The sequence below is a fragment of the Microtus pennsylvanicus genome, chromosome 16, assembly GCF_037038515.1.
Source record: "Microtus pennsylvanicus isolate mMicPen1 chromosome 16, mMicPen1.hap1, whole genome shotgun sequence".
Lineage (NCBI taxonomy): Eukaryota > Metazoa > Chordata > Mammalia > Rodentia > Cricetidae > Microtus > Microtus pennsylvanicus.
The window spans coordinates 45,555,870-45,627,958 of NC_134594.1; the positions used below are offsets into that span (position 1 = coordinate 45,555,870).

A 72,089-nucleotide genomic window follows, 5' to 3' on the forward strand; every position below is an offset into this window, starting at 1 on the left:
GTAGTAAGTAAGGTAATGATACACACGCCATAAAAGGATGGCTTTGATTCAGTCTAAAAGACAAATTATATTTATCATCCTTAATGTTTAATTTTCCTTCTCACACATTAAGAGGATGGAAGGCACTTGCCAGTTTCCACAAGTCAGTCTGAACTGCATTGCCAATTGCAGGAGGAGTTGGAAAACTCTGTGCCATCGGATAGATTGATTAACAGAAGCGCTAATTTCCACAGTTCCATTCAGTTTATCCAGTTTCCATCTTAGCTCTGAGAATATTTTCCTCGAGCATTGCCATAAGGACTCCAGTCTATGATATATTCTTGGGAGATACCAATTAACACTCAAGGCTTCTCATTCTTACACTGTTGCCAGGGCACCCAATCAGATTCCTTGTTAGTAAAGCGAATCTCACAAAACGATAAATTTATGGAATTAGTGGCACTGATCTCCAGCCCTTTACCACCAGATGCCTGAAGCATATAAGACTTGTTATGATAATTTCGGGTAGTATTGACTGCAGACGATGGGACAGCCGTACTTGAGAAGTTATACTTAGGCATTGAGCTCCATTTCATGTGCAAACAGGAATTCCTTGCACTCCTACAGTGTAATTGTCAGTCACTCTACCCTCCTCCATTGGCCGAGAAGGGCCTCTGTGGTCATATAGACCAGGTGGCCATGAAGAGTCATTAACCCCTACAGGAATATCTGTATCTCCCTAATTCACTGCTGTGTTATTGGAGTACCGGGGATAAAAGTCAGCGTGTATAGAGTGTCCCTGTCACCTGTATAATTACCACAAGTCAGTATAGCGAGGAACAGATCTGCAACATGCAGGGTTTTTATCCTTCCCTTCCCTTTGTCACACTAACCCTTCAGCTGCCCCCAGGTGGGAGGATTTGCTGTCTGCTCCTAATGCCTTTTGTTTCCCAAAGGCGTCTCAGCAGCTGAAGCACAAGAGACTCCTCCTGGCTGTGCTGGATTTTCATCAGTTTTGATGAGATCTGCAATCTTTTATTTCCTGTGGAAACAAAAGACTAGCCTCGGCCCTAAGTCAACACTTTCCTGCACTGTTGTAGTGTTAAAATCATTTGAAACACATGGGCTGATTAGATTCAGTATTTTTTTTTCCCACAATCCAATGTCTTTCAGGAGCTGTTGCTTCTGTTTCACCAGCATTTAAATGTTTTAAAATTAAAAGTTAGTAAAGCATTATGCAGGCTGTCTCTGGGGGTCCTTCTGTTTAACAAGCATTTCCCTCAGAGTGCGATTATTTTTCTAATCTGTACCGTTTGTGGCTGAATTCTGGTTATTTAATTTAAATCCTAAATAGTTAAGAGAATCTCTTTGCATTTTTTTCCAAGAGGAATTTGTAATCCCCAACAGGGTAAATGTTTCTGTGCTGCGTTAAGCGTTCTTTCTAAGGCATCTGTATCAGAAGCAGCCAATCAGATATTATCTATATAATGATACATAATAGGTTGAGGAAATTGCTTAAGTACCACTTCCAATGGTTGATTTACAAAATATTGACGCAATGCTAGACTATCTAACAATGTTTCAAGAAAATACTTTTATTGATATCTCTTTACAGGCTAGGCATTATTATAAACAGGCACTGGAAAGACAAATTCTTCTCTAGTTCTTGTAAAGAAACAGTAAAGAAATGATCCTGTAAATAATAGCCAGTTGGGGCAATAAAGAAAGTAAAGGAATCCCAGGCTGTAAAGATCCCATAGGTGGAATTATTTTATTAACAGCTCTTAGATCAGTTAACATTCTTCATTTTCCAGATTTCTTTTTTTATTACAAATACAGAAGAATTCCAAGGACAAGTGGTTTCCTCGATGTGCTTAGCTTCTAACTTTTCTTTTACACGTTCCTCACGCACCAGCACTTTTTTCTTTAGTTGGGGGTCTGCTCCACCCATGCAGGCTTCCTTAGCCCTTTGAAAGGGAGAGCAGTGGGGCCAGCAACAGTGGCCCCAACTCTCAATTTGGATATCCGGTCCCTGTCCTGCCTTGCTTTTGTAAAACCTGCTCTCAATTCTTCTCAAAGTTCTTTCCAGGAATATATCCCAATTTAAGCATCAGATTATGAGCTGATTCTGAAATTGAAGGAATATTAACTTGAGCTCCCCATTGTTGTCAAAATCTCTCCCACATAGATTCATGGCCATATCAGCCACGTATCCTGGCTTGTCATTCTGGCCCTGTACTTTCAATCCATTCTTCACTCTGGTTTACCTGAGATAAGGTTCCAATACCCACAACTGAGTGGAGACTTCTTGTACAGGCCAATTGGGGTCCCAGTATTCTTGTGAAAGTATAGATCCATCAGCACCAGAATCCAATAATCCTTCAATCTCAATCCCATTTACTTTTGCCTTTAATTTAGGCCTCTCAACATCAATGACAATTTGATACTTTTTTCCAGTATTTTCCAGTATTTCCAAATCCTCCTGTCCTATTCACTGAGGCTGCCTTGCCTTTTAAATATGGGAGTGACAGCAATTGGGCGATTCTATCACTAGCTTCTATTTGTATATCCCTTTTACATATGCCATAATCTTAATTTCCCCCTGGTAATCTTCATCTATAACTCCGGGTGTACAATAAATCCTTGAGATGTTAGACTGCTTCTACCAAAAATTAATTCCTCCTGTTTCTTGGGGAAGGAGGCCATACACCCCAGTGGCAATCTTATAACAAGAGATTTGTGGGGACAAAGTTAGATGTCTGCCCACTGCTAATTCTAAAGCAGCACTTCCTGAGGTAGCATGCACTGAATCTCCAGTGCTGAGTCTATGTTCCCTTGGTGGTTCTGTTGATGACCCACACCACTGAGGACAGGAAATCGGTAGCTGGTGTTGTTTGCCACTGGTCCCAGAGCCAGGCCAGTTTCCCAAGGCAAAGGGTGACCATGCATACCCATCTCTCTTTGATCTACACTTGGTAGTCTAGTGTTTACCTCTCCCACATCGCTTACAAATTCCTGGGGGCTGAGGCTTGGATTATTCTCTGAAGAGGCATCCATTTGAGTAACAGAATAATAACAATCTTTCCTTAAATGTCCCAAATTCCCATAGTTAAAACATCTTGTATTCTGGGATTTAAGGCCTTTAGTGCTTGCACTGCTATATTCTGTGGATCTAGTATTGGCAATAGCTTTTATCCATTCCTCTAAAGGAGCACCCTGAGCCTTCAAGGGCCTTATAGCCTTTTGGTATTCTGTAGCAGTATTCTCAAAAGCCAAAGACTCGATTAGAACCTTTCTTGTGGGGACCATTTGGAGTCCTGGCCTCCAGCTGCTCTTCCCTGCTAGTGATCTTTACTTTCCTTCTGATTTGAGTTACTGAAAGCTGTGTCAAAGTTGTTTACCAGCTCTGCTTCACGAGCACGTGTTGCCTTGGCCTCGAGGATCAGAGGATAAGGTTTTCACCTGGTGGCCCACCTGACTGTTGGGTATGTAAGCTTTTGTGGTGCTCTTGAATAAGGGGTTTCTTACCAGTGACTAGAAGTCCATGTCTCTGTCTCTCTGTCTGTGTCTTTGTGTGTTTCAACCTCCAGCCCCTTGCCCGAAGCTCGCAAACTGTATGGTAGCGCATAGAGCACAGGCAGGAGTGGTGCGCTGCCCTTTCTAACACATGGATCAGCTATTGCTCTGTGCACTGCTGAAGTTAATCTTTGCAAAAAGCCAGTGTAGACTTCCCCTGCACTTTGTGTGATTTTTGTGAAGGAGATAGTTCTTTTCCCTAGCTCCTCGACCTTATCCCATGCCCTAAAAGCTGCTAGATGACATTGTTCTGTAGCAGCAGTATCAACCTGCATTTGGCTTTGCAGATTGAGATACTGACCCTCTCCTAATAATTGGTCCTTTACTATATTCAGTACTCTAGTCTGATTACACTGTTCCTTGGCTGCTGCTCCCTCTCTCCACCAAGTAAGCCATTATAATTGAGGACTAGCTTCTAGCATCGCTGCCATAGGCTCTTTCCATTCTTGCAGAATAACTCTATTCTGAGTAGCCCAGTTGTTTAAAACCTGTCTTACATAGGGTGAGTGCATTCCGCTTGCTTTAATTCTCTCAGACCTTTCATATCTGTCGTCTCCAATCAACCTGAACATAGCCTTGAGGCAGGTGATCTTTGGCAGGCATTCGCTGCAGAGTAACTGGGAACACCTGTGGATGCGTCCTTATGACCTTAGGCAACAGTTCTTCAAATCCCCCACAAAGTGGAGCCATAGGCCAACAACTGAACATTTCCCTTCTATTGGGAAAATTTTCCCTTTAATTCTTTCTCCTTACCATTTTTCTACTGAGAAATTTTCCCATTTCATCCCCTCAGTTTCCCTTTTCTTTAATGGGAAGTTTCCCGTTTTGTTTTGTGTCTCGGGAACTCTTGGATTTTGAAATGTGCAGTTAGCCTCTCGGCCATTGTAGTTTCTAAACCGGTTTCATCTAGTGAGGACGTGTGGGTCACTGGGGTCACTGGGGTCACTGGGGTGTCTTCAGTAGAGTGATTCTGCTTCCCAGAAATCACATCTCATGATTGGAAAGAAAAAGCCCCCAAAGGGATTGGCACTACTAGGAGGTGTGACCTTGTAGGAGGAAGTGTGTCACTGTGGGGGCGGGACTTGAGGTCTCTTTTGCTCACTTTGCTCAGTGTGACAGTCAGTTGACTTCCTGTTGCCTGCAAGGTGTAGGACTCTCAGCTCCAGCGCCGTGTCCTCTTGCTCACTGCCATACTCCCCATCATGATGATAATGGACTGAACCACCCCATTAAATGTTTCCTTTGAGTGTTGCTGTGGTCATGGCGTCTTTTCACAGAAATAAAAACCCTAACTAAAACAGAAATTGGTATCAGGGACCGGGGGTATTGTTGTGATAGCCTGACCATGCTTTTGTTTGGAGGAATTCAGACTTTGGTACTTTAGGTTACAAAAGCAGTGGAGTGCTTTAAGCCATGCTTAATGGGACATCCTAGTAGGAACATAGAAGGCAGCGGTGCTGACAAAGATTTGAAATGTCGGGAACTGGCTCAAGAGGTTTCAGAGAAGAATTTTAGTATGTTGCCTAGAAATTGTTCTTGTGATATTTTGCTAATGAGCATGGCTGCCTTTTGCCTGTGTCCAACGTGTCTGCCTGAGGCTAAAGTGAAGGGTTTTGTATTGATTACATTGGCAGAGGAAATCTCAAAACAATCTGGTATAGACTCGGCTGTGTAGTTAGTGGAGCTAAATCCTATGTTCAAGGAGATAAACAGATTGAGAAATGGAATATAGAGAGTGGTGACCTCAGGACAAGATCCCACACCCGGCTAAGTTTCCAACTTGTGAAAAGGAACTGATTAAAGGGGCTCACCTTTAATCCTAGTGCTGGGAAGGCAGAGGCTGGCAGGATCTCTGAGTTTGAGGCCAGCCTGGTCTGCAGAGCAAGCTTCGGGGCAGCCAAGCTTAGGCAGTGAAGGACAGGAAGCGGGTGAAGATGTAGTTGAACAAGGGGTCCGTGTTCCAGCCCCGGTGAGAAGCAGAACTTGACAGCTCTGGCCACATGGTTCTTTCAGAGTTGAAGGATAGAAGAAAGGAGTTATGGAATAAAGCCGTGGAAGCCAGGAATGTGTCAGGGTCTCCCTGAGTGGAGGTGAAGTAGAAGGCAATTAAGTAAAACTGTGAAACTGAAGCCTGGATTACCTTAGAGAACCCAAAATGTTAGAGATGTCAGAGTCATGGCATCTGCTGAGGAGAGCTGCTAACAGGGAGTGGAACCAGTCCAAGAGAGAGAAGTGTATAGCAGTCAACAAATCTGAACAGAGTTGTGGATCTGAAGAGCATTTTGACATCAGACATGGAGCTGCAGTGTTTGTAGATGGCAGAGCTGATTTTCATTCTTTCTTTGGTCCAGTATTTCCTCACTAGGCTCCCTCCCCTGTGTTCCGAAAAGGTAAAGTGTATCCTGTGCCATTATATGTTGGACGTATGTGGCCTGCTTGTTGATTTTGATTTTTACAGAGGGAATATAGTTAAGAGATTGCCACATCTCTCCGAGGAGACTGTGGACTTTGAAACAAGTTTGAGACTACAATAGACTATGGGGACTTCTAAAATTGGACTTAAAGCATTTTCTTTCTTTTTATGCATTATGATATGGGGATAAACCCTTTGGGGCCAGGGAGTAGAATGTGGTGATTTGAAAGAAAATGGCCTCCACAGAAAGTGGCACTATTAGGAGGTGTGGCCTTGTTGAAGGAAATGTGTCACTGTGGGGGTGGGCTTTGAGGTCCCTTTTGCACAAACTTTCCTCAGTGTGATAGTCAGTTGACTTCCTGTTGCCAGCAAGGTGTAGGACTCTCAGCTCCAGCTCTATGTCTGCCTGCTTGTTGCCATACTCTGCATCATGACGATGATGGACTGAGCCTCTGACATTGTAAGGCCACCATCCTAATTGAAAGTTTTCTTTTTCAGAGTTGCCATGGTCATTGTGTCTCTTCACAGCAATGAAAACTCTAAGACAGCGCCTCAATAAAAATTTTAAGATTTGTTTTTATGTAATAAAGAAATGTTTAGAAAGGGACTTTAAGCTTTGGTAACTCACAGAAGGCAGCAATAATTAATTGTCAATTAAAGTAAAACATCTAGCATTGGTTCCTATGGAGGCAATATGAAATTAACATGTCTTGTGTATTTTCTGGGTTTTTTTTTTTTAAGTAGTCAGGAGATTACTGACTCCTTAAGAGATTACTGACTCTGTTGAAAAAAGAAAAGAAAAGAAAAACAACAACCAAACCTAAACAAGACAAGACTGATGGAGGAAGGTCATTGGCTAATAAAGGAACTGCCTTGGCCCATCTCATTGGTTAGGAGATAGGTGGGAGGAGTAAATAGAACAGAATACTGGGAGGAAGAGGAAGTGAGCTAAGACTCCGCAGCTCTCCTCTCTGGAGCAGACACTTCAGAGAGGCGCCATGCCCCAGCTCCGACCCAGGATGGACTTAGGCTAGAATCTTCCCGGTAAGACCGGTGCTCACAGATTATTAGAGATGGGTTGATCGGGATGTGAGAATTAGCCTAGAAGAGGCTAGATAGGAATGGGCCAGAGCAGTGTTTAAATGAATACAGTGTCTGTGTAATTATTTCGGGGCACAAGCTAGCCGGGCAGGCGGCTGGGTGTTGGGGACGCAGCCCCGCTGCTCCATATTACTACACAAGACAAAATAAAAAAAATCTGGGGCTGGAGCCATGTCTTGGTGGTTGGAGCTCATACTTTTCTTGCCTAGCACTCAACTTATTCTCCTACACCCATAATAGGTGACTCCCAACCACCTGCAGCTCCAGTTCTGAAGGATCCAAGACCTTCTTCTGACCCCTGCCGACACCTGCACACACATGGGCACATACAGATATATACAGAAATAGACAGCTCTTTAAAGAACCATCACCTCATCTCATAAGTAGTGTAAATGTGTTTTACCAAAACTGCTGAAGGGCAAGAGAACCAAACCTAAACACCTGCTCCTGCTGCTGCGATCTTGCTAAGAAGCAAGAACAGAGTGGCCCAGAACTAGGTTCTGTTTTATAAAGTTGATGGACTGAACCTGGAGAAATGTCAAGATCGCCTTGTGTTAGCACTGATCAGAGAAAACCAATAAGGGGCAGTAACTTAAATATCCTAATTTGTTTTGAGTAATGGCTTACTATGAACATTTTACTAACCTACATCTGTTAAAGTGGAATACCAAACTGAAAAAATAGTATGTTTATAGCACTTAAGAAACTGGATGAAGATGGAAAGATTTGAAGTGGATTCCCCAAATCAAATCAAAGCACAAAACCTTACCTTAAATTCCAAAGAATCTGTTGGATTATATGATAATTGGATAACCTACAAATTCACAGCTCAAGCTATCAGCAAAACCTACCAAACAGAAAAAGAAATGGTTTGAGCTCAGTCTCTGTTAGGGGCAGAATTCAGATTTCACAAGGAAATTATACACTGTACAGGCTGGTCTTTTTGTGCTATACTGTTCACTTTAGAAACAACGCTGGTGAGACAAAATCAGCTTAGGTTATCCACGGAAAGCCTACTCCGTATTTTGACAGATTTTAAAATGGAGGTTTGGTTAAGCAAGAGGAGACTTGACCTTCTTTCCTGGGGCTGTAGAGGGAGCTGATGTCAGTATACAGAAGATGAAAAGCATTTTAGCTAAACATGGACAATAAAAGTAGGTAGAGCAGCCCAGCAATGAGACCCTTGGACCGGGTGATGGAGGCTGGGTCACGAGTGTACTCAAGCGATTCTTTCCCATACTGCTTCCGAAAGGATTCCTCCTGAATCACACTACAGCCAAGTACGCTAGTTTAACTGCATGGAGAAAGTACAATAGGTCCAGTCGTTTCTACCTGGCAACATAACTCTGCAAATGGAGCAAATAGTGCTCTGGTGCTCTTGATTTTGTCTGGAAATTGTCTAAAACACGCCAACTGTGACCCTTCAGGCTGGTGTTGGAAGGCAGTTGCAAACATCGCTTCATTAACGTGTTACCTCGCTTCAGGTGACGCAGTGACACTTCACCTTTTCAAACTGCGCCCAGACCTCCCATAGGCTGAGATATTAAAATCAAGTCCTCTAAATTGAATTGTCTACACATTTTCAAATACAGCCACTTTGGATTTAACCCCTACAAATTCAAGATATGTTTTTCCAAGATTCAAGACAAAACAGAATCCACAATAGTTAATGTAATTCTTTCTTCAGCTCATGAGGAGCGGCTGGCAGTTAGCAGAGGAGACATCTTGGTTAACATTAAATGCTGACCTTTAAAGGGGAAATGCATTATTGTAGAAAGGTAGACATTGCAGCATATAGCAGAGTGGACCAGTCTTAACACAGCTCTACAGGGAACAATTCTTCCACTCGGTGACAGAAGAATGTAGCCGGCTGTGAAGTGCTTACATGCCATGCAGTGAGAAGCGCGGTTGACATCTGGAGCAAATCCAAAGATTAAAAGCCTCACCTTAAAATATTTACTGGCGGTCCAGAAAGTTCATTCCGAGGCTAAGTAGCTCACTTAATAGAAAACTTTTATCAAAGTTTACTCTAGGGCTGGCTACAGAGCACATGTGTATAAAATATCTGAAATTGAATGCATGATTAGGCAACTAACGTCTTTGAAGTAACGTAAACTATTTGGTGGCCCCTTAACATTTATCACGGCCTGTTCTAAACATGAAGCACTTTAATTTATGTTATTTTTAGTTCCCATGACCTCGTGTGTTTCCTCTGCAGAACTATATTCAGGGATTCCTGTGAGTAATTGTTACAGAAAAAAGCAAATTCAAACTACTTTGTTTTCTCCTACAGAAGACACCTTTCCCATCTCTGAATGATTTCTCCTCCCTTTGTCTTTGAATGTTTAGTTTTAGAAATTGGAGGAAATAGTATTTAACTCTTTATTTGATATTCAGTTTTTAATTTATGGATATCGGTACCATTATGTCTGAAGCAGAAATGAATTGGGTTGCACAAAAAAGGAGAAGAAAAGTTTAGGAAAGAAATTGCATTTTCTAGGGTGTGATAAGAGTATCTAAGTGATAAATTTAGGTAAACACTATTGTTGTGGTATTCACAAAGAGTGTATAAGATTGCAAATGTTGGGAAAGCATATGTGGTAATAAATACCATGGCTCCACTCACTTTCTGGATAGCATTCTATTCTAAATTCATAGTGAAGGACTTTATTCAAAAACTCTCATGAAAGCTTGAAACTATCCCAAGGGTAATCAATAATGACCCAGAAATGGATATGTGGTTGTGTGACTACTGAAGGAGGTACAATCCAGTTTTAATTAATGTGCAAAGATATTTGAGTGACACGGCCGGATTAAAGAAGACTATATCAGGTAAATATTTTTTTGTCTTAAAAATTTATGGAAAATAATTGTAACTATTAACACTATTGTAGTTTTATTTGGGGTAGTAGGGAGTTGACTTGGGTAAGCTGCTGCTGCAAAACTTTTAAAAAGAATTTTAACTGTTTTCTTATCACATTAAGTAATAAATTATAACGCTTTTATAATTTATTACTAATTTTTTAACGTTATAGTATAAAGAAAAATCTGATCGTGTAAAAAGAATCAAGGAATTACTTAAAGTATTTAAAAGTTTAAATTATTTTCATTCCAAGTAGTCATAATTATTGCTGTCTACGTGGGTGCAAATCCTTTGCTGCCATCTTCTGGAGCTCAGTGAGGCATGCAGGTCAGCAGGCTTCTTCCCCTTCCAGACAAAGCTAGCTTCCCAGAGGAGACAAGGGAGGGAGTAGAGAGGAGCTGTGGGCTTCATTCCTGCCACCCAGCTCCCAGCCACCTGGCTAGCTTATGCCCCCAAATAACAACACACAAACTGTATTCATATAAACATTGCTTGGCCCATTTCTACTAATGTGTGTAGCACCACTAGGTGATGACTTACCATGGAGATTCTAGCCTACGTCCATCTTGGGTCGGAGCTTCATCGCATCTGCCTCAGAGTGGAGAGCTATGGAGTCTGAGCTTACTTCCTCTTCCTCCCAGCATTCTGTTCTGTTTACTCCACCCACCTATGTTCTAACCTATCAGGCCAAGCAGTTTCTTTGTTAATTAACCAATGAAAGCAACAGATTGATATGACACTCCCACATCATTTTCCCTTTTTCTGTTTAAACAAAAAAAAGAAGGCTTTAACTTTAACATAGCAAAATTACATATAACAAAACAGTTATCAAGTAAGAATTATAGTTACAATATTTATATCTATTTTATCTTTTATCATAACAAAGGAAAACAACTCTAACTATCTATCTATTCTTCAACTCCATCAAAGACTCCAGAAGGATATAATATTACCTAAGCAAACAAGAAATAAGCAACTTCCAAATTCTAGAAATGACAGAGACATCTCGCTGCCTGGACAGTCACCCAAAGTTCCTCTGTACCGTTGGGGCATCCATCTTTGGCTGTGCACAGTTCATAATTGTTTTTGCCAACCCACTACAGGTAATACATACCAAAGGAAACCAGATCTCTTAATATAAAACAACTCACCTTCATCTTAATTCTATTACAAGGACCAGATCTTGACTTAAAAGTCAGCTATATGAAAGAAGATGTACCACTGGAGTGACATAATTTCTTATGTGCCCACAGCTGGGGTGGACTTTTTTAGTGACGCGTTGGCTGGAGTCACGCATGCTCCTGTAAGTCATTGGCTCAACAAGCTCGATACGGGGTGAATAAAGTCTTGGGTCTGTTATTGGCTTTGTCTAAAATGGGTTGACAAGACCGCAAGTCTGAAGGATAGAAAGAAGAATCTATAAAAGCCAGTCAGATCCAGGCTACGGCTCTGCAGGACTCCAACCTCTGGGCTCACTCTCACTGCGTCTGACCCCTCCCACAGTTTTCTTGTGACTACATTGGTTCCTCCTGAATCAGAGGGGATATTTCCTGCTTTTTGAAATCATTAATTTAATTAATTTAAAAAATAAGGTAATGTATTTCCCAGGGGTTAGGGATTAGGCTGTGAAACACCCCCCAGGGAGGGAGCGCCGTGCCGCTGCCTACTTAGACTGTGAGTTAAGAGCACCAGTTCTAGGTTAGCCTGACCGGATCCAATTTTGTTTGTAGTCATTAATCACTGAAGTAAATATCCTGGGAAAAGTAATTAAGTTTTCTAGACCTTCATTTTCTCTCATAAAATGTGAATATATAAAACACAGAGATTTCATAAGGCTAGAGAAAGATTAAAATAAACATTAGCAGAGGAGAGCGCACTATTCCAGACCCAGAATAGTTAGCCGCAGTTCCATTTAGTATCCACCCAGACCATGTGTCTCACTAGAACATCTGTAATGACATATGGCTTAGGACATTAACCTAACAACAAAGACAGTTTGTTCAAGATGATGAGTTCTGTTTGAGAATAAACAATCACATTTCTCTTGCTGTAGAGTAACTCGAATAGCTCTATATAAAATGCAGTGGTGCATAGTTATATTTGATGACTTGAATTATTTAAAACAGTGAGATTCTCCAAAAACAAAAAGGAAATTGTTTGATAATAGCAGACCATTGCCATGGAAACATGTAAGTTATAGTAAATTATGGACATATGCAAGGCCATGGGGGGCAAAGGAGAAACATGGGGCATTTTCAAACAACAATCTTCAGTCTGTCATCGATAAAGAGCGGTGTCATTTCCAGCCTGAGCAGGGGACGCTAGCTCCATGTCCTGCTGGATACTTTCTGTAGGAAGTGCTGTCTGTGGAGTTGAAGGTTCTGACAGTCTTTAGTGGGATCAGTAACCCATGCAGAAGCCTTTCACAACAACAAGGCATTGTTTACTTTTAAGATTAAGGTTGAAAAGAGTGATTTCATTTTGCTCCTGATAATGTTGACATTTCTTTTAAAGTAGTGATGTTAAGTGTTTCCACATATATGAAAGATGACACTTAAACACTATAGTTTACCATAGCTGGTGGCTTTCCTTGACACTCTGATATCCCCCTTTGTGAGTCTCTTCCTTGCGAGCAATGGGCTTGCCCCATAATTCCCTCAGTGTCAGTGTCCTTGTGTCTTAGCATAGCCTTCATCCATCAACAGCCATGGGGATCCATGTATAGCTCACTATCCAGGGCCCAGAGGCTGCTGTATTTATTACCCTATGAGGACTGTGAGCACCTTGCTCCTTTTTATTTTTATCTGATCCCTAATCTGCACCATAAGCCACACAAATGCAGACAGCTTCCTGCTGTACAATAAGGAACTGTTGAAGAAAAGTCCCATCTCAATCGTTTTGGCATTTGAAAATGGGTCTTCTTTCCCTACACCCTGCGCCACCCCCACCCCAAAACACACGTACACACAGACCAGGCATACACAGGCATGAACACACAGACATACACACACACACACACACAAGCACACAAAGACACATACACACACACACAAGCACACAAAGACACATACACACACACACAAGCACACACACACAAAAGCTTATACAGACAAGGCACATACACAGGCAGAGACACACAGACACAGACACACACACACACACACACACACACACACACACACACACAGACCAGCCCACCAAGCAGTACAAGACTACAAGCTGAAAAAACACCACAAGCAAATCTTAAGCACTCGCACAAGGCAGCACCGATTCTCAACCTCTGAAAACCACTATTGTGTGGGCTCCATGCACTAGACTTCTGGTCCTGTCTTCTCTCCTAAGCTTGCTATTCAACTCACGCTTCCATCCGCAAAAACTGAAATACTGCCAGGAAGAATTCTCTTAAGAGCTTCTCATTTTGTCCTTGAGGGGAGCAGATTCTCATTATGAATTTACTCAGCATTGAAGCATGTCCTATTGGCAGCCAGAAACTTGGTGCTCTCCACTTGGACTTTTAAGATCTGACTCAGAATGTGTTTTTATGCAAGTAAATAACAAAACCCTAAGCTTAGACATGAAGGCACTAAACTCAACAGACATATGAAGGGCAATATGTAATAGAGAAGAAATTCAAAGCATTGCAGAGTTTCTTTTTATAAGTGGGTTATCTGCAAACTTTTTGCTTTAATATTACCTTTCAGTTAAGGTTTAATTCAGTTATTCATGGACTCATTCACTCAACAATTATGGATCTATAACCCATTAGGAAAAAATGGTACCATGATTCTGATGTCATAAAACATTGCTTTAAACATATACCAGAGTTGCTTGAAAAATATTAACATAGCACTAAAATGTCTGTAGCTTAAAATGTGAAAATAACGAAGAGACATTGTGTCCTGTGGAGAAAGCAGCCAGTCGAGGTGAACCGATTTTGATTTCTGTAGCTTTCTACAGCCTCACTATGTTGTCTATGAATTATTAGCATCAACTAAGAAACTGAAGCAAAATGAAATTATTCTGCACGAAAATAAGTTCTTCACTCAAGAGCCGTCTTCACAGATAATTTTGGGAGATTTTAAAGACTATCTTTTTATGCACGTGTATGCGTGTGTGTGTGTGTCTGTCTGTCTGTGCAAATGCATGCCACTATCAATGGAGACCCGAAGAAGCTGTTGGATCCCCTGCAGGTGGAGTTACAGGTGGTTGGAACTGCCTGATGCCGGTTCTGGGAACCATGCTAGGACACCCTGGAAGAGCTGGGTGCACTCTTTGGAAGTACTCTTCACTTTTGAGCTATTTCTCCCAGACTGATGTTTCTGTAATTTTTTAATCCATAAGTCCTGCCTAAAGAAAGTTTTATCAGCCAAATAGATAAATACATGAACATAGTCCTTAATTTTCAATGAATATAAAGATCTCAACATTAGTTCTTGTATGAGAAAAATTTGGATACTTGCTTGCTGAAGGTACAAGGGGCTTTAACAGAACCACATGTTAATAAAATATAGGTTAAAAATTAACAGTAACTGGTGAGAATAGAAAATCTTTATCTTCTACAAATATTCACTTAAAATTGTTTAGATTTATTATGCATATGGGTGCTTCTGTTGCATGTACATCTGCACACCACAAGGGGGCATCGGAATTCACTGGACAACAGCTACAGACAGCTGTGAGCTACCATGTGGGTGCTGGGAATTGAACTCAAGACCTCTGGAAGAACAGTCAGTGCTCTAACATTTTTTTTCTGAGCCATTTCTCTAGCTTTCCCTCCTTTTTTTTTTTAAAAAAAAGATATGCTTTATTTATTTGTTTGTTTATTTAATTTGAGACAGGGACTCACTGTGTAGCTCTGGTGTAGAGTTTACTCTGTAGACCAGGTTGGCTTTGAACTCACAGAGGTCTGCCTGCCCCTGATTCCCAGGTGCTGGGATTATTGGTGAGTATCACCATGTCTGGCCCCACTGAAAAATTGTTAAAAACAACACAATTAACTAAAACAAATTTACTAAAGAGGAACAAGTTGAAAAACATAAATGGAGCTTTGAAAAGGGATCATTGAAAATATTAGAAATGTTTTTTCTTACTAAACTTTGTATTTTTATGTACATTGAAATCTACATGCCGATTTAGTAAGTCTAACTTTCAGTGTTATCTCTTTGGAAATAATTACTAAGTAAAATATTATGGTGATATAGAAACAAACTAGTTAGTAGCCAATGAATTAATATTGACAAACTTGTTTCCAAGTTAAAAGTAGATGAAACCTGTGTAACTTAAAAATTTTAAATGTTTTGTGTATTAACATTATTTATGATAATTAAATGGCAACGATATTAACTCCTTCAAGCGTACATTGTCCTCCAGGCTACTTGCCCATTTTTATTTGCTGACTGACTTTTAAGCTATTCTTGGCTAAACAGAGAAAGGAGAAACAGTCTCTGTGCCATGTGCAGATGGGATATTTTTTTCCAGGCTCCGTGGTGTACTGCTTTCATTGCAAAAAGTGCTCATCTGTAATATTAACCGAATGCATTTTTGGTTCATTGGATTCGAGACACTTCCCAGCATTTCACTTCGTATTGCATTCACAGCAACCCTTTAAGTAGGGCATCATTATAATTATTAGTTTCAGATGAAATCAAAGCACAGAGACCTTAATTTGCAAACGCCAAGAATCAACTATGGAGCTGGACTCTAAAGATTGCAAACGTCACTACCACGTTTTCCGGTCGGGTCGGCTGACGCTGCTCAGATTCACAGATTCCACGTCCTAGCTGGCCGAACGACGCTTTGCGTTGCTGTTACGCCATACCTGCTCGTAAACAAGAACTCTGAGCATGAGCAATCAAGGTGCGCTGGCTTGATGGCAGAGGGACCTTCCTGTCTCCTAGGCAACGGCCTTTGCATACAGGCTGCTACAGCAGGGAGCTCCCAACACCGCCGCCAGTGACGTCACTTCCTTTGGCCTGTGCCGTTGTCCTAGTGACGCGGGCAGAAAGTCAGTGTTGGGTACCCGAGAGATCAGGTGGGTGGGAAGTCACTTCCTCCCGGGGACGCTGTTGCTTAGCAACCGCCCTCCGCCTCCATCTTTTGCCCCGCCTCCTGCTTCTTCCAATACCTGGTTTCGCAGACTTCCAGGCCCTGGCCGGGGCGACATCGGTGCTAGAGCCCAACCGCTGCATTCTCAGGTGATCCCAGGAGCCCGGGCGCAGGGGGCACGGGGTGGATTGCAGGATGCGCGGGCCGGGGGCGCGGGGAGCCGAGGGGACCGCGCTGGGTGTGCACGGGCCTGGTGCCTGCTGGGTTGGAAGGCGTGCGGAGGAGCTGGGGACACGGACGCCACCTGGCCGGCCCGGGGAACTCTGGGCGGTGGCCGGCCATCGAATGGGCCTCCGGCGTCGCGCGAACCACAGAGACTTTAATGCAGCCTGGTGTCGAGACGTCCTTGTGTGTTTTATTTTATTTTATTTTGTGAGAAAGCAAACAAATGGCTTAGGAAAATGTCTCTGCTGTTCGTGGCGAAGCATTGTTTTTGAATACGGTTATATGCAATTCATTTTTCGGGTCAGGGGTGAGATAACCTTGACTCTGACAGTCCTCTTGGAATAAGTCATGCTGGCATCTGCAAAGCAATATTGTTGAATAATGGAAAAGTGAGAAATATCTGGGACATTTGGTGCTTAGCCTTATTTTTAATTTATATTTTAAGTTTATTCATTCTTAAAATAGTTGTAAAGCAGTAACTTTCTTTTGTCTTTTCTTTTTGCGAAAGCAATTTGTTGGGACAATTGTATGTTTTTACTAAAACGCCATTTATATTTTGAAGTGAACACATAGGCCAGTGTTCGGAGCGGGGTATTTTCTGTGTGGAAGGGAGGATACTAACGCCAGGAATAGAGTATCTTGATCATGTAAAAACGTCTAATTATTTTATATATTTATATATTTTTCAGCCATAATCACAGTTTGAATGAATTATTCCAATTATTTATTAACGATTTTATAAAAGTAGAGAAAAAGAATACACTATGTCGGATGAAATCTTCAGCACAACTTTGGCATATACCAAGAGTCCAAAAGCTACCAAGAGAACTTCTTTTCAGGTAAAATATGTCAAGGCATTTTGGTTTTGAATATAGTAGAATTCAGCACTTGCTGATTTGCCAGGGGTCTGGCTAGAAGCGAGAGTTCTTGCTTCTCTTTTGCTGTGTTGTAGGTGGTTTGTCAACTTTGGATGCTGGTGTTAAAATACCCACGCTGTGACTACTCTTTCTTCAATATTGGCTTCTAAGTTGAAAGTAAAAGAGCCGCTTTAGAGTCTGTCTCTGTCTAGACTTCAGTTTTATATTGTAAGCATTAAAAGGCTTACTTGGGTCATCACGATTTCAAACTCTTCTTCCACATCTGCAATATTGATTATGCCCATATCTATGGTATTGATTATGCCCATATCTGCAGTATTGATTATGCCCTTATCTGCAGTATTGATTATGCCCTTATCTGCAGTATTATGCCCATATCTGCAGTATTGATTATGCCCATATATGCAGTATTGATTATACTCACATCTGAAGTATTGAATATACCCATATCTACAGTATTGATTGTTACCATAGCTGCAGTATTGATTGTACCCACATCTGCAGTATTGATTATGCCCTTATCTGCAGTATGCCCGAAGTACCAGTGCAAGACTGAGAGGAGTGAGGCTCAATGGTAGGCTGTGTGCCTACCCTGCTTGTCAAACCCAAGTCCCTACCTCCCTCAGAATGTACAGGTCTCTAAGAAAATGTCGGTTTCTGATAAATCCCATCGAAACCAATGCTCCTATCATTAATGAGCTTTTAGCTCAGATCGTAACCTGCAATTAGTTTATCTGATGCTGGTAGCCACTTCCTGTTTAACTCCAGATCCCATAGGAGATGGCTCCCATTTAAATGGCCTACAGTGAGTTTGATGACTTGGGACCGTGACACAAAGCAGGCTTCGAGTGAAGGTGGAGGAATGAAACCTAAATTTGAAAGCAGAATAATAAAGTATTGCTTGTTTAAAAATTACTTCTAAGTATGAGATGTGCCTGCTTGGATGGGAATTGATATTACTGATCTCCTTTCAGGATGAGCTGATCAGAGCAATTACAGCCCGATCAGCCAGGCAGAGGAGTTCTGAATACTCAGATGACTTTGACAGCGACGAGATTGGTATGTAAGGGGGGACACAAATGGACCAGTTCCTTGTGTTCTGCTTCCCTAGTTATGTGTCGCGTGTCCACTAACTTCTTGGGACAATACAGTGCCTATGAGCTCACTCGTTTCAGAATTTCTGTGTGTGCAGTAACTTAGAAAGCCACTCTTTTCAAGAAGCTTACGGATTATTTTTGCTTATTTCTGAATGTGAATTTAAAACTATATAAGTACATTATCAGCAGGTCTACCATAAAGTGACGCCTTAGGAGTAAGCTGTATTAGAAGGAAGTTTCATCTTTAAGTTCAACTTGAAGAATTCTGTATTCAGATAGCAACCGCAGGTGACAGATTCAACCTGGGAGCACTTCTGTAATCTGCTTGATGCGGCCCGACTGGGGCTTGGGATTGTGGGTAGAGTAGCTACTCTTCTGTTGCTGGTATAAAACATCATGACCTAAAGGGACTTAGGGAGAGAGTTTATTTTAGTTTATAGCTGTAGAGGGATGTGAGTCCCTCATGGGGAGTGGGCGTGGAGGAAAGAAAGCTACAGGCATGGCCGCAGGGGCAGGAAGCTGAGCCATTACCTCACCAGCAAACGTGAAGTTGAGAGCAAACTGGAATTGTGTCGAGGCGATGAATTCTGAAAGCCTTCCCCAGTTATGTATTTCCACACCTGATACCTGCTCCCCTAACGGCGCTACCAGCTGGGGACAAAGTGGTCATGTACCTGAGCCAATGGGGGAACATTCTCATTCAAACTGCCCGATTCCACTTTCTGTAACTCATGAGCTCACCGCCAATGTGAAACACATCCAGTCCGACTTTAAAATCCCCCATCATCCTTAACATTTTCAGCACCGCTTAAAAGTCCAGTCTCTTTTGGACGATTCAGGGCGATCTCTTAATTGTAACCCCTTGGAAAACCAAAAAAGCAAAATATATAATTCCAAGATATTATGGGGCAGGATGTATACGACCTTTCAAAAGAGAGGCATGTGGGGGCCCATAGTGAGGAAATACTGGGTAAAGCAAGGCAGAAAGAAGCATAGCAGGGCAAGCTTGAGCCCTACAGAGCTCCATAGTTAGTGTGCAGGACTCTCGTTGGCTCTGCCCCTCAGGCTTCTCTGTCTGCAGCTTCCCCCTTCCTGTCTCTGACTCCCCCTGGCAGATATCTCAGGGCTCTGCTTCTCCAGCAGGGTCCAAGTTTCATTTTCACAACTCCACACCATGGTTTTCACCCGTCAGGGCCTTCAGACAGAGGCTTCCCCTCCTGCCACAGCTCACCTAGTTAGGGAGACTCTCTGCAACCACAGGAGGAGAATCCATGGTCCTCTCATACAGCTGAATTATGTGCCTCCAAAGTCAGCACCAAGTGAATGCCACTGCCAAGCTTGGCTGTCACTGGGTCACATCTCTTTTTATCCCATTGATTTCTAGAAGCAGAATTCCATATCCTCTTTCACGATTGGAAACCTAGCTACCTAGTGGGGGAGGGGTCTTGCCCTGAGGGCGCCTTCCCTTTGTTTCAGTGCAGAGCTGGGAGCCTCTGCTAACTGTGCTGATCTCAACAGCCTCCTGCACAAGCTGTGCTGAAACGTCGAGCTTCCTGGGGGCTCTTTTTCTCTCCGGGCTGTATCTTCCGGTCCAGCTTGCTTGTTTTTCTTACAGATCTGCCTAAACAAAACCAGTAATAACCACGCCATAGATTCCATGGTACGCTGTCTCCAAGCCTCCTCTATCAAAGAAATTAAGCCCATTACCTTTTAAGTTAGTGTACTGTTTGCTTTCTATTGCTGTGATAAAACGTTAACCAAATCCAACTTGGGGAGGAAAGGGTTGATGCGGTTTACACTTCCGGGTAGCAATCCATCCTTGAGGTACCTCAGGCGCTCAGTCAGGAGCCTGAGGTAGGAAGGAACGCTGCCCAGGGGCTCACTGTCCTTCAACTCGCTCACCTTGCTTTCTTGTGCTCTTAGGATGCCTGCCCAGGGATGGCGTTGCCCACAGTGGGCTGGGCCCTCCCACATCAATCCTTAGTCAAGAGTCTGCCTCACAGATAAGCCCACAGGCCAGTATGCTGGAGGCAGTTCCTGGGTTTCCTCTTCCCAGATATTCCAGTTTGTGTCCAAATCGACAAAAACAAACCCACACCTTTATCCTTGGGCAAGATTCTATGACAAGGCCAGACAGCCTCCAGATTTTTCAACAAGAACCACAAGGAATGGCCTCTATCCTACCTGCTTTTAGAGTCTTTGCTTCCTCCTGAAACTTCTTGAGCTGGACCGCTACAGTCCCTATGACTCTCACAACTTCAGTCTCCCAGGCTCCTCCTAGAATGGACTTTCAAACTCTCCTTTCAAGTTTAACCGCTGCTGTGTGAGCTCCGGGGTGTTCCACATTCCGGTTTCTAGCAGCAGCCTCTTCTCTGGTCCCAACTTCTGGTAGTTACTCTTTTGTTGCTCTGCTAGAGCACCATGGCCAAAGTGACTGATGGAAAAAAGAGTTTATTTGGGTTTATGATCTCAGAGAAACGTGAGTCTGTCATGGTGGGGCAGTATGGCAGAAAGTTGTAGGCGCACGCAGATTGCAGGATCTGCAGGCTAAGAGACATCAGCAGACAAGAAGCAGAGAGCCAGAGGTGGTCCAGGCTGTGAGCTCCGAGGCCTGTCCTTAGTGATGCACTTCCTCCTCAACAGTGCCACCAACTGGGGACCAAGTGTCCAAGCCCCTGAGCCTACAGGGAATATTCTCAGTCAAAACACCAAAGTGGGTCATTGTGAAAGACAGACCCTACACATTCATATAGCCAGTATTTTGGATTAACTTGGTTTCTGTTAAGTGGGCTAAACATTCTACTTTAGTTTTCAGGTATAAGCATATAGAATTTTAAATCTGAAATGAAATGTGCTGTTTTGTACTGTGAACAGCCCTTTAAGTCCTGCGTCTTTTTAAGCTGTTCTTTATTAGATATAATATTTTGGGGTGGTGTGATATTGAGCAACCTTTGGGAGACATTCCTCAGAATAAGCACAGTGCTGCAGACACTTGGTAAATATTTTTAGTATGTTAACGAAACTCAGATTTTATTTCATAAATGCCAACAAGAAGTGCCAAGATTGGCGGTTTTCAAGAGGTACAAAATCAATTCATACTATTTGGGATTGTTGGTTTATTTCTGGTCCTCTCTCTTCCTGAAGATGGTCGCTTTTCAAAGAGATAGAATCTGGCCGCCGCATGTTTAAAGTACACTGCTGACATCACCTTTTTCCTGTTCGTAATTCAGTTTCTCTAGGCGAATTTTCAGATACCTCAGCAGATGAAAGTCTAGTTAGAAAAAAGATAAACGATTTTCATTTATCTGACGATGAGGAGAAGAATTCTCCAAAACTGTCCTTTTTGAAAACCAAGAACGTAAAGAGTGATGTATGCAGAGAGGAGCAGGAGCTCAGCCAGCACAGCGGAGGCATGTCACCTGAAGTTCACGACGATGTAGCCAGGAACTCCTCTTCCAAATCACAGAATGATGCTCAAGAAGGTGGAGAAGAGATCAATGCAATAAAGCCTAAACCCAGAGTTCTCAGCAAACGCAGCCTATCTCCAGGTAACTTGGGAAGTTACTGTAATTGCGTTTCCAGAACATTTGTTTTAAAATAACCTGTCAAAATTTTTTTATATGGTAGCTAATGAATTCAACTTTCCAATTTCTCAGCTGTAGCTTAGTAGCCATGGCTACAGAAGCCCTCTGCATATCCAGTCTGGAATCTGTGCTGGGGAGTGAGAGAAAAGCAAGCTGCTGTGGTCGCAGCTCCCAAACACTCATCAGCTTCCATTCGGTGTGTGAGGAGGGAGCTGCAGTGAATAGTGTGGTGAAGTTGTGGGTAGACAGCCGGCATACACAAGGCCCTGGGTTCAAGTGCAGGCCTACGGAAGCATGGCAGCATTTCTATATCAATATTCTGCTTTTGGTGTTAATGAAGCTTCCAGGTTCTCCTTAAGAAAAAAGAATCTTTCTTTGGTCTACTGCATGGGACTATCAGCCAAAATCCAGTTTCCTGAGGATAGAAGCAGCTTCCTGGTGTGATTGAGGTGCTCCCCACCAGTGTGATAACCCCTTGATCGGGGGGAGGACTAATGGAGGACAGTCAGGTGGTACCCTGGGAGTCCGTGGGCGATACCACGGAGCTAGCATGTGGGAAGGCGAGGATTCTCCTGGCCATCTTCCTTTCTGTTTTACAAAGGAAGAACTAGTTAGTGCTGAGCTGTGTGAAGTCCCATCATGGCAAGTGTAGCTCTGCCAGGCATTTCTTAGTGAGCGTGGATGGGACCTGCGACATCAGATACAACTTGATTTCAGACATATGTTAAGGAATGACGCTTCCATCCCTGATACTCTTAGGGACTTCAAAGGGACAAAAGGATAAAATCAGAGCAGAGACTCCCAGGAAAGCGTCCAAGCCACCGATCACAGACGTTGCCACCTGTAGTTATGTGCGACATGGGCCAATGGATTCGGCCACTGCAGCTGCTGGAGTGGGAGGGCAAACCTGTTTTTCTTGTCCCACAGTATTGTGATGAGAATCTTTTGAAGCAACTAGAAAATGCCATCAAATGTTAGCCGCCCGAGTAAGGAAGCTGAATTAACTCCAGCCTAAGCCTCCCAAGTGTAGTGATGGACTCGTAGGTAGAGCATAGCTAAATTTGGTCTCTAAGAAACTTGGAGGACTGAGAATGTAGTGTAACAATAAAGTCCTTGCCCTGCATGTGGAAAGGGTCCCAAATTTAATCCCAAGAACTGACCAGAGAGATTAATAAAAAAAAGGAACTCAGAGAAGAAATGTGAACACAGCAGCCAAAATTAGTCTGAAACAGCCAGATGTGTGTAATTCCCAGTTTACCGTAGGTGCCAAGTAATTCTCCACCTAGTTAATCCATTAAAGCTGTGGAGGAGCCTGGTGTGTTAATGCAGACACGAAGTCCTATCACTCCAGAGGGTGAGGCAGTAGGATTGCTGTGAGTTTGAGGCTAGCCTGCGCTGCATCGAAGTGGGCTAATAAACAAAACCTTTCAGTTACTGGAAAAAGCCGGTGGGAAGTTGCAGTAAAGGTAAAATTGAGGTGAGTAAGGCAATATTATGTTCTAACCACAAGGTGGCAGCAGAATTCTGAATGCCCCTTAGGTGTGGATGAACGCAGGATTGAAGCAAAGCATTTCTGGAAATGGGATTGGGACGTGAGATATACTGAAGTTGTTGGGTTCCTCTGTGTGGAGCACAGACATTGAGACAAGTGGCCCTGAAAAGTACTTGGCACAGAGAAGTAATGAAGGATCAGAATGAGTGAATGACAACAGCTGATTCACATTAGAGAAAGAATGTAATTCCTGGCTGTAGCCATACTCTTAAATCAGTGGTTTCTTTTTTAATTATTCTGTATTTAGAATGCTGGGGATTGGATTGTTTTCTTGAGTGCTCAACACCCTCGGTACCACCATAACCACTGAGCGCTAAGCACCCTGGGTCCCACCATATCTGCTAGGGACTTTTTGGATGGAAGACTTCTCTAAGCAGTCAGCGCTGCACCCCTTCCTCCACAAGGGCCCTCCACACCCTGAGCCCAGCATCATTTTCTCCACGCCCGCAGAAGCACTTTTCTTTGTTTTCTCAGTTTATTTATTTAAGAATCATTTATTTTCTCCACCTGCAAAGGCCCTGAATGCTGAATACTGAAAAGGGCCGGTGTTGTGTGGAGGGCCTGGCTTCAGCGGGGGTTTCACTCCATAGAGGGAAGTTGTGTGATGCTTTATGTTTTGGAAATGTTTTTAATACTAAGAAAACTCATAAAATTGAAATTAACATTTAATAAAACTAAATTAGACTAGCTAACTACAGGATGGCAGCAATTGTTTTAGAAATCTTTATTGGAGCTTGAGAAAGTGTGCACAGGGGCTCACCCCATGCCTGCAGCACTGCCGAGGTCAGGCTCGCACACTCACCCCATGCCCGCAGCGCTGCCGAGGTCAGGCTCGCACACTCACCCCATGCCCGCAGCGCTGCCGAGGTCAGGCTCGCACACTCACCCCATGCCCGCAGCGCTGCCGAGGTCAGGCTCGCACACTCACCCCATGCCCGCAGCGCTGCCGAGGTCAGGCTCGCACACTCACCCCATGCCCGCAGCGCTGCCGAGGTCAGGCTCGCACACTCACCCCATGCCCGCAGCGCTGCCGAGGTCAGGCTCGCACACTCACCCCATGCCCGCAGCGCTGCCGAGGTCAGGCTCGCACACTCACCCCATGCCCGCAGCGCTGCCGAGGTCAGGCTCGCACACTCACCCCATGCCCGCAGCGCTGCCGAGGTCAGGCTCGCACACTCACAGCCTTTCCTTTTTTAGGGGAAAACGGCGGCAGCTGTGAGGTCGATGGCCATTTTAAGCCTTCACCTCGGCCCAGGAGCGTCAAAAAGATCAGCCCCACGGAGGAGGGAGACAGAGCAGATGGCCAGGAACACCCCCCGAGTGAAGACTCTGCCCCCAGCCCTGCCCTCCCAAGGCAGAATGGCACAGAGGTGGAAACTGAGGAAAAAGGACACTCTGAAAACCTTGATCTTGAGGTTGGCACAACAGTTGCTGAGTTCCTTAGTTCAGACCTATCCTGCATGTGTGTGCATGCGCTTGCATTTGTCTACATGTATGTTGCATTTTCCTTTGCAATCGTTAAAGAGTTCTTTTTTGTTTTTGTTTTTTTTCTTTTATTTTTGATGTGTTCATTTTTTTTTTAAATTATACTAGATTCCTTTGAGCATAAAATTCCCTTGACTGTAAACATGGCGTGGTTTTACATGCCACTGGGAAGCTATACCCACAGCAGTTAGTGTAAGATGCATCCATTTCAAAGAAGGTAAGATGTTGAAAATAGTTTTATTTTTCTGGGAATGTGTAGTATTGCCCATCTTGAATTGTCATAATTCTCCCTCTCAGGGTGTTCTGTCTTCTGGGAGACCTGGTACCTCCTCTAGCTTCCATGAGGAGCCATGATTGCTGTATAACCGGGGAGATCGCTGTCACCTCACTTGGTATTTCACTGTGCAAAGCCGACTTCCAGCTCATGTCTCAGAAAAGTACATTTCCCCCCATAATCTGCTTGAGCAGATCGGGAAGTTGAACTGCAAGCTGCCTGGCCAGGTTTCTTCCTCTTTCTGCTCATCTGCAGTGTGGGAGAAGGACCTGCTCATGGGACGTGGTGAAGAGAGACATCAGTACCAAGCCCAGGAATGTCTAGTGCTAAGTCACCCTGAGCACATCTCCTTTAGAGCTGACCGCTTTGATTTCACTTGCGGCTCCTCTGGCTAGTTCTTAATTTGTTCTAAAAAATCAAGGGAGGAACTGAAACACTGATTTTATGTATTTAATACAATTACCAGCTCAATTAAATATCCCAGTAGTTTCCTGGAACTGCCACAAACAAGGAGGTTGATAAGAGGAGAAACTGGCTTTCCTAGTTCTGAAATCTAGATGTCAGGCCACTCCAGAGGCCCGAGAGGACCCTACCACCCTGCAGTCACCACCATGCCTTGTGCCTCTGGCTCCCTCTTTTCCTAAAACAAATCCTAGCAGAATTAGGGCAGTAGGCTTTGACAGCAATTACACCCGCAAATATGGTACTTACAAATGAAGACCTTTGGGTGGACAGGAATTGGGGAAGGGAGCTCCATTTAGAGAGGTACACAGATTCTTCTTTTTAAAATATGGTTTACTTTTGCTTTATGTGCATTGGTGTTTTGGCTGCATGTGTGTCTGTGTGAAGGTGTCGGATCACCTGGAACTGGACTTACAGACAATTGTGAGCTGCCATGTGGGTCCTGGGATTGAACCCTGGTCCTCTGAAAGAGCAGCTGGTGCTCTTAACCTCTGAGCCATCTTTCCAGCCCCAGGTACAGATTCTTAACTGTAAACTTAAAATGTGTAAGCCAGCGTCGCTTGACTTGAAATGTGATGTGTGTGCACTCTTTTATTGAAGTAGTGTAGCACCGTGGTGAAAATATCACAGGAACATATCCAGCCATAGCTTCACTGCCTGCGCAGCGGCTCTGCTTTCCGTCCAGGCCACTCTCCTCCCGTTTATTATCACTCTCTTGGTGTTTTGTGTTGGACTCCTTGTTTGTAAGGCACAGAATCTTTCCACACTGTGAGGGGGTCTTGTTGATGTGGTCACGTGGTGTCTGACACAACCCATCGTGGAGAGCTATTATCCCGTTGGCTGCTCCATTTTTAACTGTTAGATGTCCCCCACTGCTCGCTGTGTGTCTCCCTGGCTCCGCTCTGACTCTTCTTTAAGGTCCCTCTCGTGGGCTTTCCCATGGAGTTTGACCAGTTCTCTTCCCTGGGTGTGTAACCTCTGTCTCTTCCCTGGGTATGTAACCTCTTTCTCTTCCCTGGGTGTGTAACCTCTTTCTCTTCCCTGGGTGTGTAACCTCTGTCTCTTCCCTGGGTGTGTAACCTCTGTCTCTTCCCTGGGTGTGTAACCTCTGTCTCTTCCCTGGGTGTGTAACCTCTTTCTCTTCCCTGGGTGTGTAACCTCTGTCTCTTCCCTGGGTGTGTAACCTCTGTCTCTTCCCTGGGTGTGTAACCTCTGTCTCTTCCCTGGGTGTGTAACCTCTTTCTCTTCCCTGGGTGTGTAACCTCTGTCTCTTCCCTGGGTGTGTAACCTCTGTCTCTTCCCTGGGTGTGTAACCTCTGTCTCTTCCCTGGGTGTGTAACCTCCTTCTCTTCCCTGGGTGTTTAACCTCCGTCTTTTCCCCTGCATGTGTAACCTTGTCTCTTCCCTGGATGTGTAACCTCCATCTCCTCCCTGGGTGTATAACCTCTGTCTCTTCCCTGGATGTGTAACCTCCATCTCCTCCCTGGGTGTGTAACCTCCATCTCTTCCCTGGGTATGTAACCTCCATCTCTTCCCTGGGTGTGTAACCTCCGTCTCTTCCCTTGTGTGTAACCTCTTCCTCCTCCCTGGGTGTGTAACCTCTGTCTCTTCCCTGGGTGTGTGTGTAACCTCCATCTCTTCCCTGGGTGTGTAACCTCTGTCTCTTCCCTGGGTGTGTAACCTCTGTCTCTTCCCTGGGTGTGTGTGTAACCTCCATCTCTTCCCTGGGTGTGTAACCTCCATCTCTTCCTTGGGTGTGTAACCTCTGTCTCTTCCCTGGGTGTGTGTGTAACCTCCATCTCTTCCTTGGGTATGTAACCTCCATCTCCTCCCTGGGTGTGTAACCTCTGTCTCTTCCCTGGGTGTGTGTGTAACCTCCATCTCCTCCCTGGGTGTGTAACCTCTGTCTCTTCCCTGGGTGTGTGTGTAACCTCTGTCTCTTCCCTGGGTGTGTGTGTAACCTCTATCTCTTCCCTGGGTGTGTGTGTAACCTCTGTCTCTTCCCTGGGTGTGTGTGTAACCTCTGGGTGTGTAACCTCCCTGGGTGTGTAACCTCCGTCTCTTCGCTGGTCAGTTCCGAGTGTGTTCATCTTGGTGTGAGCTCTCACTTAATGCTTCGACTCCTCTGCCTCAGCCCCGCCGATGCCACACCAGATGTGCTTCCTCTCTGTACCTTCCTCTTGCCTTTGTCAGTGTGCCTGTGTGCACGGCTGATGTGTATGTCAATTGCACACTTTCCTGCCTTAAACCCTGACTGATCAACACGTTGTAAGTTTTGTGCTTTGATTTCTTACTCTTTTGTGAAACTTTGCATCTATACATGTGAAGGCAATTGCTGTATGATTTTTTTTCAAGGTGTTATAATCAGGTTTAAATGTCAGATGGGATTACTATTTATTGTTTTGTGTGTCTGTTATTGTGTTTGTATGTCTGTGTCTTCTCCCTTTATTTGCTAGAAATTTGTTATGAAACACAAAGTTATGAAAAGTTAAATTAGAAGGCTCATCAGTTAAGGTACTTGGGACCGGAGTCTTTGTGGAGAGGTCTGTGCCATTAAATTTGTTTTTTTCTTTCCTATTTCTATTTTGTTTTACGTTTTATTTATTTACAAATTTTGTGTGCTTGTTGCTTCTGTGAGTCTGTGCACGCTGTGACTTGCCTGCGGAGGGCAATGGACAACTTTGTGAGGCTTTAACTCTTCCGGCCTTACATGGGGATTGAACTCAGGTGCCAGGCTTGTGCAGCAAGTGCTGTATCTCCCGCGCCATCTTGCTGGCCCCTGGTCTTTCCTTCCTGGTAGTTTGACAGGTACTGTTGAGGGCAGAAGAAGGGTGTCCCATTCCCAGAAGCGGAGGTTACAGGTAGTTGTGAGCCACCCAAGTTGGTTCTAGGAACTAAGAGAGCCAGGGTCCTGTGGAAGAGCAGAGAGCCCTCTTAACCCTTGAGCCAACTGTCCAGCACAGACAGCCTTAAAGATCCTGTTGCCTCTGGGAATCCTTAGGGCTAACCTTATATGGTAAATACTTTCTTAGCAGGACTCACTCCTTCAAAGTCTGACCTCATCATCCCTCAAAGAAAGCCCTGGAAATTGCACCTCACCGGAACCTCAGGAAAAAACATCCGTAAAAGGTAGTCACACCTCGTTTGTGAACCCTGTGTTACTCAGTGTCCTGTCTGCAAGGGAAACGGTTATCTTGTATATTTGCTGGAAAATGGTATGTCTTTAACCCTGGCTGTGCAATTATCCGAGTGACTTTCCACACAGAAGTTAATTTCCCAGTGCCTCTAATTCCCCAGTGTATTGTAGTCCCTGTCTCAAAAGGCTGTTGTGAGAATTGAGTGTTAATGTCTTTTCTGCCTCCAGCAAAGTCTCAAGGACTCCTGGGATGGTCATTGAAGGGAGCCTGTAGTGTGTGATTGTTGCTGGCATCGAGCAGATAACACAGCATAATGGCTACCTGGGCTTTTTATCCAGATGTAGACAGATGGACAGAGGAGAAAGCCTCTGGGCCTGTGACTTATCCTCAGTGCCATCGACCTGGTGTGGTTGTGGGAAATTTAAAGATTGGTAATGTATAAAGGCCCTGGGACTACTACCCAGGTGAACGCATAGTAAGCGTGAGGTGTACGTCGGGTATTTCCTTTGCTAATGTTGGAGCTGGTGTAGCTGAGACAGCCCAAAGGAAGAGCTGAGGAAGATGCCGTGTGGGCTGGCTTCCATTAAGTGCTGCACTGGCTAGTTCTGGTCACCTTGGCATAGAGCTAGACTGTCTCAGAAGAGGGAATCTCAGCAGAGGGGACACCTCCATCAGCGCAGCTGTAGGCAAGCCTGTGACCCACGTTCTTGTGAGTGGGAGTTGGACCTTGATGAAAACCAGAACCACTACTACACAGCCTGCTGGGCTCTTCTGGTGACTTTATGGTAGCCTCTGGGTTACATGGAGTCAGCGTAAATAGAAGCAATTCTGAGAAAGCCAAACTGAGTCTTCTTATGCGAAGCTTAGGCCTGTGCCGGGGAAGTCCTGGGTGCAACAGCCCCGCCCTTGGTGCCTTCATGGGAAACAATGAAGGAAATGAAGGTGTGAATCTGGCCTGAGCTGGGCTGGGTCTCTGTGTGAGGTGAACTATGTAGATCTGTGCTCCTCTGGCCATGCGTGCAGCTCGCCTGCGCTCCTCCCCCCCTCAGTGCTGTGGAGGGAGCCGTTGCCTCCTGCTTTCCCAGCATGCTCCTAGCTATAATGGGAAGGATATTGCGGTCTCGGTGACTTGATTTGCACAGCCACACGTTCTCCTTTACTTGGGGGTAATTATTCCTTTCTTATTATGCATATGCTGTGTTTTCTAAGTATGAGGCTTGTCAAATGTTAGATTGAATAAGCATTTTTGCATTCATTGACCAAGTGTGTTCAAATTTAACTGGATGGTTTTCATCGCGCTTTATTTTGTAAGAAAAAAGAGATTATAGACTCGCATCGTGGCTCGTGCCTATAATCCAGCACTTGGGAGGTAAAGGAAGATGGTTCAGGAATTCAAGGCCGGTCTCAGCTATAGGACAGCCTGCTCCAGAAGAGGGAATCTGCAGTTTAGCGCACACATTGCTGCTATTCTGTAGGACCCAAGGTTCCTTCCCAGCACCCACATCAGGCGGCTCACACCTGTAGCTCCAGCTGCTGGGGATTTTGGCTCCTCTGGCCTCTGAGAAGGGCACCTGCATTAATATGAACATATATGAACACATACCCAAATGTTCTAAATAGGACAGCACTCGCTTAAAGGAGAGTAAATGAGTCTGTCATACACTGTGGAATCAGAAGGTTCAGATTCAATGCTGTCTCTGCTTCCAAACAGATCATGATGGAGAACCTACTGAACTCTGGGATTCCCTGATATCCAATGAAAACGAAGAAACGTCGGTTTTGGTCAACTGTGTTTCTCCTGAACTTGAGCAAGCCGAGGCAGGTCAGGTGGCTGCTGGTGACAATGACGAAGACAGAGCGAAGGCTGGGTTCACAGACGACGACCTCACCACTGACCCACTGCTCTCCACATCCCCGAGTGTCGTCACACCCACCGAGACAGCAGAGCCAGCCAAGGTCCGTCTCTAACATACAGCACTAGCAGTTCAGACTCACACATGAAATAGAACCTCCAAGTATCTCATGCCTGTCTTCATACCTCTATATCCGTGTGGAGAATATCTTTCCATAGTGGTATTGTATTTGCAAGAAGATATTACTTAATTACGTTGAATTTCAATTTCAAGGAAAGTCTGCATTTGTCAGAATGAAGGCAGTTGTTCCCTGGAAACTGTCAGGCATAGTGATATGATTTAAAATAGTTCATAACCACATTATATATGTGTCTCTATATTGGTTTCTATAGATCAGATCATAAAATATAGCTGTTTAGAATAGCTATGGAGATGTTATGTTGGTGAAATTTTAATCTCTTCAAAACACAAACAGCTTTAATGAGAGGTTTTAAGAGCTCCTTAGCTACATGGTGAGCTACAGGCCAGTCGGAACTGTGTGGGACCCTAGTGAGCCCCAGGCCAGTCTGAACTGTGTGGGACCCTAGTGAGCCCCAGGCCAGTCTGAACTGTGTGGGACCCTAGTGAGTTCCAGGCCAGTCTGAACTGTGTGGGATCCTCTTGAGAGAGACGAAGACAGAGACAGAAACAGGTGGAGGAGGAATACAAGGAAGAAAGGAGGGAGGGAGGGAAAGAAAAAGAGAAAGTTTTTAAAAGTGTTTTTCAGTGACCAACCCTAGTGCATAAGGTGCCTGACACTTAGATATAGAACAGCGATTTCCTCAGTTTTGCTTCTCAGCCCGACGTTACCGTGGCGAGTGATCTGTCTATGTGTTTCCCATCTGCTAGAAAGCAAACGAAGACCGAAACTTGAAGAGTAAAAAGGCAACGAATGGCCGAGTGTCCAGTGCCTCTGGCAGGTAAGAGTTACCAATGTCCTTGTGCATCGGCTCACAGCCTAGCAAAACCCACCTCGGTCGGGAGTCCATGAAACACATTCTGCTTGCTGTCATGGATCTTTCTAGTGATTTCCGTCGTCAGATGGGATCGATACCTCGTGATGAAGCTCTTAGTTGGTTCCGCTCTTTCATAGAAACCTCTCCATTTATTCAGAGTTCTTTGATTTTTTCCCCCCGGCTGTGTTTTTATTTTTTCCCTGATCTCATTGTTCAGCTCCTTGGCCAAAGCTCCTGTTTTTTTTTGATGAGAGACTATATTTAGATGGTCATAAAATTGAAATCCGGCATTGTTTTTCTATTAAGTGTTTTTGGCAAACACTTTCCACGGCTAAATGGGTTTATTGAAGTGATAAGAACGTGAAGCCGCGCATGTCAGCCCATGTGTAATCCAGCACGCAGGGCTGAGGCGGGAGGATGTGTGCATGCAAGGCCAGCCTGGACTGCATCGTAATACCGTCTCAAGTAAACCAAATAACAACAATAATAATAATACTAAGTGATAGAATCCCAAGAGCTCACCCCTGCTCTCTGATTGGTGTTGCAAACGCCTCAGCCTTCCGATCCCTTTAATCTAGTATTAGCCGAATGAAGAGGCTGTCACCTTTGCCCAGTAAGTCGGTAGTTGACATTTTCTGAGCCCTTCTATTCCTGTCTTAACCACTGAGCCCCTGCTGCAGCCTGAAGGAGGGGTGGGGATATGCAAATGAGTGACCAGAGCCAATGCAGTAAAGAGAAGCTATGCCAGATTTCCCCATGGCTTCTGAAATATGGGTCCTAACCTGCTAAATCCACAGTTAGAGAGCAACAGAATAATGCGTAACATATTCAAAGAGTGATTAAAACCTAAGTTTATTGGTAGTTTTTATGTTTTATTAAGATGTGGTTTATGTTTCTTTAAAGGGCTCTAATTATTAGTATCTAAGAAGAGAACTATGGTTCAAAGTTCTAAAGTTTAGTTTATGTAAGCAGAACTAAGAAAACATGACTTTTGACTGGGTTATTTTCAAGGGAATTATAACTCATTACATTCACTCAATTTTTTCATTTTGTTTGATACAGGGCCCCACACTTAGCCCAGGATAGCTTGGAACCTACTGTGTTCAAGCTGGCCTTGAACTCAGGCCTCAGCCCCCTGAGTATAGGGTTGTAAGTGTCAGAGGCCACGCCTGGCTTTAGAGTGTGGCTCTAAAGGTAGTCACCATACCTGGCGGCTCTGCCTTAGAGTGTGGTTATGAAGGTAGTCACCGTACCTGGCGGCTCTGCCTTAGAGTGTGGTTATGAAGGTAGTCACTGTGTGGTTATGAAGGTAGTCACCGTACCTGGCGGCTCTGCCTTAGAGTGTGGTTATGAAGGTAGTCACCGTACCTGGCAGCTCTGCCTTAGAGTGTGGTTATGAAGGTAGTCACCGTACCTGGCAGCTCTGCCTTAGAGTGTGGTTATGAAGGTAGTCACCATACCTGGCAGCTCTGCCTTAGAGTGTGGTTATGAAGGTAGTCACCGTACCTGGCAGCTCTGCCTTAGAGTGTGGTTATGAAGGTAGTCACCGTATCTGGCGGCTCTGCCTTAGAGTGTGGTTATGAAGGTAGTCACTCCTTAGAGTGTGGTTATGAAGGTAGTCACCGTACCTGGCAGCTCTGCCTTAGAGTGTGGTTATGAAGGTAGTCACCATACCTGGCAGCTCTGCCTTAGAGTGTGGTTATGAAGGTAGTCACCGTACCTGGCAGCTCTGCCTTAGAGTGTGGTTATGAAGGTAGTCACCGTACCTGGCGGCTCTGCCTTAGAGTGTGGTTATGAAGGTAGTCACTGTGTGGTTATGAAGGTAGTCACCGTACCTGGCGGCTCTGCCTTAGAGTGTGGTTATGAAGGTAGTCACTGTGTGGTTATGAAGGTAGTCACCGTACCTGGCGGCTCTGCCTTAGAGTGTGGTTATGAAGGTAGTCACCGTACCTGGCGGCTCTGCCTTAGAGTGTGGTTATGAAGGTAGTCACTGTATCTGGCAGCTCTGCCTTAGAGTGTGGTTATGAAGGTAGTCACCGTACCTGGCAGCTCTGCCTTAGAGTGTGGTTATGAAGGTAGTCACCGTATCTGGCGGCTCTGCCTTAGAGTGTGGTTATGAAGGTAGTCACTCCTTAGAGTGTGGTTATGAAGGTAGTCACCATACCTGGCAGCTCTGCCTTAGAGTGTGGTTATGAAGGTAGTCACCGTACCTGGCAGCTCTGCCTTAGAGTGTGGTTATGAAGGTAGTCACCGTACCTGGCGGCTCTGCCTTAGAGTGTGGTTATGAAGGTAGTCACCGTACCTGGCGGCTCTGCCTTAGAGTGTGGTTATGAAGGTAGTCACCATACCTGGCAGCTCTGCCTTAGAGTGTGGTTATGAAGGTAGTCACCGTACCTGGCGGCTCTGCCTTAGAGTGTGGTTATGAAGGTAGTCACCGTACCTGGCGGCTCTGCCTTAGAGTGTGGATATGAAGGTAGTCACTCCTTAGAGTGTGGTTATGAAAGTAGTCACCGTACCTGGCGGCTCTGCCTTAGAGTGTGGTTATGAAGGAAGTCACTGTGTGGTTATGAAGGTAGTCACCGTACCTGGCGGCTCTGCCTTAGAGTGTGGTTATGAAGGAAGTCACTGTGTGGTTATGAAGGTAGTCACTGTACCTGGCGGCTCTGCCTTAGAGTGTGGTTATGAAGGTAGTCACCGTATCTGGCGGCTCTGCCTTAGAGTGTGGTTATGAAGGTAGTCACCGTACCTGGCGGCTCTACCTTAGAGTGTGGTTATGAAGGTAGTCACCGTACCTGGCGGCTCTACCTTAGAGTGTGGTTATGAAGGTAGTCACCGTATCTGGCGGCTCTTCCTTAGAGTGTGGTTATGAAGGTAGTCACCGTATCTGGCGGCTCTGCCTTAGAGTGTGGTTATGAAGGTAGTCACCGTACCTGGCGGCTCTACCTTAGAGTGTGGTTATGAAGGTAGTCACCGTACCTGGCGGCTCTACCTTAGAGTGTGGTTATGAAGGTAGTCACCGTATCTGGCGGCTCTTCCTTAGAGTGTGGTTATGAAGGTAGTCACCGTACCTGGCGGCTCTACCTTAGAGTGTGGTTATGAAGGTAGTCACCGTATCTGGCGGCTCTGCCTTAGAGTGTGGTTATGAAGGTAGTCACTGTATCTGGCGGCTCTGCCTTAGAGTGTGGTTATGAAGGTAGTCACCATACCTGGCGGCTCTGCCTTAGAGTGTGGTTATGAAGGTAGTCACTCCTTAGAGTGTGGTTATGAAGGTAGTCACCGTACCTGGCGGCTCTGCCTTAGAGTGTGGTTATGAAGGTAGTCACCGTACCTGGCGGCTCTGCCTTAGAGTGTGGTTATGAAGGTAGTCACTGTATCTGGCGGCTCTGCCTTAGAGTGTGGTTATGAAGGTAGTCACTGTATCTGGCGGCTCTACCTTAGAGTGTGGTTATGAAGGTAGTCACTGTATCTGGTGGCTCTTCCTTAGAGTGTGGTTATGAAGGTAGTCACCGTATCTGGCGGCTCTGCCTTAGAGTGTGGTTATGAAGGTAGTCACCGTACCTGGCGGCTCTACCTTAGAGTGTGGTTATGAAGGTAGTCACCGTATCTGGCGGCTCTGCCTTAGAGTGTGGTTATGAAGGTAGTCACCGTATCTGGCGGCTCTGCCTTAGAGTGTGGTTATGAAGGTAGTCACCGTACCTGGCGGCTCTACCTTAGAGTGTGGTTATGAAGGTAGTCACTGTATCTGGCGGCTCTGCCTTAGAGTGTGGTTATGAAGGTAGTCACTGTATCTGGCGGCTCTGCCTTAGAGTGTGGTTATGAAGGTAGTCACTCCTTAGAGTGTGGTTATGAAGGTAGTCACTGTATCTGGCGGCTCTGCCTTAGAGTGTGGTTATGAAGGTAGTCACCGTATCTGGCGGCTCTGCCTTAGAGTGTGGTTATGAAGGTAGTCACTCCTTAGAGTGTGGTTATGAAGGTAGTCACTCCTTAGAGTGTGGTTATGAAGGTAGTCACTGTATCTGGCGGCTCTGCCTTAGAGTGTGGTTATGAAGGTAGTCACCGTATCTGGCGGCTCTGCCTTAGAGTGTGGTTATGAAGGTAGTCACTCCTTAGAGTGTGGTTATGAAGGTAGTCACTGTATCTGGCGGCTCTGCCTTAGAGTGTGGTTATGAAGGTAGTCACCTTACCTGGCGGCTCTGCCTTAGAGTGTGGTTATGAAGGTAGTCACCTTACCTGGCGGCTCTGCCTTAGAGTGTGGTTATGAAGGTAGTCACTGTATCTGGCAGCTTTACCTCACTTGCTCTCTGTCTATTTGGAAATTTCCAGGCTGATGACATCTGAGTTTTTAAAGAAATCCGGCCCCACACGGAGAAGTCCATCTGCAGCTACCTCTTCTCACTACCTAGGGACATTGAAAGTCCTGGACCAGAAGCCATCGCGGAAGCAGAGCCTGGAGCCCGACAAAGCCGATCACATAAGGGCGACCGTTTACCAGGTAAATGGAAAACGCATCTTAAACAAGAGCTGATGGTCTCCCCAGGCCTGCCCACCAGTTAATACTGCGACCACCTCAAAGGATAGCTGGATGCTCACTGTCATTGGGGAAGCTTTTCTTAGAAGTGTATGAGCAACCGTGAGGGTTTTTCTGAATAATTTGCTGCCCCATTTTGCTTAAATTTCCTTAAAAAAATGTTTTTAAGGAAAGAGAAAATAATGCTATGAATTATAGAAATATAGCAAAGACCAGTTTGCTGTAAAATCTACATGCACTTTATACTATTCTCAAAGTTTGTGTTGCTCATGATCAAATCTTTTAAATGTTTTCTTTCTTGAGACAAAGATTTTTCCTAATTTTTCCACAAATTAAGATTTTCCTATTTTTTTCATAATTTTAAGAAAGATATTTTTTGTTTTGTTGCACAGAATATAACCTCCTTTGGAAAATTTTACACTTGAATTTCAGTATAAAATGTTGATACATTTAGTCATATTAAATCATTGCAGTCTTACAATACACGGGAGATAATGCAGTAAGATTTTCTTAAACAACAATATTCATATTTACCTTTACAGCATCACTGGGAAAAGAATGCTGTTTTAGACAAAATGTATAAATTTCTTGGTTTCTTTTTTAAACTTTAAACAAATATTTCAAATGTGGGTATGAGTTCTAAGTCGTCTAGGCACCTGGTAGTATCATATAAGCTTTTTTTTTTTTAATTTCACAGGAGTGGCTGGAAAAGAAAAATGTGTATTTGCACGAAATGCACAGGATAAAAAGAATCGAAAGTGAAAACTTACGGATCCAAAATGAGCAGGTAATGTAAAAGAAAGAATCCTACGTCAGTAAGAGCCTCTGGGTATCTAATGTCACCAAATGAATGGTTTTTAAGTGGTAAAATGTATACGTGAAAGAACCAATTTCTGGCTTCATATTTTCAGTTTGGGTTCAATTTAACTTTTACATAAAAGCCCCATGTACGTTTTAAGTTTCCTGTGCATAGGGTAGACACAGCAGGGCTATTATTAGCAGTAGCGGTGTGACCACCAAATTCAGTCTCAGAAATTGACGTGATTAGAGTTTAGGCTAGAACATAGGCAACATACACTGGCCTTCAGTTTTCTTGTCCTGTCTTCCACTCTGACCCCTGCTTTGGCTCCTGACCCACACTCCCCTTTGCTGCCTGAGACTCTTGTCCAGCCTCTCCTATGATTTCACTGTGTCCCTGTCGCCTGCCCGAGAACCCACTTCATTGTACTGATCCACATAAGTAGGCCAGCAGGGAGACATCCCAGAAGTGAGCAGCACTGGGGCCAGGCGGGTCTCTGTGGGATGACCTCGAGGAGCTGTGCTGTTGTGCCCTTGCACTGCTGTGTAGGCCTGCGGGGACTTTTGCTTTTGATGATGTCACCTCCATGATGCAATCTACGTCTTCTATGGTTGAACCGTATTTGAGGTCAAATACTGGCCTTCACAAGGTTAGAGAGTAAGCGTGTGACTTAGCTGCATAGTACCCCGCATGTTCTACAGTGGGATGCCCTTATTTGACATTTGGTCTATGTTCCTGTTATAGGAATGTTATGCCTTTATATCAAAACAGGGTCCACACCAAACACCTGTACCCACTGTGTGCTTTGGGTAATTAATTTACCTTATTTTATAATCTTTTAACTTTCATGATTTTTTTACTAAACATTTCACAATACCAGTTGGCCTGTTGCCGTTTCTTTTGAAGACATTTATTTTAGCAGACTGCCAAAGTCAACTGGTGCTTCCTTCTCATGAATACAAAATAGGTCGACCCTTGATAAGTGCTTTGACATTCTAAAAAGGAGTGAATAATTCCGTAGGTCAACTTTTCCAAGTAATTCTAAATAAATTACCTGTTTTACTTCTTTGTATAACAACTGTTGGGAGACTGAAGACAAATACATATTTGTGTATATGTGTCTAGACCTGTACTCCTGTCTAGACACATATATGTATGCCATTGTTTTTTCAAAAACCAAAATAGAAAAGAGCTGCTAAGAGGGAGGAAGCATTAGCATCATTCGAAGCCTGGAAGGCTATGAAAGAAAAGGAAGCAAAGAAAATAGCGGCAAAGAAGAAGCTGGAGGAAAAAAACAAGAGGAAGACGGAAGAAGAAAACGCTGCGAGGAAAGATGAGGCCCTGCAGGTGAGTACCGCAGACCCCATCCGAGCCTGGTCGTTAGTGGTTCTGGTGCTTGAATGAAGGATTCCTTATACTTTTGTCGATCTCAGAAAAGTGGTGACGAGTAAGGAAAACACTGTGAACTCTTCCAGGCCTTCGAGAAATGGAAGGAGAAAAAGCTGGAGTACCTGAAAGAGAAGACCAGGAAGGAGAAAGAATATGAGCGAGCGAAGAAACAGAAGGAAGAGGAGACGGTCGCTGAGAAGAGAAAAGACAACTTGACTGCTTTTGAGAAATGGTAATCCTTGCAGCTCGGTGGCTTCAGGGGAGTACTCGGGGCTTCCCTAGGACTTAGGCTGGCGGGGCTTTCCATGCCTTCCAATCTCATGGCTTCCGAAGCTACACTAGGGCATCTCTAGCGTGTCTTCTCCTCTAACTTTCCAGTGTTTCATGTTCTACACAGGAGTGAGAGAAAGGAGGCTCTTCTCAAACAAAAGGAGAAGGAGAAAATCAATGAGAGAAGAAAGGAAGAGCTGAAGAGAGCGGAGAAGAAAGACAAAGACAAGCAAGCCATCAGTGAATATGAGAAGTGGCTGGTAGGTGTTGCCCACGATGAACTTCCTTCTTCCCTGGCTCTTTATTCCTTTTCTGCTTCTCTTTCCCATCCTGTTTTCCTTGGAGACTACTTAGCCTTTCCTCCTCTGCAGCTCAGATTCCCCCATGGCCTCTCCTTTCTGGCCGCACTCCTGAGGTTGCCCAAAGCACATGAGCTTGCAGCAGGTGTGATGTTCCAGGCATGCATCCCCTCCATCCCCGCTTCAGGCACTTCCCACAGTGCCCTTTCTTCCTTCTGTGCTTCTTGCCTCTAACATCATGGAAGGCAGTCAGGTGCCCTGAGGGTCCAGAGTCTTTGAGGTGGAACCAGCCCTTGCATGCAGTAGTGCTGAGGCTAATGGGGAGGAACTTAGTCGATTTCTTATGTTCTTTTGATGTTGCTGATGAGGTAGGGAAAAGGGTCTTATTTAGTAATTCTTCAGTGAAAGGGATCAGCATTGGAGTTAGAAGTTACAATATCCAGCTGCTCTTTACTACATGTGTGAGAATAATAAATATTTGATTTTAATATGTATATGTTAACAGGTTACTTTTTGGTGCTGTCAAGCAAAATACAGTCTTCTATTTTAAAACAGATACACATTTTGTTAATTTTGAATAAATAGTAGACAGAAACATTATACTTTGTACAAGTTGATGACACGCTTATGAGTAGTGCCCACATCACACTTCTGCAGCTCTTCCAGCAGGTTACTGTCTGACGTCACTGGGCTCACCTCAGTCTGCTGCCTGCAGGCGTAACACAGAGGATTTCCTGACTTGTATGCATGTCTCAGACGGAGCTGGAGCATGTTTTCATTACAAATATGTGTTAGTGACGTATGTTCTGCAAATGGTCTTCACAGGCGCACACTTTTCTACTGGAGTCTCTTTGCCTTAGTGATTTCTGAAAGCCCTCTTCAGTAGAAAATTCACCTATGATTTCTAGTAGAAGATGCAACTTTGCTTGTTTTTCTGTGTTTAGTAGTGCCTTAGGCCCTGCCAATTCCAGTTTATTTTGGATTTCTGTCTTTTCTTTTGGCCTCTGATGCTCCCACCTAGTGAAGAGACCTTCCCCGTGGTTTGAAGCTACTGCGTCTGCCTCCTTCTTTTACGGCTCCTGTATCTCAGTGTCTTAGCCTTTACTGTGCCCTCGCGTTATTTTCTTACATGATGAGAATTTGATTCCAACTTAGCTTTCCCGGGATATGTGTTTCAGGAACCAGCACCTTTCTTCCTGGTGGATGAAGAGCTCATCTTCGTGACACACCCATGCATTTGGGTTCTGTTTCTTGACCTTGTACTTCATTGGTCAGTCTTGTTATGCATGTATTTTTTTTTTCTTGTCCCAGTCAGCTTCCGTGTGGATCTGGGTGACTCCCCATCCCAGTTCTTTCACAGTGTCTCTCCCTGTGCATCCCTTATCATACACATTTTAGCTCTTCCTAGAGGGCAGAAGACCAAGCTGAACTCCTTAAAAGTGGAATAGCTGATGAAACCTTCAGGAGTAAAGGAATAATCCCCTAAGGCCAGTGAAGACCACTGCAGAACTCTCCTGCAGGCCAAGGGGGGAAATGCAGCTCAAGGCTCTTGGGTGGGAGCAACCTTACAATGGTGATAGGGAAAGTGTCCTGGCTGTGAAAAGCAGTTATCATCTGCCCTTGTGCGCGGACTCCAGCAAGGCTTCCTGACATCTCCATGCAGAGAGTAATAGAATTGGATGGTCAGTATTAGCTCACGGTAGGGCCCTGTCTTCAAAAATAAAAATAAGAAGTGCATTATTTGAATGAAGCAGTCAGTATTTCGTTATGATCTTTTAATCTCTTACATAGTGCTTGATTCTTTTTAAAATGCTAGAATGCTTCACATATCAAAGTCTTGTCTTATTGCCAATATTACCGGGGCAATTGGATATCAAAGTTTGAATTTTCCTGTTTGTTTCCCCATTTTCCACCAGGCTTCTGAGTGCCTGTCTCAAAAACCAGGCAAGCAAGCAATGACATTACTGCTATTAATAGTAAATTTCTGCATGTTCAGACAAATCAGCAATAGTCCCTAGCTACTTTTCCTTCAAAACTAATTAAACAAGAAGTTGTGTGCAAAGATCTTATAATGAATCATTTTCTTTCAGCAGTCCAGTTCAATAACAAGGTCACAAAGTGTATATAAACTTAGAGTTTTCTGTTTTGTCTTTTGTTTTTTTTCTTTTACATTTTTATTCCTTTAGGAGAAGAAAGAAAAGCAGGAAAGAATTGAACGGAAACAAAAGAAGCGCCATTCCTTTTTTGAAAGCGAGACCCACCCTCCGTGGAGCCCTCCGAGCAGAAATGTGTCCTCAAGAGTATTTTGACAACTCAGGTTCTTGATTTATCCGTTCACCACCTTTGCTCATGGATTTGGAACCATTCATCTCATTATTTGTGGTAGAAGAGTCTGTTTTAATCGCTGCAGGAACTTCTGCGGAGCACGAGAGAGGTGTTTTACAGTGTAGGCAGTGGAAGCAGTGTTCTCAAGAGAAGATAAACCGCCTCAGGCAAGAAGCTGTCAGATTGCTGAGACGATCCAGATGCGTGGAGCTTTGTCACGTCCTAGTCATTTCGGACGTGGGTGGTGTGTGTCTCTTTAAAGCATGGATAGTCCGCTGATCGAAGGCTGCCATCCAAATTCCACCATCGTAGGAATGACTCAGTTCGTGGAAGCGCGTGCTTCTCCATTGGAAGTTTGGGAATTAACGGTCCCTGGGGAGGATGGGCAGATTATTCTAATTCCGCCCAGAACAGCGTCTCCGCTGGGCAGATTGAGGCCGCAGAGCTCACGTCAAAGACCCTCGCCTTATGGCTTAATCTCAGTGTGCATTGCCTGTGTGGGCCTCACCTGACAATCATGGCCATTTCTTTAATGGGTTCACTTCTGAAATTTTCTTTCTAAATTCTATCTCAGTTTGCTTATTATTTGGTCAAAAGCCAGCAATTTGATGGTAGCTGTGTCTTATATAGTATTTGTGAAAATTTCATAAGGGTTCAGGGTCATTATCAAAATTCTTTCCAGACTAAAGTTATAAAGATCAATGAAGGTAACTCTCACCTTCTCAACTAGCCTGGAGTGCTTCAACTTGAATTTAGAAGCAGCTGAATGAGAAAGTGACTTTGTAAAAATACTCAAGATTTATTTATTTATTTATTTGGCCTCTGCTTCTCCCTGTATCAAATGATCCCATCTGTGACTGGCCATTTCCCGAAACCCCAGCTGTTTCCAGCTGCTGTATGCAATAATGTGTTGCAGAGACAATCAGTGGAAAGCATGGTTGCTGCTGTTCCCCGAGCTCTTACATCATCTCTGCTGCTCCTGAGAGATGGAATTTGTCACATATGTAACAGCTATTCAGGGTAGGTGTTACTAGCTTTACTGCGCAGATAAAAATGCTGAGGCTAAGCAAATCCAAAATAACTTGCCATATAGCAAACATACGAGCAGTAGAACCCAACCCCACTGTCTTCCTTGTCCTTGAGACCTGTGTGACCTCAGAGACAGTGGCTGACCTCTGAGTCAATCAACCTTGCAAGCGCTTGTCACTCCCAAGGTGTTGATGGTGCAGTGCTGGTGAGATGTGGTCCTTTCCCGGTGCCTCCAGATGCTAATCCTCCTTACATCTAAAATGAGGTGAGGACTCATGGGATCTCAGAGGTTCATCAATGCAAGACCCAACTGTAGGATGTGCACAAACAGGACGTCACGAGAGGCTGTGTAGCATTGCCAGAGCAGAGCAGATTGTGACAGACACCCACAGATGAAGCGAGAAGCCTTTGATACTGCCAGAAGTGGTCACTGAAAGATTCTCAGCAGGGTGCTATTGGTTTGGGATTCAGGACTTGAATTTGTGTGTTTTCCCACAAACAAGCCTCCCAGAATAGATTGATGCAGAAGTCTTGTATTGAAGTCAATAGGTAGAAATGAAAAGGAGATCAGACAGGTGTAGCTTTCATGGTCACTTTGTACAGTGTTGTATTTGCTATTGCTGATAGCGTCTGAATCATGAGAAATGAATGATACATGCAAGCTAAAGTCAAGTATTTGGAGCATAGGACTCAGGAAATAGCCTTTGTCGTATTCATTTACCTTGGTCCCCACTTGATGGACGGGAGGCCAATGTGGGGTGAGCAGGACAGTAGTTACTTAGCACACAGTTTTAGCATGCAGAAGAACTCAGCCTTCTGGTCTCTTTGATGGACCAGTCACAGTCAAGTGCTGCCAGGAACAGGGCCCTCGGAGAAGACACCTGAATGCTGGTCTTTAAAGATGGTTTCTGAAGAGAATTACGTGAAGATATACCCAAGACCCCAAATGTTGTTCCCTCACATGTGATTTAGGATGAGTCTATATAGAGAATAAATAATAGGGTTTTTTTTTCCAACTTACAACAACCTGTATTCAATCTCTATGGAATTTATCTAGTTAAATATAATCGCCCCTTCTTCTGTAGTAAAAATAAAGCAGAGATTTGGCCAGTGAGTGAACATCCAAGTCTGTAATGTGGCAGTCTGAGTTCCAGAGGGAAGACTTGAACCTGCTAAGATTATCTTAATGTATTTGCTTATTTAAGAAATAAGACTTGCCCATATTTCCTTAAAAAGTACCAAATATAGATATAAATTAGTTTATAATAATGAAAAATAAAACTCTTATATAAAAGTAAGTTCCATAATAACAGCAAAAGGTATCACACATATCAAAAGTAATAATACGGTCTGGAATAATTTAGATGTGGAAGAGTTCATGTTTCCTTAAGGAAATTGGCTAAGAACAGCTCAGAGTAACGGTATTCCTGTAGCCTACTGTGTGTGCCACTCTTGAAGGTGCTGGTTCACTAATTGTTGTAGATTGGAAAGATAGCTGATGTTTTCACTGTTGCCAAAGTGGTACCTCATGGGAGGTTGACAGCCACAGTTGGATGCCCCTTGGAGTGGCGGAGCTGTCAATCAACCTGGACCAGACTGTTTCTGTGTTGAAGAATCTAATGTCCAGCATGTTTGCCAACCTCAGATGCCTAGTGCTATCGTTCAGGTTGACAGCAGGTCCTTTGCCCGTCATTCTACAGCTGTGCTGGCCTCCTACACCAACGTTGGCTAAGTGTGGTTATTGCTCCTGTGGCTGGTTGCTGCTCTCTCCTGGTTCCCTGTCCTCCCCAGCTGTTTGGGTGCTCACACTGCTCTGTAAAGTATGAGAAAAGAGTGGCACTTCTTAAATACAATAGGTAAAGGAAGTTTCATAAAGTAGGGGGAAGTGCATGCTAGTCCAAGTCATTCTCAGAAATAACATAGTACAGGACACAAATTTGCCTAATTTAATCCTGATTCATAGTTCAATTGTACTACGGTAAAAGACATTTGAAAGCCTATGTGTCCTCACACAAAGCAAATACATTATTGATTTTCCTCGTTCCTAGTTATGCTAACTGATAGAATAGTGAAATGCCACGTGGGTGATGAACTGGAGGCTTTCCCAAGGCCTTTTGTTGTAAAATGTCATGTGCTACTGCTAGTTTGAAGTGTTGTGTAACCAGAATATGTGGAATTCTTGGTGCTGAATTTAGGGTGTCTTTGGGATTATTGGGGAGATATATTTAATGCCTGCTCCTTAGTAATACATTTTTGTTTCATACTTAATTTATTACAGTTAGCCACTCGTGGTTTATTTTATTGTTATAATTTATTGGCTGCACGCCAAATATTAATAAATGTGATGTGTGCTTATCTCTGAGCTAAAGATGTTGATATCTCTTATTGGAAATGAATAGTAGACAAGAAGTGATTTGCAATGTAAGATCTGGATGAGAAACTGATTTTGCGGTACAGATAGCGGGTGTGGCATAGTTGTCAGGTGATTAGAAGACTCAGATTCGTGAGGTCGCCCTGTTTCCATCCCTCCGTGATAACTGCGGTTCCCCCGCATCTCCCTTCGACCGTCTTTGTTTTCTAGGGAGTGCTCTACCATTGGTGAATGGAAGGGGATGAAGGAGGGAGCTCTTCCTCCTCTGGTCCCCTAGGCCTCTGTCTCACCTCTCCCTGTCTTCTGTGTTATCTAAATGTATATACAGGTATGTATATGTTTATAATCTGTATTTGATCATTGAAATAAAAATGACACCAAGCCACCATTTGGTAACTGGTTTTTTTATTAAACAATCCATCGAGAACTTATTCCCACAGTAACATATCTTTAATCATTTTTATGCTGTACCTACAATTTATTTCTCGGTAATTTGCCTTAAAGCGTCATAAGGGTGCAGCCAATATCTTCGTAGTAAATATCCATAGCAATGATTATGAACTTCATCGAGTCTATATGGGTAAGTAGAAAGGACAAAGCTCAAGTATTAGAAAGTCAGAAGCCCCCTTGACTATGTGCTAAAGGTGTTATCCAAAGGCCCTCCCTCCCTTACTGCAGTCCTTGCGTGAAGCCAAAGTTATCACAGCTCCCCTGGGTCATTTAAAACGAGGTCTTCAGTGCTGTAATTTACTCTTCCACTTCTCCCTATTTATTTATTATGTCACCATGCTTTTTCCTTTCCACCATCAAGTCATACGTCATGCCTTCAATACCTATGCATGTGTGTGTGCATACGTGTGTGCGTGTGTAACACATGGAGCCCAGGGCCTCTTCAAACTTGGGAATGTTCTACAACTGAGCCACGTTTCCAGTTTTCCATCCACTTCTCTTGTAACCTGTCTGAATGCTTTCATTCCCACCATCTAGTTTTCTGAAAATGCAACTTTAGTTTAGTTTGGCTTTCTTTCCCACTCCACATGCACAATGACTAACCACTGTGCAGGCAGCGTCCATAGTAAAGACCGCAGGCCTGAGGAGGCAGACAGGAGCACAGGAAGGATGGGGTGATGGGAAGGGAGCTTGGCCACAGCCTGTAGTGACCCAGGTGAATTTCCATTTTTAATCAATCACCGACCATATCCACTAAACAAACAGCTCTCAGCACTTCCAAATGTGACCGGTCTGCAAAGCTTCCTGGTTCCAGTGTTCTTTCCCAGAGATCCCCGATTGATGTGCAAAAGGTGCACACACGAGTGAGAACACTCTGACAGACGCAGATTCCACGGGCTTGTGTCTGACGGATGCAGATTCCACGGGCTTGTGTCTGACGGACGCAGACTCCACGGGCTTGTGTCTGACGGGCGCAGATTCCACTGGCTTGTGTCTGACGGACGCAGACTCCACGGGCTTGTGTCTGACGGACGCAGATTCCACGGGCTTGTGCCTGACAGAGGCAGACTCCACGGGCTTGTGTCTGACAGAGGCAGACTCCACGGGCTTGTGTCTGTCAGGGCAGCTGGAGGACCATGGCAGAGTGCCCGTGGAGTCGGTCTCCTCTGGCCATGGATGCCTCCTATGAGCTTCTGAGAGGATGTCATCTCAGGGACTTGGGCCGTTGATTTGTTGATAGGTCACTCTGTACCTACAAATTGCTACAAACCGAGGAACACATGAAGTGAGTGCCCTGCCTCAACCGTAGAGTCTGCCCTGACATGGAGTCCTCTTCGTAGGTCAGCGGCATTGGAGGTCATTTTGCTTGTCTGTGAACTCTAGGAGAGCTGAATTCTAAAGCACCCAAGAATTCCAGTTATGGGCGTTGTCCAGCTGGAACCAATGAAGGTAGGCGTTACCTGGAGACTAAGTGGAGTCTCCCAACAGATGCAGCTCTCTGCCTTCAGGTGGTTGCCAAAACTATGTAATTTTTTTTTTGAGGGATGCCTAAAAATCGAGCTGCTGGAAGAGCGAAGGGGTCCTTTTAGACCACAACAGTGACAGCCCGCAAATAACATCCTGATTATCTTGGCAAACTTTAATAAAAATTTCAATGACTTCAACTCCATTTACTTTGTCACAAGAAATGTTAGCATTTCAATTGCTAATAAAAGAAAAATTGCTTGATTATTTTTTAAAAGATGTAATTCTAACAGTAAGGCTTTGATGGTGCAAAATATGTTTTCAAAAATCTCCTTGGACTACTTCAAAACAAAATACTTCTGTTCAGCAAAGGAGACAGACAGCGGAGGGAAGAGCCCACCTACACAATGCTAGAGAATATTCAAACTATTCTTCAGATAATGGGCTCGGAAGCAAGCCTCGGTAGGCTCATTCCACTTCATTTTACGTGTATGAGTGTTTCGCCTGAGAGTCTGCCGTGATGTGGAGTTCACTTGGGAGGTCATTTTGCAGGTCTGTGAACTCTAGGAGAGCTGAACTCTACAACACCCAATAATTCCAGCTATGGGCACTGTGTGTGTGTGTGTGTGTGTGTGTGTGTGTGTGTGTGTGTGTGTGCGCGCGCACCACATACATGTCTAGTGCCCATGGAGGTCAAAAGAGGGTACAATCCGTTACTGGGGTTACAGATGGTAGTAAGCTGCCATGTGATTGCTGGGAACAGAATCCAAGACTTCTAGAAGAGCAGTCACTGTTCTTAAGTGCTGAGCCATCTCTCCAGGCCCCATGAGTAGCCATATTGAAAGTGGGCAATAAACCTGAGTTGACTTTCTTAAAAGTCAAATGGCCAAAAGGAGCAAGAAAATGGGCAGTCTCGCCAATCATCAGAGCAAGGCAAATCCAGACCACACAGCAAGTCCCTGCCTGTGCCGGGAAGAATGGCTGCTGTGTAGATTACAGAGAGCAAGTGTGGACAGGATGTGGCCCAAATAGCTCCCCCACTACTAATGTGAGGGCAAATCAGCATGGACATAGTACAGCTAGAGAGAATTGACAAAACCCCCAGAAGGCCAACTTCTGACGTGTCACCTTGCCTAGGAGACGCCTGCACACCTATGTTCACAGCAGCGCACTTAACATTGGCCTAGATGTGTGACCAACATTAGTGTCTAGCACTGATGAATGGTTAAAGATATATTCAGCCATAAACCCATATTATTGATGTATACAACATTCTGCCTCCATGTATGCCTGCTCACCAGAAGAGGGCACCAGATCTCATTATAGATGGCTGGAAACCACCATGTGGTTCCTGGAAATTGAACTCAGGACCCTCTGGAAGCACAGCCAGTGCTCTTAACCTCTGAGCCGTCGCTAAACCGGTATACTTGTAGCAACAAGGATGGAAATGATCACTATGTTAAGTGAAATAAGTCAGGCACAGAAAGTCAAGCACCACGTACATGGTCCTGTGGTCTTGCTCAATGTGGCATCTACAAAATGTGGCTCTGAAAATGAAAGTTGTGAGAGAGAATGAGAAGAGGTGGAGACTGAGTCGCAGCTGGACCACAGGAAGGAGCCCTGACGCCCCTCCCCCCAGTGCACAGTAAGAGGACCACAGCTCTGCGCGCACCGCGCCCCCGTGTCTGCGCTCTGTGCGCTCGCACCCAGTTCGCGAGCTTCGGGCAAGGGGGCTGGAGGTTAAAATACACAAACACACACAGACACAGAAACAGCGACACGGGTCATCCTTGAATTCTCCAAGAATGCCCCTTTATTGTGTTCAGGGGTAGATTATATAGAGATAGCCACGCCCCAGCCAAACCCACCAGAAACCACTCTCCTGCCATCAGGAACTCCCGAGGGTCTCGTGCTCAGAGCAGCTGTAGGCACTCAGATCAGGGGAAAACAAGTTGTTTACAAGAAATTCAGGATCTGGGGTCTCACTGCTCCCAACACATTCTGAGGGTCTGTGCCTTTCTGAAGCTGGCAGAGAGGATTTTGAATGTTTTACCATAGAGGAATGATAAGTGCTTGAGGAGATTTGTGCCACTGCCTAGTTTAAGTGTGCAGTGTGCATCGTACGGTGGCCCTGTAACGTGTAGAGCTTCTGTGTTCTTACAGGTTTAAATTAAAAATAGCTTGTTAATCATACAAGACTATGATGAGTATAGTTAAAAACAGCATCCTAAACCAGTGAGAAAATAACATTTGAAGACTGGCCTGGCAGTGGTGCTACATGCCTTTAATCCTAGCACTTGGGGGGTGGGGGAGAGGCAGAGATAGGCAGATCTCTGTGAGTTCAAGGCCAGCCTGGTCTACAGAATGAGTTCCAGGACAGGCCCAAAAGTCCTGTCCTGAGAAACAAACAAGCAAAGATTTTAAGTCTGAAAAAGTAAATTTTCTTCTATAAGCTTTTCTAGTACTTTCCATATTCATGCTTGCTATTGGACACAGAAAATGGACCACACATGATATTAAAACACTTCTATCTCTTATCCAGACACAAGCTGTCTTGTCTACAGGGATGAATATTCAAGAGGGTTTATAGCATTAGATGTGTTGGTCAGGATTCTGTGCAGACACCTCAGGTAATCAAATCACACTGAAAACTGCTATATCTAAATAACTGGTACAGGACTCTAATTATACATTTTAATCACTTTAATTTTTTTAGCTGTTACATGAGTTTAATATTCAATTTACTCCATAATAACTGAATTTTTACTTTTTGTTTTTTTGTGTTTTGTTGTTGTTGTTTGTTTTTTTTAAGATTGGGGTTCTCTGTGTATCTCTGGCTGTCCTGGAACTCACTCTGTAGACCAGGCTGGCCTTGAACTCACAGAGACCCATCTACCTGTTTCTGTCTCCCTGAGTGCTGGGATTAAAGGCATATCCTACCACTGTCTGATGCATTTTTACTTTTATGCAAGGAAAATTCAATTCTGCTAACCAAGTCTACCACCGAACCTTTTACGTACATGGGGCTCATGAACAGTAACAGTAATTTCCTGCTGTCTCCTGACCAATGTGTGATAGCAAAACCTGACCTTTCTCTGCCACTATCATGTCTCAGAAGTTCACAAACAGAACCACACAGCGCTTTCTGGGCCCAAATTTGTCCACCTGCTTTTATTTCTTCATAGTGATTAGAGAGTCGGATGGCCGCACAGCAAATGCTTCCTTTGTTAAAAAGAACAAGCAAGAGTACGGAATTCCACTTTATAGTGAAGCAAAAAAGATTAACTTTAAAAGAAAAACTCAGAGTGGAAAACATGCTTTGTAGGAGTGATTCTGGCCTGCTCATGGCTCTGTGTCCTGCAGATGCCGAGGGTGAGCCGATGGTGAGCCGATGGCGAGCCTAGACACTGAGAATAAGTGAGGGATGAAGCTGAGTCCCTGCCCTGATACAGATCACACTCCAGGAGTAAAGCAGGGCACCGGAAAGCAAACATGGATGCATGAAACACACGTGCCAGTTTCCTGTAAATCTAAAACCCTGTAGGCTGGGCCAGGAGACAGTCATTGCTGTGGAGGATTAGCACAAGTCTGTGAAGAAAAGGATTATGAGCAAAGTCCCAAGAGAGCTGACTGAGAAAATGATGCGAACTATATACAGAAGCCCTAAACCTCAGACTCCTTGGGCAAGACACAGACTCGTGCATTGCCCTGCATTCCAGGAAAAACTGGAACATCAGAAGTCCGGATATCTCAATAATTTATAGTATAGACAGTGACCTTTGACTGTGGAGTGTGCAATGGACATCTGAGGTCATAGAGATATGGGGTTACTAGAGAGAAGTAAAGTGGTGTGGTCCTAGAGGGCCAGGTCATGACATTGTGTATATATTGAATAAGGTACAGGAATTTACTGATGGGTAGGGTCAGAGTACAGAGGAAAATAGAAAAATCAAGGTTCCTATGACCATCTTGATGAATGGCGAGACCACTCACAGTAATGGGGAACACTGGGCAAAGTCAAGATTGAACGAGCAAACAAGCTTCTTGAAAACGTTCACTTCATATGGTTACCAAGTCCCTAGTTAGGATATTCAAATAATAGGTGAGAAGCTGCACAGATATAGGTTGTGTGTAGGACACCACGGGACTTTTGGGAACTAGCTAAGCTTACATGAAGTAAGTATATATGAAGATGAAAGTTGAGTCCTGGAAAAGGAAATCTAGGGAAACTCAACATTTAGAAAGAAAAGGGACCCAGTGTAAAGGGATGAGGTATAAAGGAAAGCCAGGCAATTAGAAGAAGCCCAAGAGTCACGGATGCTCTGAAGTTAACTATAAAAAAAGCACACGAAGGCAGTGCTAAATATTGGTGGTAGACCGGGGAGCAGAACACAGAGAATTTGCATGTTTGATAATATGGAAGTCGGTGGTGGCTTAAGAGAATAAGATTGCGGCAGAACAGAGAGATGCATGTCTGAGCACATCTTAGGATAGGGAGGAGACAGGATATACACTGAAAGCCAAACAGAGAGCAGAGTGGGGATCACAAATGGAGAAGGTCTTGGGCATCTAGGGTGGGTTTATTGTTTTTAAGATGGACAAATTTGTAAATCGTAATATTTAGCAATAATAAAACAAAATTGTGCCTTTTATACTCTTATAGGAGGTACATATATATCCCATGAATGAAAAATTCAACTAATTTAGAGAAAAATTATCTCTGCTATTTGGACAATAATATTTATATTCTCTCCTTTGATCAAGTACTATCTGATGAAGGAACTGTCTTAAAAAATAGAGTAAAAATGTGACGTGTATCACCTAGATAGGACTGTTGCCATGTGCTTCCTGCTCAATCTTACTTATTTCTGCCCTGGCTAAAAATTATATTGATCAACCATAAAAGTTGGCAGTAATGAACATATTGGAGAAATAATCACAGATGAAAATGGGTAGACTTTTGATACACTTAATCGTCTAGATTTAAAAAATAGTTTATTTGGGAATTCCTTTAAATAATTCTAAGTATGCACAATAATATATAATAATGGAAATGCATTACTCATGTAAGCTTAGACACGATTTTTCTTGTGGTATTTTGAAAAAATACAGAGAAAATAAGCAGAGCCATGCATACTGTGGATATATATATATATATATATATATATATATATATATATATATTAGAGCTATTGGCATTTCCCGAGTGTCTCAGCTTAAATGACCCTCACATTAAGAAAAAAAAGAGATATAAAATGTCATCCTTCAAGTAAATGATAGTTATTATCATCCTTGAGCCATGACAGCAAGTAAAATCTGTCATAAATATCAGATATGAAACAGCTTCTAGATGTTTCTGACTGGGCCCAAGTATATGTTTTATTCATGAGTCATTCTTTAGACTTGCTTAATAGGGAGTTTCTAGCAAAACAAAGCAGCAGAGAGTCGATAGATTGATTTCTCATTGGGACCACACACTCAAACTGGATAAGAAGACTACTACTGAATTCATTAAAAGTAAACGTAAATTAAATTGAAAAATGAAAATTGAATTGAATAAGCTAGTAAGTGGAAGTCTTTGACATTTTTGACCTTAGGATTTGACATGTCTCCAGTGTTTTGCCCCAGCGTTTAGAGAATATTTATGCAGAGATCTTGTTTTTAAGTTTCTCCTTGCTGAGAATCTGGATAATAGTAGAAAGCTGGGTTCCAAAGTGTCCACGTGGGCATCATAACCTTATTATGATACATCCGGTTCCGGCAGATATTCATTTCTGTTGACTGTCAGAATCGTGTGAAATCACCTTCATTGTTTTGCTGAGTTCCTCTATCTTCTGCATATATAAATACATAGATGTGCATAAATTAGATCTACACAGTTCCTTGTTATCCTTATATGTTGTAGACATGGCCAATGACCTAGCCACTATCTCTGCCTCAACTCTTGCTTGGTAAAAGAGTTATGGTTATGGGTAGGCTGCAAGGTACCCAGTTTAAACACTGACTTTGTACCTTTTCCATGCTAGCTCTCATGGTGACAGATGATATGTTTCTATCAATATGAGCAGCATTCTGTGCTCGTGAGTTTAGATGAGGATTGACATTCCTGATAAAAGGAGACAGGTAGAATATACTTTGTTACTTTTTCCCTGAACACAGAATAATGACTGGAACTATAGCAGCATTATTATCATCACGAGAATAGCAAAATAATTATGTCTATATAGCTTATCTCCTACAATAAGGTAGTGCTTGTTACTTCTGATTCTATGTTCCTATTAAAAAAAAAAAACCAAGCAACTAGTTCTTCAATCTGCTGACTCTAAGAATTCAATGATTTGTAATGCCTCATTCTCATTCTCTTAGTGTGTACAGCTGTTGCGGAATATTAGTTTAACTAGGCAAAGATGTGTTACATTTGTTTATGCTGAATTTGTCTATCTATGTAAAGATGTACTACTGTTTCTCCTTGCCTGCCTAAGGAACCTGATTGACTGACAGTCAATAGCTAGACAGAGGAGGGATAGGTGGGGCTGGTGGGCAGAGAGAAAAGGAGATCCATCCATCCAGCCAGCCAGGGATAGGCCATGCGGCCAGGGAGCAGACAGAGGCCAGCCAACCAGACATGGAGGAACCAGGAAAGCAGGACATACAGAAGGAAAGAAAGACTTCCACTTACTAGCATATTCCATCAAATTTCCATATTTCAATTTTAATGAATTCAGTAGAAGTCTTCTCATCTAGTGTGAATATGTAAGACACTGTAAGACACTCTAAGCACCTCCACAGAGGCTCCCGGGGAACACGAGCTTCATTTCTGGTGAGGAAATGCCTTAGAACTGAACTGCTGAGTCACGGGCACGTGTATGCTATTTACAGAAATGATTATCAAAGCTCCCAGAGAGATTGCATCCCCTTTACAGCCATTTTTCTTGTTATCAATCTCTGAGTGATGTTAGTTAGGAATCGTATTCTAGAAAGGGAGAAGCATGATTAGTAAAACTCAGAGAGAGAAATTGGGGTTCAGTCTGAAGATCGAAAAGCAAAACAGCCAGACACTGGCTCTTACCTCAATCTCAGTCCGAAAATGGCAATCCTGCCTCCAGGAGTCTCAGGATGAGACACTCCAAAAGCTGTCTCCTCTTATTTGATAATCCTCTCTAGTTCTGGGATTAAAGGCACATACCACTACTGCTTGGTTTCTATGGTAAACTAATATGACTACTGGGATTAAAGATGTGTGTTATAGTCTCCTGGTCTGTAAGGCTGGCCAATGCAGCTGTTTTACTTTTCTGATCCTCAGGCAAGTTTTATTTATTAAAATACAAGTGAAACGCCACTACAAAAGGGAGTTAATGTTTAGAGTTTTTAGTATATGTATTCATAATGTTTTCTTCAGAGGAAATACGAAAGAGTTTGGGTTCTGTTGTAAATAATTGTACTTAGACCACTTAGCTAACTCTGTGACTATTAACTGTTATCTCATTTGTACCATTGCCTGCATCTGTCATGAGCAGAAATTGACACGCCATCAATAGTTTGGCCTACACATTCGTAAAGTGATCAAGAATAACACAGAAAACTAGGCAGCACTATCATACGCTATGACTTTTGCCTCCTTTCCTCTTTTCAATTAACTTAAAATTGACTTTGTGGCACAACTGTGGACAACTGAAATTCCCATGTGTAGGGCCGTTTAATCGTTAGCCCAATACCACAATACCATTGTTCAAAAGAATGATGCTTGGTTTCACAGCGAAATACGGAGTGCTATGGTTACAGGTGTGGCAGTTGTCACTTGTGTTCTCTTTAGTAACGCAGTCAAATCCAAACAGCAAAAGCAAGGGCAGTTAGGGATTCACTTTAGAGCCAGAGTTTCCAACGTATCACAGCTTTCCTGGGCAGTAAATAGCCTGGGAGTAGAGGGAGAATTAGCCGAGGGCTTTTCACAATTCCCTTCAGAGTATAACTATATACAGACGTGTGCACTGTCTCCAGCTGGTGCACATCCATTTATAAATTCTCTCCCTTTATGATGGTTAAAACGTGCACAAGTATGAATACTACCAAAATGAAGAGCGTGTTTTGTTTAAATGAGGCCATCCTGAAAATAATTTAAAGATAAACCCATTTTTTAAACAGAGTGAGTGGAGAATGTGTTAAGAAGGTTAAAAATAGAGAAAAGTTAGATATACATAATGAAACTGAATTTTTATCTACTTTATCATTCAGAAAGAGTCTTACTGAGGTAAAAGTCAAAGATTCAAGTAGTTCCCTAAAAAAAAGGAATGATTTTTACATCAGTTTGGGGAGGGATCATCTTTTGTCAAGAGCAACCTCATTGAAATATGCCTGCTTTTCTTCATTGTCAAGTGAACTGCTTCTACATGAGTGACCTATGCCATTCATGTGTTCAAAATTTGTTATTTTTTTTCTAGGACTTTTTAAATCATAAGATGGTGTTGGAATTTTGTCAAAGGTTTTCTTTATTCTCCATCCATTGAGATTTTCATGTGATTTTTGACTTGAGTCCATTTATGGGACAAGTGCTGTTCATTGAGTTAGGTACATTGAGCCATCCCTGCATCACTGTATGAAGCCAGCTTGACCATGGGGAGCGATCTTTTGAGTGTTCTTGAACATGGTTTATAAGCACTTATTTGTGTCTATGTTCATTAAGGTTTTAGGTATCAGAATCATACTGACTTCATAAAGAGTTTGGAAGAATGCCTTCCTTTTATATTTTACAAAATAATTTGAATAGTATTGGTTTTGGTTCTTTGAAGGTCCGGTGGAGTTCTGTGATGAATCCTCCTGGTCCTGACCATTTTATGTTTGAGAGATTTTTAAGTCCCCGCTTCTACCTCAGTGGTTGTTATAGATTTCAGGGTAATTTTACCTGAGATGAAAATTTTCCTTCATTATTCAAAGACTAAGATTATCATCCCTATCTCATACATCATTTCTCTTTTCCATGAACCTCCTATTAGACCTATGCTATCATTAAAAATATCTCCATATGTAATATTGTTTTAGCATGAGTCCTATAGCTATGCATCCTGGGTGATTCTTTTGCATTGATTTATCCAATCATTATTGGCTTTACTTGGGTTTATCTGGTATATCCTATAGCTTTTAATACAAAGTAGTTGATATCTATAAATTCTTCTATGTTTAAGACATCATAGTGCTATGAAATTTGTACTTGAATGAAAATTATGCTATGTATAAAATTTTGGGGGTTTTCCATTCATTCTTGGCATACTCAAGGCTTGGTATTCTCTTCCTCTGAATGTGTCCATGAAAGGGAGTGTGAGCCTAATACACTTTTCATCCCACACAGATAATTGTTATGAAACGAATGTTGAATCCTTAACCTACCAATGATGTTACTTGAATGTAATTCACATAGTATGGAAAGTTTTCTTAACTTATATATTAGAATATTTTTGTCTTCCATTTGCTAACTTGTTCACTGAAGAACCCAGAGATGTATAGATTTCCTTGTCTGTCATCCATATATGCAATATTCTCTGTAATGCTTTATAGTCTTTCCTATTACGTATTACCCTCTCGCTTTTCCCATGCTTGTTCTCCGGCTCATTTGCCATGAAGTGGCATCTGTTCTATTCTCATGGTGATGCCTGTTGTCATGTTCTTGTACGGGGTTGTCCCACTGTATCTCTGGTTCCATAGTTCCATGTCCTTTCATGTTGTTTCTGTATGTCACCTCACATGTTTAGACCTCTGCTTCATGTGGCTTATATTCAATATTTAATAGGTTGCCAATCCAGTGGACATTTTAGAAAAATCGTTTCAACCCCCTTTACTCTTTTTCCCAATGCTATCATAGTAGTAACATTTATAAATGATGGTCATTGGTTTGATTTGTTATTTCCATTTTGGATGATCTAAGTCAATCCCAACTCACTTATTTTTAAATATATATATATATATATATATATATATATATATTTAGCAAAATAACCAAAATAATACAAAAAAGCTGGAAGAGCTTTAGTCCAATTTCTTGAGCAGCTTTTCTTCTGTAAAGTAGTGCATATGCACATTAATTTTTATGGCACATTGTCTCCCCACCCACAGAGATGGGCATCTGTGAACTGTTCGCAGAACGGCATCTCAGCACGTCCCTGACACCTCCAAAGCGCTGCCACCAGCTGACATTGTCACATTCTCTCTCCAAAGGCAACTGTGCTATTTCTCTTTGGAGCCACTTAGCCTTGAGGGACACAGTCTCACTGTTAGCACGTGCACCTTGGTCTAGTTAGTTCTGTTATTGCTAAGGACGCTAACCTCAAAGGACACTGCTCCTGGGGAAGTGATGGCATCTCAGCAGCCTCTGTAGACTCTGGAGGAGCAAGTTCCAGATGGTGTGGGGAGTGGTCTGTCTGCTCACACGAATGTGATTGTGGGAGCTTTTCCTCGTGCATTATAGTTTGAGCACAGATAACTCCTCAGGTCATCAAATAATTTTTGTTTTAATTTTTTGCTATTTTTTCTTTTTATTAAGATTTTTAATACAATATTTTTTCATTTTACATAGCTATCCCCATTCCCACTTCCTCTTCTCCCCCGGCCCACCTCTCCTCCACCCCACACCCAATCCACTCCTCAGAAATGTTAGGCTTCCCATGGGGAGTCAGCAAAGTCTGACACTTAGAAGCAAGACCAAGGCCCTCCCCCTAGGCTGAGCAAGATATCTCTCCAAAGAGAATGTGCTCCTAGACACCAGTTCAGGCACCAGGGATAAATCCTGGTCCCACTGCCAGTGGCCCCACAGACTGCCCAAGACTCACAACTGTCCCCCACATTCAGTGGGCCTAGTTTGGACATAGGCATGCTACCCTGCTATCAGTCCAGAGTCAGTGAGCTCTCACTAGTTCAGGTCAGCTGTTTCTGTGGGTATCACCATTATGGTCTTGACCCCTTTGCTTATATTATTGCTCCTCTCTTTCTTGGACTGATCTCTGGTAGTTCAGCCCAGTGCTTCACTGTGGATATCTGCATCTGCTTCCATCAGTTGCTGGTTGAAGGTTCTCAAAAACCCCGGAATAGGCAGGACAACCTCTACAATAAAGGAACTTCTGGAGGCAAAGTCATCGCTTACATCAAACTCTATTATAGAGCTTCAGTAATGAAGAGAGCTTGGTATTGGAATAAAAGCAGAAAGGTGAACCAATGATTGAATTGAATTCAATTGATCCACATATTTGTTATTGATCCACATACCTGCGAACACCTAATTTTTGACAAGAATTATACAATGGAAAATTTATACAATGGAAAAGAGAAAGCATCTTCAACAAATGGTGCTTGCATAACTGGGTGTCAACATGTAAAAGAATGCAAATAATCTTTGAAGTTTCCCGAAAGAAGATGGGGCCCCACAACAATGATTCCACCTGGTTGATATAATGTCATTATGCTAATAGCACCTCTTTAAGACTGGTTTGTGTTACAAACAGCTCAAGGTGATTCTAGTTGACTAGCTGACTGCTTGTTGAGGCCTCTCACTCGTTGCTTTCATTCCTATGGAACTGAGAAGATCATGACCAGCAACTAGTCCTCATCATTTCTAAATGTCAGCTTCAATACCTAGCAACACATTGTAACCAAAACACCCAGTGACCACAGCTCGCAGGCTTCCAGAAGAATTCCCTACCAGGAAAAACACAGTCACCATACCCTTCTAAGAGCCAGAGAGGGCAACAGAACCCAAGGGGAAAGAAAAAAAAACACACTAAACAATGACAAGACAGAACAACAGCACCCAGAATTACAGTCTCCTCAGGCCCAGATGCCAAGACACCAGCATAAAAACAATTAATAATAGTCAGGACAATATGTCTCCACTAAAGTTCAGCAGCCCCACTACAGCAGGCCCTGACAATTGCGAGAAAGCTTAAACACAAGACAAAGATGTCAAAACAGCCTTTATGAATATGATAGAGGTCCTTAAAGAGGAAGTGAATAAATCCCTTAAAGAAATCTATGAAAACACAAGCAAAAAGTAGAAGGAAATGAATAAAACATTTCAAGACCTGAAAGAATCAATAAAGATTCAATATAGAATCAATACAGCCAAAACTGAGTGAAACCTAGAAAGGAAAATTTTAGGTACTTGAATAAGACCATCACAGACTAGCCTCACCAACAGGATAGAAGAGATGGAAGACAGAATCTCAGGTATTGAAGACACTACAGAAGAAATAAAAACATCAGTGAGAGAAATTGTTAAATCTAAAAAATCCTGACACAAAACATTTGGAAAAATGTAGGACACTAAGAAAAACAATTCTAAGAATAATAAGAATAGAGGAATGAGAAGAAATCCAGGTCAAAGGCACAAAAATATTTTCAACAAAATAATAGACAAAAGTTCTCCTAATCTAAAGTAAGAGGTACCTATCCAGATATAAGAAGCATGCCTAAAACTTAGACTGAATTGGAAAAGAAAGTCCCCTCAATATAGAATAATCAAAACACTAAATGTGCAGAAACAGAAAGAATATTAAAAACTGCAGGGGAAAAGTAGCAAATAACATATGAGAGCAAACCAATTAAAATAACACCTTACATATCAATGAGAATTCTAAAAGTCAGAATGGTCTGGACAGGTGTTCTACAAAATCTAAGTGACCACAGATGCCAGCTCAGAGTAGTAGGTCAAACAAAACTGTCAATCACTATAGATGGAGAAAGAAAGACATTCCAGGTCAAACCAAATTTAAGCAGTATCAATATACAAATCCAGTTTTAAATATGAGACTTAAAAGAAAAGACTAACCTGAAGAGATTAGCTTTACCCAATCACACAAGGAGTCAGACCAGTAAGTCAGAAGAGAGGAAACACACACACACACACAACAGGAAAATAACAGGAACCCACAAATGCTAATTTATATCTCTCAACTTTAGTATCTTAATTCTTTAATGTAATTGACAGAATGGATGAGAAAACAGGATCCATCCGTCTGCAGCACACAGGAAACACATTAACATCAAGGATAGACATCACAGAAAGGATGAAAAATATTTACAAGCAAATGGACCTAAAATCAAGCTGGTCTAGACATTTTAATATCTGACTTAATAGACCTCAAACTAAAACTAATCAACAGATAGAAAAGGATACCATGCTCATCAAAGGAAAAATCCACCAATTCTTAACAAGTATGCTCCAAAGACAAGGGCACCCACGTTCATAAAGGAAACACTACTACAGCTTAAATTACATATTGACCCTCACATACTGATAGCTGAAGACTTTAATACCCTACTCTCATCAATAGTCAGGTCACCCAGACAAAAACTGAACAGAGAAATGCTGGAGGGACCAGATTCTATGAATCAAACAGACCTAAAGATATTTTCAGAATATTTCACTCAACCACAAAAGAATATACCCTCTTCTCAGCACCTCATGAACTTTTCTCCATAACCAACCACATACTTATTCACAATTCAAGTCTCAACAGTTACAGAAAAAGGAAAGAACACCTGCACCCTATCAACAGCAGAAAGCCTACAAACTCACGGAAAATGATTAACCCACTGCTAGGTGAAATCCAAGTCAAGAGAGAGATTAGGGCACCAACGAGTCACAAAACCTTCTACCTACAATCTGTCCTGCCTGCAAGATGTTCTGGGGTAATGGTGGCACAGAACTTGTGGGAGTGGCCAACCGATGACTGGTTCAAGTTGAGAGGGAAGCCACCTCTGACATTGCCTGGAGGTCCAGGAACCAGAGGTGGGGCATCTAGAGATCCAGACTAGAACCAAACGCAATTGGCAAAATGAAAAACAGAAAAGTCAATGAAATGATTCTTAATGATATTCTGTTATGTTCATATTCATAGTCTAGAGTCTAGCATAATTGTCATCATTAGAGGCTCCATCAGCAGCTGATAGAAGCATATGTAGAGGCCCACAGCCAAACATAAGCAGAGCTTGGGGACTCTCATGGAAGAGGGAAATGAAGCTTCCAGAGGGTTCGAGAACATCTCAAAACTCAGCCCACAGAATCAACTAATTGGGGCCCACAGAGGCTCAAAAACTGGAATAAGAATCAGGGAGTCTGTAGGTGTCTGAACTTGGCACTCTACATATATGTTATGGTTGTGCAGGTTGGTGTTCTTATGGGACTCCTTATAGTGGAAGCAGGGGCTGTTTCTGACTCTTTTCTGGTTTGGGAGACCTTCTTCCTCCTACTGGTGCCTCATATTGCCTGGATATGAGGGTTTGTGCCTACTCTTGTAACTTGTTATGTCGTGTTTGGTTGATATCCCTGAGAGGTCTGTTCTTTTCTAAAGGGAAACAGAAGTGCAGTGGATTGGGGCAGAGGGGAAGTGAGGAGCAAGGGACTGGAAGGAGGGAAGAAAGGGGCATAGTGGTTGGGTATAATATACGAGAAAAGGATAAAAAAATAACTAATTAAAAATAAATTAAAGACTTTCTAGAATTGAATGAAAACAAATACACAGCGTACCCAAATGTAAGGGACACCATGTTGTCAGTTGAGGCCAGTTAATATTCCTGGGTGCCTACTAAAACAAGAACAAGAAAAACAACAACAGATTGGAGAGATCTCATACTAGTAAGAGCACACTTGAAAGTTCTATAACAAAAAGAAGGAATCATACCCAAAAGGAATAGATGGCAAGAAATAATCCCAGGCCTGAAATCAAACTTTAACCAATGGAAGGAAATCTAGGAAGAAACTTGATGTGAGACAGGGCTGATCTTTATACTCTCAACAAAATCCCTGAGAACTTTTGAACCAGGGGACTTCAACTGTAGCTGGACCATTGATTTCCTCTTCATCTGGAGAGCCCTAATTTATATGTCCGTGATCTCTAATGAGAAATTGGACATAAAGCCTTGAGTTTTTAATTTCAGTCATGATTTTTGACCCTTCTGGAATTGTCAGACCTGAAACCATGTAAGGAAACTCTCCTTAAACACACCACTTCTTAGCAACATTTATAAAATTGTTTTTGACATTAAAACTTGCTCTAACAGGCAAAAGATTACTCTAAACAATGAACAAAAGCTTGGAGCTATCATCACTATTGGGTGGAGCAAGGAACAATGCGATTATATTAATGAAGGGATCTCTCCTGATAGCCATGCATTTGCATGGCGCCGGTTACTGCACAGCAGGGATGATAAGTCAGACACATCAGGGTAAATGAATTAGCTGCAAGTAAGGGGAAGCACACCCTTTCTCATTGGAACTGGACTGAGTCATGGAAAAAAACAGTCCTTTCCATTTTCAGCCGCACTGTGCTGGGATTTGGAAAGTCGGGCATTCAGACTGGAGAAGTGGAGCTCCCCACCACTCTCAAAAACCTGATATTCCAATCCTGTCATTCAGAATAGGAAAGGGGCTCCTCACACAGCAGCTGTCCCTGAGAGTGACATCCCAGTCCTACCTTTGTGCCTCTCTCTAGGAGCATAGCCACAGAATCTCTGCATGAGGTAAAATCAAATTAAGTTGTCATCCATCCACTTGGCTGAATACAGAGAGCTTTTTAATCTATGAGCGTTAACATCTGGTTAGGTTTCCCCAGATTACTCTGACTAAAGAAATCATTGAGGAATTACATGCCCCTTGTTAAGTCTCAGAAGTAGATACATCATTTCACCATCTAGTGAAGTTCTCTTTGAATTTTAGGCATAGTTATCTTGACATATTTAGAAGGTTCTCTGAGTAGAACTCAGGATATGATACAGGACTCTGAATGCCTGACTCTTATCTCTGAGTGATCTTTATGGCATTCTGAACTTCCACAATGATTGCACTGTTTTGTCTTTTATGGTCCTGTTTCCCTTGGAGACTGCATGATTCTATTATACCAACCATGATTTATGAATGAACCCATCGTCCATTCTTTCAAACATACGGCTTTGCTAGGTGGCAATATCTCTGTAAGAATACCATAAAGACCTCACATCTCTCTCCTGACCTTAAGCAAGGTCAAGCTCATGGTGACAAAAATGGCTCACAGCCTCTATAGCTCCATAGGCTCACAGAAACAGCGTGATAGAAGAGACCCAGAAATATAGCAGCTGCAGTCCAACCTCATATGCACACCGTGTGTCTACACCAACACAGGTGCACCCTGGGTTCACAGCCACACAAGGGCTCAGGTCTTCACGTTGCAAACAAATCACTTTTCTTTAGAAGGTATAATCTGAATTTTCTCAAATCTTCATCATAAATTCTACTTTGAGAAGACAATATGTGACTTAGTTCACTGTCGCTTCCTAAGCTAGGAACTAGAGTTAGGCTATGGTACAGTTGAGAACATGTTCAGTAGCCGTTCTAGTTAAGGTTTCTATTGCTGTGAAGAGACGCCATGACCATGATAACTCTAATAAAGGAAAACATTTAACTTGGGTGATCTGCTTGCAGTTCAGTGGTTTAGCTCTTTAATGTCAGAAAGCATGGTGGCGTCCGGGCAGACATGGTGCTGGAGGAGGAGCTAAGAGTTCTACATTTTGATCTGCAGGCAGCAGGAAAAGACAGTGAACCACACTGGGTCTAGAGTGAGCATCTGAAACCTCAAAGCCCACCTCCAGTGACACACTTCCTCTAACAAGCAACACCTTCTCCAACATGGCCGGACCTACTGATAGTCCCAATCCCTATGGGTCTATGGAGGACATGTTTATTGAAAACGCCACAATAACACCTACATAAATTTCTTGTGAACATAAGCATTTTGAATCTTGGATTTGTTTCAGATTTTGTTATATTTGCACAACATAGTAAGATGTCTTAAGATGTGATCCAAATGTAAACACAGCATAAACTTTATATTACACATTGTATGTAGACTCCAGAGGTAATTTTTATACAACATTTTAAATAAAATTGTGCATGGACCATTACTTCATAGAGCTTATAGCTTGAGAAATCATGTGGATCCTTTGAAAGGTTTCTGTTTGGAAGCACTCTAGATTGTGAATTTCAACAAACACTGGGGATGCTGAAACCATTGTGTACACGAAGGAGAATATGAGTGAATATGGAAGTGTGTGAAGGAGAATTCCCTGCTGCATTTTAATTACCATTTTTAGTCAAATAGAGAAATTTCAAGGAAACAAGCAAAAACCATCAATATTCTTCAGTAGAACAGAGTAATAGTCCTCAAGTTTCAGTCTGATATCTGAATTTGCCTATGCTTTTTGTGATTAAAAGAAAAAGACAGACATAGAACTTAGATTCAACTGCTCATTCACAGGAAAACAACTTGGTTTATGTTAAGGCACATCAATGGAAATACAAAGAATAGAGGCTTTGACAGTACAGTGACTTATGTTCTCATCTCCGCTCTCCTGCTCAATACTCAGGCAGCCCGATAAAGAATTTCTAAGACTCGGGTTTTTTTCTGTAAAACACGGGTGCTTTGAAATGCTTCTGCGAGGATGTAAAGACAACAGTGTAGCATAATCAGCAGAATGAGGTTTCCTGCCAGAATTGTTTGTAATCAGTTGCCTCAATGATTGTGCGGGAAGAATGCTGCTGTCCGTGGTGCTGAAAAATGTTTTGCACCTACACAAATACTCAGTGGGGGAAATGGTAAATGAACTCATGAACTAATTCTTAGGTCTCTAAAATAATAATAATAATAATAATAATAATAATAATAATAATAATAAGAAGAAGAAGAAGAAGAAGAAGAAGAAGAAGAAGAAGAAAAAGAAGAAGAAGAAAAAGAAGAAGAAGAAGTTAGATTTGAAAAGGACATGGATAAGAAGTCTAGAGTGTTCTCTCCTCTCTCTCCTCTCTCTCTCTCTCTCTCTCTCTCTCTCTCTCTCTCTCTCTCTCTCTCTCTAAGAGGCCCACAATCTAGCTCTCAAATTAACACACATGGAGACCTATTCTTTATTATGTATGCATGCCTGGCCTTAGCTTGGCTAGTTTCTAGCCACCTTTTCTTAATGTATCCTGTCCACCTTTTGCCTTTGGACTTTTGCCTTTCTCTATTTCTCTATAGCTTTTCTTTTCTTCTTATTCTATTTCTGGCTGTGTAGCTGGGTGTTTGGCTCCTTCTTTTCTCACTCCTTGATCTAGCTTCTCCAAGATTTCTCATCCTATTTATTCTATCTGCCTGCCAGGCCCACTTATCCTTTCTCCTGCCTTGCTACTAACCATTCAGGTGTTTTAAACAGCCAAAGTAACACAGCTTCATGGAGTTGTTCAAATACAACATAAAGGAATGCAACATATCTGTGCATCATTAAACAAATATTGCACAGCATAAACAAATGTAACACGTCTTAATATAATATTTGACAACCCCAGGAAATGCAAGGGTTCTCTCTCAGGAGTACACAAGGTTTTCACTGCAAGCTACCCAAGAGAATGAGGCAAAAAGATTGTGAATTTGAAGCCTGCCTGGGCAACACACCAAGTTTTAGGCCACCCTGAGAAATGTTGAGAAAACCTTTCACAAAATAAAAAGTGTACTGGGAAGACAGCCCATTGTTAGCTTAGCAGGGGAGACACCGTGGATTCAGTGTTCACTGGAAGGAAACAGTGAAAGGGGCAGTTACATCAAGAGGTCTAGATTGAAAGAGTCAGAAGATTTGGTAAGTGAGAAGATGATTGAGGTGACCAACATTAGGACATGTTGTGAATCAAAGTCAATCATGGGCACTGGGAATATTGGCAAGCAAAGTCCAGATTAGACCAAATGATCTAGCCTGCAACAAATTTTTAGTCAAGACCAGACCCATAGTTATGTTATGTGTATACTAATACTAATCTGCGATTTTATAAGGCAAGGCAAGGGTCTCCAAGATCTGTATAGTTCATATAAATCAAGCTCACTCCACAAGTTGCCTGGTATAATCCAATGCTGTATTCTTTCCTTTCCCAACCAGGATGACCTTAATGTTCCCTATAACTTGAATAAACTTTAGACAAAGTTTCTTCTAGCTTAAAGAAATCTCACCTTTATTGTCTTAAAACAGTTACCTCTAGGTTTCCATTGATTCAATGACCAGGAGCCCTTGACAACAACTTGGAAGGTTGTTATCAATGTGATAATCAAGAAAGATTGTGCCCTATATCCCAAGCTCTGTGAAATTCCAATTCAATAAGTGACAATGAGCTTATACAGATTCCATGGTAACATTGTCTCTCTAATGCCCTTCGGTTCTTCTCCAGGCAGTCATTTCAGGACTTGAAAATACTTTGATTCCATGTGTTGGCAGGAGATGAGGTCATGTCCTCTATTCCATTGCAACAGTCTTGAGAAAAGTCTCCCTTATCTTCTTTGTGTGTGTGATATTCAGAAGAGGCAAACTCTCTACCACTAAGCTATGTATCCCCAGTCCTTGTTTAACTCCTTACTTTGACAAAGTGTCTAGTTAGACAACCAAGGCTGGTCTTGAATTTTTTATCTACTAAACCAGTCCCTGAAAGAGCTGTGGTTATAGGCCTGCACTACCAGTGTTGACCTCCTTTGTCTACTCAACTTGTCCTGTGCAATGTTTCCTTGATGTGCATGTGAAATTAAAGTCCACACAACTAGAGATTAATGACTGTTTTGTCATGTCATGGCTAGGTCTCCAGCATCTATAGTTTTAATCACTATGCTTGGATCAATAAACTATGTTCTATGGAGTCAGTTGAAACAAACTTTGTCTCTTTCCTCTTATTATCCATGAAACCTTGAACAAGTCACTGATCTTCTAAATACTAATGTCTACTGGTAAAATGAAGAAAATGCTATAAATACTGAATCAGTTTATAAAGCCTTGGAAATATTTAAGGCCTTTTGATCTTACCGAGTTTTCATCTATCAGACTTAGAACACAATATGTAGGCATTTTTAAGTTGTTGCTTTTTGAAAAACAGAAATGATGGATAAAGAGCTTAAGGAAATTAAAAGGAATGGAGAATCTAGAAAAGAGAGAAAGGGAGGGAAAGACAGATGAAGGAAAAAATGAAGGAAAGAGAATAAAGTGAGGGAGGAAAATGAAAAGAAGGAAAGATCTTGGAAAGAAAGAAGGGGGATGGGCAAGAAAGGGAGGATGGAAGGAGAGAGGGAGGGAGGGAGGCAGGGAGAGAAGGATGAAAGGAGAGAGGGAGGAAGAGAAGGAGGGAATCTCAAATAGGCTTCAGGAATGAGGACGTAAGAATGTGTAATAGAAATGGTAAGCAGAAATACTACAGCTGTTGTGCTTCTTGTTTTTATGGTTTTATCTTTCCAGTGTTGAGACTTGAACCCAGGGCCTCACATAGCAAACACTCTACCATTGAGTTATAGCCCCAGATCTATTATGCTGCTTATCAGGTGGAAAAAGACCGTATTCCTCATGCCAGGTGTTATCATATTGTTGATTAGACCCATGGTTTATTTTAATCTGTGGTGTTTCCTAAACAAAACAAAAACAAAAAAACACAGCTATCCTTGGGCTGTGCCTTAAGAGTGATTCAATAATGGTTTCTATGGAATCACCTGCCTGGGGATAGTCATGTGATGTAGAGGTATCCTCTCCATCCCACCTACATGCCCTGACAGTGAGTTTCTGGCTGTCAAGGACATGTCTCCATGGCAGAAAAAGGGAAGGCAAACTTAAGGCAACTTTAAAAGTGTTGCAGCCTAGAGACCGTCTGATTATATTATAACGAAAACCATTTTTACCCATGAAGTGAATGATTGGGAAGCTAAGGTTAGCTCTGGTTTTCAGAAATCCTTCTCCAACCAAGAGGAAAAAAGTTGAATCCCCCACCCTCTTTCCACTGTGCTACATTACTGGGTGACCCATGAGACACTGAAGATGGGCATCCGTGAACGCCTAGACCACCTCAAGTGTCTGTTCACAGAGACAAGAGTGGAGGGCTTCTAGGAAGATCTGAAGAGGCCCCTGGAAAACATTAGTTCTGAATGGAAATGCTGATCATTTTGGCCTCTTGTGTACTCCCAGTAATAGCAGCTATGATATCCTGAACCTCAATAATAGCAGCTGTGATATCCTGAACCTCAGTAAGGCTGAGTTTGTGACCAGCTGTTGAAGGCTTCAGAAGACACAAGTTTGCTTAGACTACACTTGTTCTGTAGCAAAACTTAGCCAGAACATGCCACTTCTTTATGCTGTCTGTGTGTGTGTTGGGGTTGGGGTGATGGGAAAGTGGGATACAACAAGAGGAGAGAGTGTTAAAGATTCATACCAGACACGGGCTACATAAAAGATATGCTTTGGTCTATACTTCATTCTTAAGCCTTTAGCAAATTAGATGAGATTTCATTCAATTGTGTGGTTTCACTCATTTTCAATTTACCATTTTATTCTTTTTACCCAAGTAAATGAATCTCCTCAGAGATTTGTATATATTAATGTCCAGACCAAGCAGACGCCAAATGCATCTCAAGCAAGATAATTGTACTTCCCTAGAGAATTCACTTTTTATAGGCTTTTGTTGTATTTATCTATTGGACAAGGCTTACTTGCCCTTTACCATAAAATTCCAGATTCTCCTTGAAGTTTGTAATCAGGCAAAGTGAAGCCATGGAATGGCGGCTGTGCCCTGGGTGCCTTTTGCAGTTCTTGGTCCATGTGCTTCAGACACTACTGAGTCTTATCTGAAGAAGAGCTCACTCCCATCCCACGCTGATGTCTGGCACAGTCACACGCATCCATCTTTTGATCTCAGGCAGACACAAACTCCCAGCACTTTCATGGCCACAGCTGTCTTCCCCCTCCTGACCTTTGCATTGTCGTCTATGTGGGAAACCAAATGAGATTCAACGTGCAATCAATAGATCAGTCCACTCCTCATCCCGACAACATACCAGCCAATGTTAGAAATTGCCTTTTTCCCCATACCATCAAGAATGTTTTGCACATGCTAAACTATAAATTGAGAGGTAGATATCACATAACTATGTGTAAAACCACTGTTTGTGATTCATAGCTCACATGTCCCATTTTTCACTGTTTGGGGGTTATCAGAAGAAAAAAATACAAGCAAAAATAGCTCTAATGTCAGTGGTGAGGTCATTCCCTCTTTCCCAGAGTCCATGAAACATGAAAACCCCAAACGCACATTCCTATGTTTCTATTGGTTTAAACTAATTGTGTCATTCTAAGACTTTGGTGGATTAACACACAGTCTTGCTTTACAGGTTCCAAATGACACAGGACTGTGGACATAATATACATGTATGTCTCATTTTTGCTCAGCCAACTGCATGGTGGCACCTATTTCTCTCCCATAGCTTAATTCCACAAATGACTCAATACCCAATTCAATTCTCTCATGGTATGTTTCTGCCGTTCCTTGCCATTCCATTTAAGATACAGAGAAAAAGGATTCGGAAGAACCAACCTCCTTCTTTACAGCCTTGGCCTGAAAGTTGAGTTTATTTCTTTAGCTCATATTCTGAATTAGCACATTTAAGCATTTAAGAATAAAGGCTGCTTCCTGATTGCTCATCTGTATCCATACAACTCTGCTAAGGGTTTTCTTCCTCATGCATCTCTGTAAGAGACAAGGGAAAGAGCCTATTTGAGTACACAGTCAAAAGTTTCTACCACCATTGTTACTGTTTACATAGGCTATGTTTTGGGAATGTAAATTTCCATGAAAAACCACCACAGAAGCTTAAGCTTAAGAAGACTCACAAGATGTACATAGCAATCAGCACTATGATCTCTGCAGTGAGTTGGGGTTTCTTATCCTTCCACAATCAGTACTATGATCTCTGCAGTGAGTTGGGGGTTTCTTATCCTTCCACAATAAATACTGCTGTACTCCACGTACTGTGTCACCTTGGTTAAGCTGTTACCAGAGACTGAATTTTGGTATCTTTGCAAATCCCTATTTGAAGATGCAAGCCCCAAAGCTAAGGTGCTAATACTTGGAACCTCTAGAAGGTGCTTGAAGTCACAAAGTCGTTCAGTCTCTTAAAAGTGGGATTACTACACTTATGAAAAAGACACTGCATGCAGACAGAAGACCAGCATCTTAAATGAAGAAGAAAATCGCCAGCAGATATCTATCCTGAAGGGCTCTAAAAATTACAACAGCAAAAATTATTTTTATATTGTTTATAAGCAAATAAGTGTATGGTATTTTGTTATAGCATTCTAGATGAACACAGACATCGATAATGCCAGCTGGTTTACTCAGCCTAGCCTAGTAGTTATTGAGTATTTTGTAGATCGGATCGATATTTAATAATCAATCAACTTTTCATGGGGTTTAATATTCCTGATAATGTGAACATGATCTTCAGATCAGCATGAGCACTAATAGAAAAGCAATGCTTCCTAGAAGGTGGCCTTCTTCCTCAAAGCACATTGGCTTTTACTTGCATGGCCAGTCTGCTGCCTTGCCAAAAACTCTAACCTTTCGGTTTCCACGATTCCGTGAACAAACTTACTCTCCTAAACATCAATTTATTAAAATGAGGGATATGAGCCAGAACAGACATCAAGATCATTTCCTGTTGCATATACTATGGCAATACATGGGAGTGGTACTTTAATTTGATTCCAAACTAAAATTCCTAATGAGGTGAATTAGCAACAGCAACCGAAAAGAGAAAATGTGGTGTCCAATGTGAACATCATATATCCAAAGGATGCTTCCAGTGGACGCAACATTCCAACTGCCCCAGCAGAGCTTATGCTTTCCAGCAGCATCCTACAGCCTTCTTATTACCCCAGATGCAATATAACTTATAATGCCTTTTACCAACTCCGATGTATTAAGTTGAATAAATTGAAGTCACATTCTTTCTCTCCCAGACTTGAGTATGCTTCCTATACCATAAATGGCAGTAGGTCTGGACCCCCATGGTAGCAAGCATGTTTGGTAGTGACTGTTCTCCTTTGATAGTGTTGGCCAAGACAGAATGTTTTGGAATATCTGACCACACTCTTGCAAAGTTCTGCTATCCTGTCTTAGATACCTTACTTATCTTCATCTGTCTGTTTTTAGATATCTACATAAAAGAACAGATAATATGCAGGAGTTTGAAAATGTCTCTTCCTTTAGAATACTGCCATATCAAATGCTGAAAGCTAACCAAAAGTACCTTGATCAAGCAGAGGCACCAAAGTCACAGGCCACTTGGGAATGATGATGAGAATAGCATTGTGAAAAAAAGAAATAGTACACCTTGTCCAAAAGTGAGGAAAACATTTTTCCTCAAAGGATGAAGCAGGAGTATCACTTGTTCCCAGAAATTCAAAGATAGCCTAGGAAGGAGGGCAAGTTTATCTGTGTAATAATTAAAAAAAGACAAATCTATAACTGATAAGCAAAATATGTAGTAGTGTTGTTGGCCTAATACAGTTACAAACAAGTGTGGTTTTATGATACACCTCCGCTCTAGCATCAATCCACTTGCTCCCACTGACTGAGAAACAAGGTCAGAAGAGGACTTTCAGAGGCATCGTTCATTATGATGCTCCTGTGTGCAGCAGCTGCTTGACAGGGAACTAACTGGGTCTAAGCTTGTCCCACTGCCAAAAAGACCATCCCCAACTTGAAATCATCTGATTCTCACAGAAAAGATGAACTTCTCTGGCGGACAGCACACATAGTACTGGTACACCCAAGTTACCAGGAGTCAGAGTATCGCCACAGCACAGTAGTATCAATATCTGTCTCTGGAGCCCAGGGGTGAAAGGAAATACAGAGGAATCAGGAGAAACTCTTCAGACAAGATTGATCTAGGACTCCCAATGCTTCTCTGATGCAGCAAAGTTCTACAAACACATTAGGAAACTTAGACAAGACTCCTTGGCCTTAGCATAGGTCATGTGACCCATAGAGTTGTTTGAAATAACATAGGTACCATGTCAGAGAATCTTGTTAAGAAGCCCTAGTTCATGGTATTGTACTAGATGCACTAAAGTCATTTCTGGGCCCTCCCCTTGGCCGGCACACCTTCTGTGTTCCTGTTTTCTAAGATCTCCTCATATCCAGAGTACATGGGCTCCAAGGAAAGACTTCCGAAGACTTTGCAGAAGACACTTTCCCCTCCTCCACGCTGTGATCTCTTCTGGAAGGATGTGAAACTTGAGGCTACTAAAGCTTCCTTTCAGTTATTAATATTCATAACTGTATTAATAATGACACTCTCCTAAGTAATTGAGAGGGTTAAATAAGTGCATGTAATACACTTAGAAAAGTACCTGGTGCATAATAAATGCGATTTAATTCTTAGTGAGGTTGGAAGCATGTCAAGTAAGTACTAGCAGTAATACTTCATTATGTATTTATATATATGCAATCTGGACTCCGGCTAGAACTAATTAAATTGTGACCACTATTATTTTTCCTTTTTGAGATTGTCAATACAGGTTTTCTCTGTGTAATAACCCTGGCTGTTTAGGAACTTGGATTGTAGAACAGGCTGGCCCTGAACTCACAGAGATCTGCCAACCTCTGCCCCCTAAGTGCTGGGATTAAAGGTGTACACCATCACACCTGGCTTGTGACCTCTATACTTATTTATTTACTTACTTACTTACTATCTATCTACTTATTATCAAAGATATACGATTGTGAAATTTTGAAGATATATTCATATTTTACTTAGTATATGTATTAATATCTGATTAAAAAATTATTTTCCTTTAGTTAAATTTCA

General features: G+C 42.7%; 1 protein-coding gene across 3 annotated transcripts; it reads left to right on the top strand.

The window, feature by feature from the left end:
* The first annotated feature begins 15,939 nt into the window (after nt 1–15,939).
* On the top strand, nt 15,940–44,917 carry Map9 (microtubule associated protein 9). 3 transcript variants are annotated; one of them, XR_012908047.1, is made up of 15 exons: nt 16,007–16,126; nt 16,892–17,041; nt 18,055–18,139; nt 21,408–21,725; nt 24,511–24,728; nt 28,567–28,663; nt 30,383–30,627; nt 31,413–31,483; nt 35,843–36,011; nt 36,745–36,834; nt 38,032–38,193; nt 38,322–38,467; nt 38,633–38,765; nt 40,991–42,423; nt 44,740–44,917. XR_012908047.1 is itself a non-coding variant. In XM_075950560.1 (14 exons), the coding sequence occupies exons 2-14, from the start codon at nt 16,967–16,969 to the stop codon at nt 41,111–41,113; spliced, it is 1,929 nt and encodes a 642-aa protein (XP_075806675.1). In that variant the 5' UTR covers nt 15,940–16,126; nt 16,892–16,966; the 3' UTR covers nt 41,114–44,917. The 3 variants fall into 3 exon arrangements, 2 of the variants coding, with proteins under 2 accessions (XP_075806675.1, XP_075806674.1); XM_075950560.1 differs by having other exon boundaries at nt 15,940–16,126; nt 28,570–28,663; nt 40,991–44,917; XM_075950559.1 differs by having other exon boundaries at nt 40,991–44,917.
* The last annotated feature ends 27,172 nt before the right edge of the window (nt 44,918–72,089 follow it).

Bases quoted from the DNA above. Each gene is read 5' to 3' on its own strand.
- Map9 (XM_075950559.1), top strand. From the start codon at position 16,967: ATGTCGGATGAAATCTTCAGCACAACTTTGGCATATACCAAGAGTCCA. The intron at 21,726-24,510 runs GTAACTTGGGAA...TTCCTTTTTTAG, and splicing joins CAAACGCAGCCTATCTCCAG to GGGAAAACGGCGGCAGCTGT. The intron at 24,729-28,566 runs GTTGGCACAACA...ATACTTTCTTAG, and splicing joins CTGAAAACCTTGATCTTGAG to CAGGACTCACTCCTTCAAAG.